Here is a 72,089-nt window from a genome sequence, read left to right as displayed (position 1 = left end):
TAAGTGGAGCTATACATGCAGACATCATTTGAAGATTCGAGGAAGGTATGAAGAAGACAATCAAAGCTTAACTAGTACTGAATCTAGCATATGAAGATTCTATTTTGAGCAGTACATTATCATTGGATTTAACCATCCAATTGTAGTCAGTGTGACTCCCATTTTGTGATTCAGCATTGAGCTCTAGGCAGTTGGCCTTTCTGCATGTGCAGACCCCATTTGTACACACATACTATCTGCAGTAGTATCATCTGATTGTGGGTAAGGTTTCCCACCGTGGTTTTTCCCCTTACAGGGTTTCCACATACAAATAACTATGTTATGTTTTGTGGATGTTATTTGTCTTTTTGTTTCATGCATTAAACTTTACTAGTACTGTTATTAACTACTAAACTGTCTAGCGGCATTAAGTTTGGTTTACCGGTATTATGCATTAAGTTTGGTTAAGTTATATTTGGGTTGAAATTAATAGACAACTGATTCACCCCCCCTTCTTAGTTGCCTCTGGGTCCTAACATGTTTTGCCTTAGTTCCTAAGAAGACTTAAAACGCGGAGTATGAAGAAGAAAAACTGAAAGAGATAAAAGATTTCCTGATCGAGTATGAAGATGTCATTTCAGATAATATGCCTGATGGATTACCACTTGTGAGAAGTATTAGTCATTGCATGAACCTGATTCCCGAAGCTAGTTTTCCTAACAAAGATGCACACTAGATGACACCAACAAAGAATGAAGAGTTCAATAGACAAGTGTAGGAGTTATTGAAGTAAGGTTTGATCAGAGAAAGTCTGAGTCCTTGTGTAGTACCAACAGTATTAGCACTTAAGAAGAATGGAGAATGGAGTATGTGTACCGATTCCAGAGCAATAAACAAGATCACAGTTAAATATCGGTTTCCTTTGCCTAGGATGGATGACATAATGGACTATTTGAGTAGATCCAAATACTTTACAAAGATAGACTTGAAGAGTGGATATCATCAAATTAGGATCATAGAAGGAGATGAGTGGAATACATCATTCAAGACAAATGAATAACTATATGAATGGTTGGTGATGCCTTTTGGGTTAACTAATGCACTGAGTACTTTCATAAGGTTGATGAAAGAGGTATTGAAGAAATTATTGGGTAAGTTTGTTATTGTATACTTGGATGACATTTTGATTTTCAGTAAGACAAAAGAGGAGCATTTGTTGCATTTGAGACAAGTTTTGCAGAGGTTGAGGGAAGAGAAGTTGATGATAAATATTAAGAAGTGTACTTTCATGAAGGATGAGTTAGTATTTTGGGATTTGTGATATTTGAGGATGGTTTGAAGATGGATCTTGAGAAATTAAAAGCAATTGTTGAATGGCCTACACTAGAAAGCATTCGAGAGGTGAGATCATTTCATGGATTGGCTAGTTTCTACTAGAAGTTCATCAAAAATTTCAGTTCAGTTTGTAACCCTATGACCGAGACAACGAGGGGAGATAGGAAGGAGTTCAAGTTGACCACCAGAGCAAACAAAAGTTTTGAACTGTTGAAGCAGAAAGTGACTGAGCAACCTGTCTTAGCTTTACCGGATTTCAATAAAGTATTTCAAGTGGATTGTGATGCAAGTGGAACAACAATAGGAGAATTCTTGAGTTAGGAAGGGAGAGCATTAGCTTATTTCAGTGAGAAACTGAATGATGTCCGAAAGAGATATTTAGTGTATCTTCAAGAATTTTATTTCATAGTTCAAGACTTGAAGAAGTGGAAACATTACCTGTTGCCTAAGGAGTTTGTGTTGTATACCGATCATCAAGCTTTGCAGTATTTGAACTATCAGAGTAAGTTGAATTAGAGACATATGAGATGGGTAAATTTTTTGTAGAGTTACACCTTTATGTTAAAGCATAGAAGTGAGAAATCTAACAAAGTTGTTGATGCATTAAGTAGAAGGAGGAATTGGCTGACAGAAATGAGAGTGACAATATTAGGATTTGAGGAGTTGAAGACCTTGTATGATGATGACCCGAATTTTGCAGAACCTTGGAGAGCATGTAGAGAATTGATTACGGTAGACAGAAGTAAGTGTTTGGATTACTTCATTCAGGATGAGATGTTATTCAAAGGAGTTCAATTGTGCATACCTAAGAGTTCTATGAGAGAGAATCTGATAAAGGAGAAACATAATGGAGGATTAACCGGACACTTTGGTGTTGATAAAAAAATGGTAGTGGTGAGTGAGCATTACTTTTGGCCCCGAATTCATAAGGATAATAGGAAATATGTGCAAGATTGTAGAGTTTGTCAAGTTGTAAAGGGTAGTAGTCATAATGTGGGATTGTTTAAACCTTTGACAATACCAGAGAGATCTTGGGAAGATATAAGCATGGATTTCATACTAGGAATGTGTAAAACACAAAGAGGGAATGATTCTATATTTGTGGTAGTGGATATATTCTTGAAGATGGATAATTTCATACCCTTTAAGAAAAAATAAGATGTAGTACATATGGTAGAACTATTTTTCAAGGAAGTGGTGAGTTTGCATGAATTATCTAAGAGCATAGTTTCAGATAGAGACACTAAGTTTGTTGGATATTTTTGGAGAAAACTTTGGACAAAGATGAAGACATATTTGAAGATGCTTAGTCGAAGACAAAACTGGAAGTTGGGATTTGATTCTTGCACAAGTAGAGTTTGCCTACAACAATTCAGTAAATAGGAGTACCAGAAGGACACCTTTTGAGATTGTTACTGGAGCACACCCTAGAGGTATATCAAAATTAAGAGATATTAGCAATGAACACCAGAGAAGTGCAGAAGCGAAAGAATTTGCAAATCACATGAAGGACTTACATATTCAAGTTAAGCAACATTCAGAGGACATGAACAACAAGTATAAGGAGAAAGAAGAGGAGAAGAGGAGACATAAGGAATTTGAAGTTGGCGATCAAGTGATGGTGTATCCGAGAAAAGAAATATTCCCGGTTGAAACTTATAACAAGTTGTAGATGAGGAAGTTTGGACCCTCCAAGATTTTGAGGAAGTTCAGTTTTGGAAATGCACATGAAGTGGATTTATCAAATTTCACCTGTATTTAACATTGAAGATATTCATGAATATCATGAACCAGAATTTAGTGAAGACAATACTACAAACTTGGAGAAATTGTTGCCCGAGAAGGAACCGGATCAGATTGAAGACATTTTGGACAGTAGGATTGGGTGTAGTACCTGGAGCAGTCTGTATAAGGAGTATCTTGTGAAGTGGAAGGAAAGACCAGTTGAAGATTCATCTTGGATTTCTCAGGAAAAGGTAGACTTCCTTGAATTTCCTCTGACCCTAGCATAGTGAGAGAATCACTTTTTCAACAACCCCAGATGTTTGATGCAGGAGCATCCTCGGTTCATGGCAATATTGCATCAACTAAAAATATTTCCTCTTTTTTTCATTTCATTATACTTTTTTTGGCATTAGCTCACCATATCTTGAGGAGTTATATTTTCTTGAGGAATTGATCATCTACCTTATTCCCAAACCATGGAGCATTTGGATCATTTTTTGGCAAAGTAATCACTACCGGTTTTCAAAATAGTTTTTTGGTGTCAGTTGCCTAATCTATCGGGCTCTACTGGATCCCTTCTATAGCTTGTGAAGCCCTGAGCATTGATTCTGATGTTCCTTGGCATGTGGTCAACCTTTCCTTTGATCTACACTTTATCCTTTGTATTTTTTGGAGGAATTTCTTTGGCAGAGGTTGACCTTGTTGTTTCTTACATGTTAGGTCTTGTTATTTGGCATTTTGATCCCTTTTGGGCCATCCAGATCCCCTTGGATCATATAAATCATTTTAACTGAGCATTAGAATGTAGATAAGTTAAGATATAGAACATAAAAGATAGATCTTAAGATTTGAGGTCCTGATTGTGACCTATTCTTTGATTAAGCATGTTTTAGCAGGCTAGTGAGCTGGTTTCTATAACCTAGTTGCTATCGGTTGATTGTAAATAGTTTTCATGATATAATTCATTCAGTTCTGTATTTCCTCCATCATATCCTTATGTTTTCATTGTGTTTACTCTTGTTGACCACCCCAGATTGATCTCTTTGAGGTCTCTCCTAACCGGTGACTGCACCAATGATGATGTAAGGCATGTTGGTTCCCAAACCAATAGTCCCCAAGTTTTAGTGGAATTTCCACTAACTCGTCGACAAACTTGGAGAAGAATTTGGCTAATGAATGAGATTCAGTTACAATTACTATAATCTCCTACTCTTTTGGCTCTATGAGACCAAGGCGGGTGAACCTATGCAGTGTCTAACAACTGTCAGCTTCACATTACTCAGGACACTACAACTTACAGTAGACTATCTCAATGAAAATGTACTAAGGAAGATGGTTTAACTCCTGGTTTTGGCTATAACCTTAGTTTATAATCATCTATGCACTGATTGAGGGAAGGGGGTTTTCTACACTAATCCTACTCCTAATGCAGAAAGAAATGTATAAAGTAAAAGAGATTTTGATTTATGGAATGATTCTAAAAACTAGGTGCAAGCCCCATGACCAATGCCTTATTAGGGCAGTAGAGTCAACCTACAAAAAGCAACAAATGAATCCAAATAGGATGGACATAACCAGCTAGTTCTGAGAACTAATGCATGGCATCAACACTCTCCCTTAAAGCTCTCCTACAACAATGCTTGAAGATCTACATTTATTAACACCATTTCTCATTCTATCTTAGGCATTTTAGTCTCTTCCTTGAAGAGAAGCTGAAAGATAAAATGACACCAAACTTGTTGGACAAAACAAGAAAGATACTTGAACTTTTATTTCATAAAATGATATCAATACAAGAAAGAGACAACTTGAGAAAAATCATAAAACTTCTTTGTATGTTGGCTATAACTATCTAAAAGCAAAAGATTACATGTTGAAAGAGAAAAACTCAAAACTACAATAACTCAGAATTGTGCATGGAAGTCTTGCTTGCAGCATTTACAAAAGTTGCACTCAAAATCCTCTAAAAAGTGAGAAGAAGAAGAGTAAGATATACATTCAAGATGAAAACCTAACGAAAAACCCTAAAGGCATCTTGAGAATTGACATGTCTTCAATCTTGAAATCTGCCCTTCTGAAAATATGCTCTTCTCCTTCAAAATTTTCTAAAAATTGCATCTGCACCCCTCCTAGAAATTGTTGAAAATCTGAAAATTTTCCTTTGGAACCACTTGTCAACTCAGTTTCAGCACCTTGACCAAAAATTTCCACTTTTACCCACTGTCCACACTCACTAAAAAAGCACACCCTTTTTCCTTTGTGCTTGAAACTGGAGAATTCTCCATATTTGTGAAAGTCAAAATGACTTTTAACTTTGCATCTATCTCTCTGCTCAAAATAGAAAAAACTCTCTCACTGAACAATGCCATGTCAGACTCAAATTCTGCATATTGTTACTAAGAAAATTACCCTTTGCTATGTTTACTTCTCACATATTCGATGAACCAAAATTATCACCTTGACTGGTGGAAGCATTGTCCCATTCACCTTTTCACCTCTTGCTATATCATTTCTATGTGTGAATAATTTTTAAATTTGCTGAAAAATGCCTCCCTAGTGTAAATATTTATGAGCAAGAGATAAACACATTTAGACAAAAATAAATTTACCCCCTTTAATGATCTACACTTAAGGGAAATGATTTTTTCCTCTTATATTTTTTACTTCTGAAATAATGCATTTCTCCTTAGAGAAAAACCTCAGTACCTAGCACAATCTTCCCTTTTGAAAATGACACCCCTGATGTATATTCTACATTGCTTTAATTTTCAGATTTCAAAATAAAATACACCTCTTGGATTCACTTAACAGAGAAAATCACAACCCTTCCCTACTTGCTCATGTCATTATGTAAAAATATTTGATCTTCACCTATAGGTGAAATTCTCCCTGCTCGAACATTTCTGAAACATCTCATTCTAATTATGTGTGCTTTTATCTTCACATGAGTGATAATGAGATCATATAATAACTTCATTTTTAACATAATCCTTTGGAAAAAATTTGATCCTTATTGGAGTGTATCAGATGTTGGATATGTCATAACATCATTCTGCATCCTAGAGGGCAACTGTAAACCTTCTTGCACAAGGGCATTTGACAAGCTAAGAACGCACACATACCTTTACCCTACCAATTCGCCTTTTCAGCATATTTTAACAAATCTATTTTTGGTCTTAACCTGCAATCACGTATTTGTGAGATTACACCTAAAACTTGGTATGCACGACCCATGCCCTAGCATCTGTATCAAGAATGTATTCAGTTCAAGCCAATCAATCGACACAACCCCAAAATCATCATTCCGTGAGGCACAAAAACCATTCACATATTATACAAGTGATTCCCCATTTCGCACACCCCAAATATTTGAAAAGTTTATAATGTCCCCTAAACAAATTATATTATGTGCATGATCTCCAATCATTGCACCTCGAGAATGACATTTGTGCACCATGGCACCAAACAGCCCACACATTGGCACCAAGAGGGAGGATGCAAAAAATGTTCCAATGTGGCGTTCAATCTGCACAACACACTAGCTTAGAGGTCAATACCTTTCCCATCCAATTCATTTTTCAAACACTCTACTCAGAAACATCTATGAAATCATATCTCTGTGAGGTATCACTTGATAGAAGTTTGTGTGCCATAACTGGACTTCCATATTATGTCATTTCCCACATCAACATCGCAACAGTCTACATCACATGCTCTACTAAAACAACAATAATATGGGTATATTCATTACACCATAACAAGATCATTTGATGTATTGAACAACAATGTGTTTGGTTCTCAAGCCCCTGGAATCTACCATACTATTGCATTTTGCCTACTTGTCTCCTCCAACATGTCTTCTTTGTTTTTTATGGTTCCTGTCGATGTGCCAATCGTGTCCTTAATGCTCTGGTGGATGTTAATAGATTGTTTGGAGCTTCCTAATCTATGGCTTCACTCATTGTACTCTTTTCACTCATCCTTTGCCCATGGCGTCATATGAAACCATAATCCTTCTTTGAGACATGACAAACAATGTCCTTTCCAAATCTATGCTTACATATTTATCTTTCTAAGGTGGATTTAAACTGAAACATCCAGCAAAACCTCTCTCTCTCTCCTTTGTGATTTGACAGATGAACACAATCATACCTGAGTGAATCTCTATGCCCATAGAGTCTGAATACTTCACTCTACACCCTGCAGAATGCTAAAGCTTCATTAATTGGCAATTGACACTCTATTGGTTAGGTTTCACTATGTTGTCATTGATGGAAACATGATTTTGGGTTTTGGCTTCATATGGTGTATCGACAAGAACTTCACAGATTCTACATCGACACTGACACCGGCACCGACAGATCAGGAAGATTTCTTTGGTCACTGACAATGCAAGCCGATATAGTATAGTAAAGATTATCGGTATTGGAGGCCGACTTATCTTGGATCTGGCATTGAAAATTTGTGTTAATGTTTATTCATTTATGTTATATGGCTGACATGTAATCTATATTATATATATCTTTGTAAGCTGACATAAGGCATAAATTTGTATAGGGTAGATTGATTAGATCATTTTGTAATAAGGAGAGAGACATGATGATGGATATGTGAATATAAAGAGAGATTATGTATGTGAGGAATTTATTGTAAGTGTTATTCCGATAAAGGGGTTTAGGGTTTCAACTGGAATAGATAGAGCTTAAACTGGAACTATATTCTAGCATAGAAGATGGTATCTTAGCAGTCTACACTTCTCTGGATTGTTGTCTGGAATTTTATGTAGTTAGTGAGGCTCCTATTGTGATTGAGTAGTGTGCTCTAGGCTGTAAGCCTTCCTACAAGTGCAGGCCCATCATATATTGTAATATCTCTTCATATGGCCAGTGGATTGATATTGTGGGTCACAAATCCCAGCGTAATTTTTCCTCATTAATATTTTCCATGTATAAATCAGTGTGCTATGGTTCTCATTTATATTTTTGGCTTATTGGTTGCTTTACTTCTTTCAGTTCTGTTTATACCGGTATACCGGTTGGTGCATGAATTTTTTGTTAAGGCTAAAATCTACTATTCCGGTATAACACTGATTCACCCCCCCCACTCTCAGTGTTATTGGTTTCCAACAATTGGTATGAGAGTCTTGTGCCTCAGAGGAAGTTTAACAGCTTGAGGAAGATCCTGAAATTGGAATAATTGAATATGGCTTTGGAGAAGCAGCTTGAGATGACACTTGAAGATTATGATGCTGAAAGGTTGAATAACTTAAAGCTACAAGATGAGTTGAATTCTACTAAGGAATTCATTCTTGTCCTACAAGAGAGGCTATCATCTATTCAAGCTAGGAGGAATGAACTTTTGCAAAATCAAGATGATGAAGAGAAAAATACACTTAAGGAACAATGTCAGAAATTGAGTCAAGAGAACATGGTTATGAAGAATGAAGTGCAAGCTATAACTATGATGATGTCTAAGGAGATTGAGGATAGAAAGAAAAAGGAAGGAAATCTTGTTGTATCCCTGAAGAACAAGTTTGAAGAATGTGGTAGGTTGGTTCATGAAAATGATATGTTAAGAATTGATTTGGTACAATCCCAGAGCAATGAGAAAGAGATTGAGAGACAAATGATAATACTAAGAGAAGATTTAACTGCTGCAAGTGAATACAAAGAAAAATTCAAGATCAACTCAACACAACTTGATGATTTATTGAAGAGACAGAGGCAGATTGGAGATTCCAATAGACTTGGATTTAAGCAATGACAGAGTCCCGGTACTGCTGATGAAGATCAAAACCATAAGGCACCTGTAGGGCAATTCAATGCTTATAAATTAAATGTTAGATGTTTTGTTTGCAATAGATTTGGTCACATGGATAGGCAATGTAGAAACAGAGAAAATCAGAACCCTGATTTGGCTCCCAGTAAATGTTCTAAATGCAATAAAATTGGTCATAAATTAAAAGATTGCAGAATGAATGTAAAATGCTTTGCTTGTGGAAAATTTGGACATATGGCTAATTAGTGCAGGTCAAGCAATTTCACCGATTTTAGCAAAGCAATTAAGAAGAAAAATGTTACATGCTATACATTTAATGAAATTAGACATATTGCTAAGTTTTGTAGAAGCAAAAATCCACCAGTTAGTAATGGAGGATCAAATGAAAAAGGAAAAGAGAAGGTTAGTGAAATTTGGCATGATCACACTCAGAGATGGGTTAGGAAGACTGAAGAGAATTCATCAGATGGGAATGTCCTGGTTACCTATTCGGGAAAAGAGGTTGCTCCTGCACCAACAGTGATCTCATCCAGTAACTAAGGCAGATGCCTTAGGAGTAGGAAAAATTCATGAAGATGTTGCATATGCCCCAGGAAGAGGTTCTAGAAGATGTTCCAGATATTGGTGAGGATTATCCAGCATGAATATATTCTAAGCGAGATCCGATATGTTTCACTGGGAGTCATTTATGTCAATAGAAGATTAGGGTTTTTGTCAATGGATAAAAGGTCGAATACACTTCATTGTTAATCACCCTACATTTAGAGCGATTTCAAAGTGATTCAGAGCAACTAAGTGTGATCAAGGCTATTAAGAGGCAATCAAATTTCTTCTTGAGCGATTGCACTGACATTTGAAAGAAATTGTTGAAGGTTTTCACTAAGAGCACTCTAAAGGTATTTTTATTGAAACATGGAAGCGAGATCATTTTTTGTTCCTATTTTTGTTGCAAATCCAACTATAGTCGAGGTTAAGGACCGCCCCAGGCCAATTTTCAAATGGAATCTGTATACGGTGAAAGTGGAATAAAGATAATATTGAAAGACTAAATGAATTCAACCACAAAACCCTAGCCTAACAACAACAAAGATCCACCATAACATATGAAGATTACCTAAGACAATGCAAATCAAATGAAATCAAAAAGATTATACCATTACATGTCCAATAGGGTTTGGATCTTTATTCTTCCTATCTCCATTGATCTTGCTTGATATATTTTCTCTCAGATTTTATATGTGCACAAGAGCTCAACAAAGAATGGAAATGTGGTTGCAAGTAGGCTTGATCGCATATGAAAGTTTGAATGCTAGGATGCTTGATTAGAATGTATATGTCCAGGGGTTGAATGCATAGGATGCTTGATTAGAATGTATATTTCTAGGGCTTTGATAATGAAGGAATCATCTCCTTATATTGAAGACACTATAAGAAATGGAGGATAAGATTGAGAGGTGTAAAAGATAAATGGTTGGCTATGATTAGAGGGTAGGTAAAGGAAATAAGAAAATAATGAAAGGGTAGGTAGTGTATGAATTAAGAGATGAATGACATGTGTCATAGGTAGAAAAGGTTAATGAATTAATTAAATAAATAAAGATTTATTTAATTAATAGAGGAAGTGGGATCAATTAAATAAATAAAATATTTATTTAATTTAGGAAAAGGATAATTTAAATAAATAAATGTATTTATTTAAATGAGAAATAAGGCTAGAAGAGGATAAGTGAATTAATTAAATAAATAAAGATTTATTTAATTAATAGAAGAATTAGGCTAAAGTAATTAAATAAATAAAGATATTTATTTAATTAGACATGACAATTTTAGGTGTCTACATTTTGCCCCTCTTTGAGACAATGCAGCTTGTCGTGTTGTTTCAAATAAGATAATATGAACTGATACAAAGTTGCCCCAAGATGGGAATGATATGCCCCCTCGAGAGATTGGATGAAAATGTCTGGAAAGATCGCAGACAATCTCTCAATAAGAAAGAAAGGCTAGAATGGACTGATTGAATAGAGTGACAGAGTCACGGGATAAAGAAGACTGACTCGAGAAATGAGGGCTAGGGCAAACTATAAGATAGACCACGAGGGGAAAAAATCCTCATTGTCATCCACACATCCAAGAAATCAGAGTGCAGAGAGAAAATAGAGTAGTAGCAGTCAGCAACGATGGCATTGGTGCATAGATTCGATCATGTTCGCCGATTTCAGAGGCCAACAGATGCAGGAGAGCCGGTAAGTACTGTAAAACCTGTTGGTATTTTGGTATGGTTTTTTCATTGATGTCAACACCTACTAAAACTCTAGCACTTTAGAGATCCAACAACATTCACCGGCAAACAAGTGACGTTTGCACAGTCACTGGTATATGGTACACCGACACTTGGAATGGCGTGGAAAATACTTGGTAATGTCAAAAACATCATTTTGACATCTTGTTTTGGAGAATTGGTTATTGGTATATTCACATTTGCATATTTTCTATTACTGGCAAATAGGTCCAGGGTATACACTGACAGGTTTATCTTTTCCAGATCAGCATGGTACGCTTTGAAGATGATTAATTATTGTTGTAAATGAATTAAACCGACATGTTCAATCAGTTATTGCATCGGATATTGTTTTGTTTGTAAAATTCTTTTATTGTAAATATCTTGTAGAGCCGACCTATTAAAATTGGTCTTAGGTTATGGTATAAATGTAAGATCTTATTTGTAAGATCAAGTGTGGAATGTGAAAAGGATTGTGAGAAGGTATATGCGAGAATAAGCAGAGCTATACACGCAGACATCATTGGAAGATTGAAGGAGGGTTTTTGTGAAGACAATCAGAACTACGTCGATACTGAATCCAGCATATGAAAATGTTATTTTGTGTAGTACATTCTTATTGGATTTAACCATCCAACTATAGTCAGTGTGACTCCCTTTTTGTGATTGAGCAGTGAGCTCTAGGCGCTTGGCCTTTCTGCATGTGAAGACCCCATTTATGTACACTTACTATCTGCAGTAGTATCATCTGATTGTGGGTAAAGTTTCCCACCATGGTTTTTCCCCTTACAGGGTTTCCACGTACAAATATTGGTGTTATGTGTTCTGGATGACTTTGTCTTTATGTTTCATGCACTAATCCTTACCGGTATAGAAATTAACTATTAAATCTGTCTACTAGCATATTAAACTAGTTTATCGGTATTAAGCATTAAGTTGGTTAAGTTGTTTTGGTTTGAATTTATTAGAGAACTGATTCACCCCCCCCTCTCAGTTGTCTCCGGGACCTAACAATTGGTATCAGAGCCTAGTCCTCTTTTGCAGAAGTTTAATAGCTTGAGGAGATCCAATGTCTACTAACTATTTCAAAAAGGACAGTCCTAAACTTGATTGAACCAATTATGGCATATGGAAGATCAGAATGGAGACACATCTAAATTGCATTGGAAAGGACATCTAGGATGTTACAAAGAATGGTTATACTGCTCCTACTCTTGGTCAGCCTAATCCACCTACCTTGGGTAAAGATGAAGAAAATAATTGCAAAGAAAGAGAGGCACTTTTGAGCGCATTATTAGATCAACAAATCATGGGACTATCAGATAGGTATACTGCTAAAGCTATTTGGGATCATTTGGAAACACTGAATGAAGGAGATTCCATGGTCAAAATTGCAAAACTTGAAAGATTCCAGGTCAGGTATGAACATTTGAAATTGGAAGAAGATGAAAGGATTTTTGCTTTTATGGAAAGAGTAAATGAGATTGTTTTGGGTATTAAATGTTGTGGAGGAACCTTAAGTGAGGATGAAATTGTTTCAAATGTTTTAAGAGGATTGCCACCGGCATATAAAATGAAAATCACTCCTATAAATGAATTAAGAACAATGCCTAATACATCAGTAACTAGGGATACATTGATTGGGAAACTTTCATCTTTTGAAATTGAAGAATTTGGTCCTGTTGCTACTATAAAGATAGATTTGGCATTTAAAGCATCAACATCATCTGCTCCATCATTTGACAAATCTGATTGGAAAGCCTTTTATGCAAGAGAACTTGAAGAAAGCGGGAAAGAGAATGAAGAACGTGAAGCACTATTTGCAAGGAAAATGCCAAAAGGTCCAGTTGGAAGTAAGTATGAAGGTAAAGCACCCTTTAAATGTTTTAACTGCAATAAGATTGGTCATATGGCTTCAAGATGCCCTGATAGACATGCTAGACTAAGAGAAGAAGCTAGAAGAACATACAAGCCTAACCCTGAATATCAGAGATATAGATTTAAGAAGAATAAAGACAAATCTTGTTACATTGCTGATGAAGGTGTGACTGATGATTCTGATAAGGATCAAACAGACAATGGATGAGTTTTTGTTGCTATAATAGAAGATCAATCGACACCTACTGCTCAACCGGTAGAATAGGCCTTGGCAGCTAAAGTTGAAGTAAAGGATGAATGGATCATTGATTCAGGATGCTCACATCATATGATAGGAGACAAAGGTAAATTCTTGAACTTTCAAGAATACAATGGAGGCTTAGTGAGATTTGGAGATGACAAAGATTGTTTGATCAAAGGTAAGGGTACAATATCTCTTGATGGTAAGCATAACACTGACAATATTTACTATGTTGAAGGATTAAAGCATAATCTCTTGAGTGTTGGTCAATTAGTTGAGAAAGGATTTCAGTTACAATTCAAAAATGGAAAATGCAAAATCATGAATAGAACTAGTTTAGAAATTGCAACCAGTAATCAGAATAGAGGTAACATCTTTCATCTAAATAATAATGAAAAGACATGCTTGATTGCTCATATTGATGAAAGTTGGCTATGGCATAAGAGACTCTGTCATGTAAACTTTGATTGCATGGTGAAGATCAGTACTATTAAGGTAGTTAGAGATTTACCTAAAATTGTCAAACCTCACAATACAGTATGTAAGGAATGTCAATTTGGAAAACAAGTTAGAGCTAGTTTCAAAAGTATTCCAGAAAAATCCAATAATGCTCTTGACTTGATTCACACTGATTTATATGGTCCAGCTAGAACTAAAAGCTTACAAGGTGATAGATATTTCATGCTAATCATTGATGACTACTCTAGAATGTGTTGGGTTACTTTTCTTAGAGAAAAATCAGAAGCACTTGGAAAGTTCAAACTGTTCAAAGCAATGGTAGAAAATGAAACTGGTAAGAAAATCAAATGTCTAAGATTAGATCAAGGAGGAGAATTTACATCTAAGGAATTTAATACATTATGTGAAGTAAATGGAATCAAAAGACAGCTATCAGCACCCTGGACACCACAACAGAATGGAGTTGTTGAAAAGAAAAACAAAACTATCTTGGATGCAGCAAGAAGTATGTTATCAGAAGCAAACCTACCACATGTATATAGGAGAGAGGCAGTCAGTACAACAGTCTATACATTCAACAAAGTTCATATCAGATGTGAAACTGGTAAGACCCCTCATGAACTATGGTTTGGTATTACCCCTACACTTAATTATTTTAGAATATTTGTGATGAATACTAAGAGGGGGGGGTGAATTAGTATGCCAAAAATCTCTGTACTTAAACACTTACACAATCTGAATATAAACCGGTAAAACAGTCTAACAGACAGATCAGTTATCACACATGCAAACCAAAATGCGAATAAAGCATTCACCCACAAAAGCAATACAACCATAACACAAGATATTTGATGTGGAAACCCAACTGGGAAAAACCACAGTGAGATGGAACTCACAAGTCACTATCTACAGAATAGAAACCAGACTGGTTAAGGTCAGTCTGGTTAAGGTCTTACAATGTTCTTCACCAGAACAGATCCTATTAGGAATCTCAATCTCTGTTAGGAGATAAGTCCGATTAAAGACTACCTTATTAGAGGATTTTAGATTCACAGAAGTGAACCATCTTGTTAGAGGATTTTACAAAGGTTTTGAGGCCTACCCAGTTAAGGGTTATAGACTTGTCAAAGATGTGAGTAATCAACAAGTGTTTGATCTATCTTATAGCACAGACTACTTGATTAGATCCAGTATAGTTCACTGTTAATGCACTTAAGCATTACTTCAGTCTTCTCTATCTCTTTCTATTTACAACTCGATCTTCTCAGATAAGATCGCTCTTACAACAACTCCACGATTACCTTAAACCCTAGCCACAACATAAATCCTTTCTGTCATGCCCAAAAATTAGGGCAAAAACGGAAAGATTTTTTTTTTTTTAAATACTAATTAATTATCAAGTTCGCTCACACGACAAGCGTTATTGAAATTTCCATAATTATATTCGAGCTAATTCTGAAACGAACCAAGCATCGATAAATTGGTTTAATTCTAATTGCGGAAAACTAACTGGTTTAATTTTATCTCCACGAGATACCTAGTCATTACGTTTATTAAATCAATCACGCTAAAGAAATAGGAGAGGAAAATCAATTCAATCTCCAATATGACTATATAGTCTAAACAACCATTTTAAAATTTTAATGCTCTAATTAAATTAACTAGGGCAATATTAAGCATTTAACACGCTAAAAACATTTGAAATTTATAAGACCAGGCTTTATTCATAAATTTGTATATTTCTTTTTTTTTCTTTTACTACCCATTAGAAACCAATACAGAGGTATTTAAATATTTAAATCTCTATTAATTACTTACTCCAAATTATAACCAGAATATTATATATATATATATATTTATAATTAAATACTTACTCCAAAATTTAACCAGAATTATATATATATATATATATATATATATATATATATATATATATATATATATATATATATATATATATATTTACATATATTTACATATTTTAATTCTTTTAAAACAAACATAACTTTCCAAAACAATAATCAATATTTTTCCAACCCTAATTAGGGTTCTATTTTTTTATAAATATAATAACAACTCTAAACTATCATGTAAATTTTATTTCATTTACCCTAGCCCTACCCGGGCTAGGGTTTAATCTCTTTATTTTTTTATTGCCACAAAAATTCCACAGGCTCGAACAACGGCGGCGGCCATTTTTTTTTATGCAGGGTTTGAAGAAGGCGAAGGCCGTGGGCGCCACTGTGTGAACGCACAGTGGCAGCGCGGCACCACTGTGTGTCCACACAGTGGGCGCCGCTTGCGGCTCGCACCACTGTGTGTCCACACAGTGGCAGCCACGGCCGACCACTGTGTGTCCACACAGTGGGAGCCGAAGCGGCTCGCACTGTGTGTGCACACAGTGGGCGTCGCGCGGCCCGCACTGTGTGTACACACAGTGGGGTCCGCGTGGATCCCAAATTTCTTTTTGTTTTTTATTTAGTTTTTTTTTTTTTTTTAAATTATATTATATATAAATATATATATATATATTTATATATATATATATATATATTTATATATATATATATATTTATATATATATATATATTTATATATATATATATATTTATATATATATATATATATTTATATATATATATATATATTTATATATATATATATATATTTATATATATATATATATTTATATATATATATATATATATTTATATAAATTTATATATATAAAAGTTTTAAGGGTGAATATATATAAAAATATATATATTTTTTTAATAAGATTTACATACAAAATTTTAAACAAGATAACAAAGGGAAAGCATTATGTAAATCAAAATTTCATGTGCACAAATAAATGTTTTGTATATATATATATATATATATATTCATATAAATAATTGATATATAACTTAGGCTCTATTATTTATTTATTTTAATTGCTGATAAAAGAAATTGAAGTAGATCTTTTGCTAAACTTTTATTCTAACACATTTTTTTTTCTTAAAATACATCATACTATTCTAAATAAAACACATTCATTGATTTTTTCACTAATAAAACAATTACTTAAAACACCCTTATTCTTTTAAATACTTAGGATCTTTCAGCAAAATAACTCATACTTTTCAACAAGTAGAATATATATAAAATTTATTTGAAAACTAATTTTTCCATAATACAAAAGAAGCTTTTGCATGCAACTCAAGGAGGCTTTTCTTTTTCTGAAACAAAAACAAAAGTAGAAATAAAACAAGCTTTTTTTTTTACAACTCCAAGATATTCTGCAAATTTTACAGGATGTTTCTTTGTTTAGCTACAACAATAAACCTCAAGACTATTTTCAAGAATTACAACTTGCCTCTCATTTCTATGAATGAGGGCATACTTCTGAATCAAAATAAAAACAAATATTTGCAAATGGATTTAAGTATCTTCAACAATAATCTTCTGTATCTTTTCATGGTCCCTATTCTCTTCTCCTCACTTTCCTGCATAATAGAAATACAAATATGACCACGGAGTGCTCACCTCCCAGCCTAGGCTAACTGGTAGCCACCCCCGAGCTCGGAGAACCAATTCCTAGACGGGTAACAAACAGGCAAACACATAGAAAGCAAATTCATACAGATTTTCAGACACACTCCCAACTTGGCTTCACAGCACCACACTCTGGTGATGATCTTTTCAAAGGGTGGTAGTGGACCAATACCTTGAGGAGAACTGCAAGTATGAAATAAACAAGAAGCCACCTCATGGCACAATAATTATATCAAGAATCTCAACCCCTTATTCCTTATGCCCCCCAAAGGCATTCTAGCCTTATTTCCCTCCTTATGACCCCCATTGCACAAACAGGCCATGCAGCAAGGGTCACACAAAGATCCCTTGTGATCGCTCTCAAAAGAGAGTCTCTCACTCGAGGGTTGTCACTGCTACCACCCACAAGATCCTCTTCTCTCCCAAGAGTAAGAGGTCTTGAGAAAACTCCCAAAACACAAACAAATCATAATGCAAAAATACCAAATGAATTTCAAAAGAAACATTCAAGAACACAGATTTCTTACACCAACATACTTCCAGACATAAGCAAGAAGAAGACATTATAATGAATAATTGAAACCAACCTTAATCTACCCAAAGGTATTATGATATTTGAGGAAGAGCTGCCCAATCCACGAATCTTTTTCCTTCTACCCTTAGTCAATTTTTCTATTCCATCCTATTATTTTCTTTTCAAAATTTCTCATCTCCAAAAATGGAGAGTGGGTGATTACCCTCCAATTCCCAAAAAATCTTGCTTAAGAAGCTCATTCTCTGAGTTCTCACAAGTTTCTAAAAACCAAAAAGGAAAGAAAAGACTCTCATTCCAAAACAAAAAATCTTAATTAGATTTAAACTTCTAATTTTCAATTTTCTCACAACTCAAAAAAGCCAATTTTTAAAGCGTTGAAAAGATCATTAAAAAGTAGAAACTTGCCTAAAATTACCCCTAACCCCTAGGTATACCTTATGGGCTTTAGGAAACCCTATTAAACTACCCCTAGGTGTTCATTTAACCCATTTTAAACCCCTCTGAAGTTTATTTTCGGGTCAAACATATGTTGACCACCCCAAATATTATATTCCCAAAGTATTTATGACAACACATTATTTTATTTAAGAAGAACTATAATTAAACACTTTCCCACCAAGAGACCAAATAAAACATTTAAATTTAAATCCACACATGTGTCAAGTGACACAAATAAAACACTTTTACAAAATAAAACATGAAATTGTCTCTTGTGGTTTTACACATTAAATTTAAATAACACTTAACACTCATGCAGCATATACGGTTACGAATAAAATACAACACAAACGGGGTGTTGTCTCTCCAAATAGACAACCCCTGGCTTACGAACATACATAAGTCTAGGTTTGGTTCTCCATAATTTTCCATGGTCACATGGTAAATTTCCTGCGCATCTCAATTTACACATTAGTACTTTCAAATATCCACATATAATATAATTCAAAGGAATAACAATACACATCATCACTTGCATAAAATTTTCATCTGCATAGATTATATACATCTTTTATCAAGCAAAGTTCTCATAAACAATTTCATTCCAATTCACATAAACTTAACCATACATCATAGTTCTATTATCATAGAAAAGTCTTGCAAATTAAATAACGGCATCTATCATTGCAATATCATCTTATCTAACAGTCAAGTAGTGTTCTATCTCATAAGGCATATAAGTAAAATCATCAAATCATAGCAATGTTATCCAAATCCTGAAATCATGTAAGTTCTAAGTTTCAAAATGCATCAAAATAAAGTATCCATAATAGTCTAAATATAAAATCCACTGAATGTCAGACTGAGTCGAGGTGAGGCCTCACATCCTCCCCCTCTAGGCATGAACTTCCTCCTGGAGTTCATCAAAGAGGTGGGGGTACTCTGATCTCATACGTGCTGCGTCCTCCCATGAAGCTGTAACCTCATCATAACAATCCCACTGGACCCTAACCTGGTCCAGCTCTCGACCTCGAAGGGCCAATGTCCGGCGTGCCAAAATGCAAATGGGCTCCAAAGCTAGCTGCCCGTTCGACTCCACCTGCAAGGCATCCCAATCTAAAATGTGAGACTCATCATAGATATACTTTCTCAAAACTGAAACATGAAACACATCGTGGATGCGTGACAGGCTAGGTGGCAAAGCTAAACGGTAGGCAATTGGGCCTATCCTCTCCAGAATCTCAAAAGGTCCTACAAAGAGAGGTGCGAGCTTAGAACCCTTTTCGTAACGGATTGGACTCTTATGCGGTCGCACTCTCAAGAAAACTCTGTCTCCAACCAAGTAGCTATGATCTATCCTCTTTGCATCGGCATATTTCTTCTGTCTATCCTGAGCCTCTCTGAGATGCTGCCTAATCAAATCCACCTGCTGTTCCATATCCCGAACTAACTCAGGACCAATAGCAACTCTATCCTCTATGCGATCCCAACTCAAGGGCGTCCTGCAAGGTCTACTATATAAAGCCTAATAGGGTGGCATCCCCAAAGAAGTATGATGCCCATTGTTATAGGGAAACTCTACTAAAGGAAGATACTCCTCCCACCGGGTCTGATGATCCATGACGTACATGCAAAGCATATCCTCTAACACCTAATTGACCCTCTCTGTCTGACCATCTGTCTCCGGGTGATAGGCTGTACTGAAATTGAGCTTAGTGCCCATAGCTGCCTGTAATGACTTCCAAAAGGAAGAAGTGAAAAGAGAATCCCTGTCAGATATAATCTTGTGGGGCACGCCATGAATTCTAACAATGTCTCGCAAGAACACCTATGCTACTGCTAGAGCTGTGAATGTGGTACGGACTGGTGAAAAGTGAGCTACTTTGGTCAACTTGTCAACTGTCACCAAGATAGCATCATGACGACGAGAAGACATAGGAAGATCAATGATGAAATCCATGGATATAGTATCCCACTTCCACTCTGGTATAGCATGAGACTGAAGCAACCCTCCTGGATGGCGGTGCTCCGCCTTTACCCTCTGACACTCGAGGCATCGAGTTACTATCTCAGTAATGAGCTGCCGCATTCCCGGCCAATGATACAACTACCTCAAGTCAGCATGCAACTTCTTAACCCCGGGATGCACTGCATAAGGAGCTCTATGAGCTTCCATGACAATGAACTCTCGCAACCCTCTAGAGGAAGGTACATAAATGCGCCCTCTGTGGCGTAACAGTCCATCGGACTCCAAAGAATAATCCACATATTTCCCTTCTAGAGTACCCTAAGAACGTAATACCTGACAAACCTCTGCATACCATCCATCCTCTGACAAGTGTTGAAGTATACGGTCTCTCAAGTCTGTTCCCATGGATATGGTGTAAACCTCATGATGTCTCCTACTCAAGGCATCTGCAACTACATTTTCCCTACCTTTGATGTAGTGAACGTCAAAATCATATTCGCACAAGAACTCCATCCATCTCCTCTGATGGGCATTAAGGTTCAGCTGAGTGAAGATGTACTGAAGACCGATGATCTGAATGCAACTCGAAGTGATGTCCTAAAAGGAGGTGTCTCCACCTCACAAGTGCATGCACTGCTGCTGCGAGCTCAAGGTCATGAGTGGGATAATTAAGTTCATGAGTCTTAAGTTTCCTAGACTCGAAAGTTATGGCCCTACCATCCTGCATAAGAACTGCCCCTAAACCCTCTAGAGAAGCATCTGTACAAACCATGAAGTCAGCTGAAGGATCTGGTACAACAAGGATAGGAGTGCTAGTAAGTGCCTTCTTGAGTTCCTGAAAGGCCTTCTCGCACTTCTCTGTCCACTCAAATTTCTTCCCTTTACGCTGAAGAGAAGTAATAGGGTGTGCGACTCTGGAAAATCCCTCGACGAAACGTCGGTAATACCCTGCTAAGCCCATGAAACTCCTGACCTTTGTCACACTAGTAGGCGCTGGCCAATCCATAATAGCCCTAATCTTTGATGGGTCAATTGAGATCCCATCACCGGAAATAACATGCCCAAGGTACTTAACCTCAGACCGAAAGAAAGCACACTTCGATAGGCTGCCAAACAACTGATTATCCCGCAAACACTGCAATACCTGTTTTAGGTGCTCCTCATGCTCCTTCTCATTCTGAGAATATATCAGTATATCATCGAGGAACACAACAACAAAACGATCTAGAAAGGTATGGAACACCCCATTCATGAGGCTCATAAAAATTGCTGGTGCATTCGTAAGTCTGAACGGGACTACGGTAAACTCATAGTGACCATATCTAGTGCGAAATGCGGTCTTGTGGATATCACTTTCCACTATTCTCAACTGATGGTATCCTAACTTCAGATCTATTTTGGAAAAGACCTTGGCACCCTTAAGCTGGTCAAATAAATCATCAATTCTGGGCAAAGGATATCGGTTCTTGATGGTTACTTTATTTAGCTGACGATAATCCATACACAATCGGAGAGATCCATCCTTCTTCTTAATGAAGATGACTGGTGCACCCCAAGGGGATACGCTAGGATGAATATGACCCTTCTCAAGAAGTTCCTCAAGCTGAATTTTAAGTTCATTTAGCTCATTTGTGGTCATCCTGTAAGGTGCTCTGGAAACTGGCTCAGCTCCTGGTACTAGGTCTATATGAAAATCAATCTCTCTACGAGGAGGCATTCCCGGTAACTCTGAAGGAAATACATCTGAATATCCCTTAAGGATAGGATGGTCATCGAGCGATGTTTCTTTTTCTTCCTCTTCTCCTCTATCACTGATAGTGATAGCAAAAAGCTAACATCCCTTTCGCATGCTCTGCTTAAGCTGCATTGCGGAGATCATACGAAGAGACACGGGCCTCTGAATCCCGATAATAACTATGGGTGAGCCATGATCATCCTCACACTCGATCTTTTTCAGGTGGCAATCCATCTTGGCCCTGTGAGCATAAAGCCAATCCATGCCAAGTACGATTCCGTAAGATCCAAGTGGAGTCACTCTAAGTGTGTGTCCATCAATGACAATCATAACATAAACATAAAAAATGCCAACAATCTCCCCCTTTGGCATTGATGGCAACACTTAGGAAAGTAAAATTTTGACATCTAAGTGTTTTACAACAAAAACTTGCCATTAACAAAATTGCTCCCCCTAAGCATATACACTATCCCTTAATCAACATAGTGTATAGAAATTTTGCATATAGAGCATAATCATTGAGACATCAGAGCATATAGCATATATCAAAGTTTCAAAAATAGATGCATCTCCCTATTTGCCTTCAAAATAGATAGAGTACTTCTCCCCCTATATCAGAAGATCAAAATTTTAAAACCAAAAATAGATACTTCTCCCCCTTTGCCAACAATGACAAAGTATCGCTGAACAACCCTGTTTCCATTTGATATAAATAAAAAGTTTATGAGAATAATGAATAATATTTGTCAAAAACCGATTTATAGTCCTGCAAAAATTGTTTCATGGATAGAGACCAGGACTCAAGTAAGGAGGTGGCCACTTCTTTTTCTATTTGCATGTGGTATACCTGTTCCTCCATGGCATCAACTATGTTCAGCTCCTACATAATTCTCAAGGCATCCAGGTTCAGATAACACTTCTGAAGAATTTGTAGATGTGGAAGTAAAACTAGTTGTAGCTCCTGCAAATCTTTAGATCGTGTACTGATTTCTTGCTCTATTTTGGCTGACCGGATCTAGAACCAGTGAACGGTTTGCCCATATGTTGCAAAGGAATCATAAGGTGTGTTAAATGTGCCCAAGTAGGACTGTAAGTCTGTTTGAAGCTTTTGCTTCTTGGCTAGCACATCATCACAGAATAGATGAGGTTGACAGATTTTGCTTAGCAGCAAGTTTCCCTCATCCAAGGCATTCCTTATGTCCTTTTGATCTTTCAGCAGTTCAATCCTAAGCTCATTCATCTTTTTCACTAGAGTAATGTTAAGAGCCTTTTGGTGTGCTCTTTCTTGACATTGGCCTCAGCTGCATCTTCCAGGCTCTGCACCTGATCATCCACTATAGTACATAGTAGTTTGAGCTGTGCTAGTGATGATTTAGTGTCAGGAAGATTAGTACCGGGGATTAAACCGGTAAGGGTGTCTACAGCTGCCTGAATTATGTCCTATTCCTTTTTCCTATGAATGATCTCAACGCACTCTTGAGAAACCTTGATGCTTTGCATAAGCTCCAACTCACTTGTAGATTGGAGATCGATAGGACTGGAGATATCAGCCAGTTTGGCTTGACTCCCGGTTGCCTTCAGAGTCTCCATCTAAGTGCTCTCCATTGCTTTTGCTACCTTTTTTGCTTCTGCCTTCTTCCTTTTCTTTGCTTCTTTCTTATGTTCTTGTTCCCTGTCTTTCTCTTCTTTCTTTTTCCTGTCTTCTTCTTTCCTCTCCTTCTCTTCTTTCTCTTTCTCTTCCGTCTTCTTCTTTTCTTTCTCTTCTTTCTTCCTCTTTTCTTCCTCTTCCGTCTTCTTCTTTTCTTCCTCTTCTTTCTTCCTCTTTTCTTCCTTGTCCTCTTCTTCTTTCTTCTTCCTCTCTTCTTCTTGCTTCTTTTTCTCTTCATCTTTTCATTTCTCCTCTTCCTCTTTTCTCTTTTTCTCATCTTCATTCCTCTTCTTCTTCTCTTCCTATTTTTTAGCCGCTTCCTATGTGTCCTTAGCCTGCTCACCATCCTATTCGGCTTGTTGCCCCTATTCTGTTCCCTCAAAAGGTATGTCCTGAGTGACATCTTCTGCATCTAGGGCATTGACATCAATAGTGTTGATTGGTTCTTCAACCAGGTTTCCTTCCTCATCAAAGACTTCATCCGGTTTGGAAACAGCCAGTTCTTTTTCCGCTTGGAGGTTGGCCATTTTTTCTTTGTGAGAGTTGATAGCATAATCCATATGCTGATGAGTATCTTTTTCAACATCATCAATTCTCCCCTCCAACAACCAGAGTCTTCTTCTCCTTGTGAAGAAGAGACCTTTATTTTGGTCTAACACATCAAACAATTTTGAATTTGAGAGGTCGGGAAAGTACTGTGCAAAGACTTTCTCCCTAATCTCATGTTCCTTTTCAATGGAAATGCGCCATTTATTATCTATGTTAGGGTTCCCATAGATATTGAGAGGGGGGGTGAATCAGTATCTGACCGGTAATAAATTTTCTTAAGACAAAACATGTAGAACATAAAGTAACAGTGTATCGGTATGCAAGAATTAATGTAATAAACAAAATAAAAAACATCCACATGAAAAGAACACCATAAGACAAGATGTTTAATGAGGAAACCCGGTGTGGGAAAAACCTCGATGGGATTTGTGACCCACAATATTCACTTACTGGCCAATAAGAGAATATTACTTACAATAGGTGCCTGCACATGCAGGAAGGCCAACTGCCTAGAGCACACTGACTTACAATGAGGATTATGCTAATCCAATATTCTGTACTACTTTATAATAGCATCTTCAATGCCAGATTCAGTACCGGTTCTTGCTCTATTCTTTACATATACCCTTGACCTATAATTCACACATTAGGTCTGTCTAATAATTTTCTTTATGCTTGCTTACCTATACCTACAAATGTCTATAATGATCTCTTTTATATACAAGAGTCATTTTACAATTTGCCAAGTCGGCTTGCAATAATAATCAAAATATTACATATCAAAAATCTTGTCGGCCTTTGTGTCGGTATACATCTTTTCTTCTGTGTCGGTGCCGGTGCCGGTGTAAAGTGGTTTTGCTGATGCCGGTGCACTGTCTTGCTTGAATAATGCTTTGCTAGTAGAATGTCTTGCCGGTGCCATAGGATTGCAAGGTTGCCATCAATGACAAAACCTTCAATCACACACAATGTCTCATTGGAGTGTCCATATGCCAACAATCTCCCCCTTTGGCATTGATGGCAACACTCATGAGAAATTCCAAAAAGATGTCCAAAAATGTGTAGACCAAAAATTTACCAAAAAAAAATGAGTGACTCCCCCTGAGCATATGATCCCTGTGTTTTGAATTTTCTCATCCTACCTTGTAGTTGGGTAGTTATTATCTAAAAAAGATCGCCCAAAATTAAGTTTATACTATCCATAAACTTTTTGCTATCTTTTATTGCTATTTTAGTTCTCTTCACAGTGCTGGTGAGATGCTGCAATTGCTCTGCCGGTGTTTTACTTCCCGGTGTTAATGCCTTTGAGATTTCCTTCTGTAGAGATGCTAGATAATCCAATCTTGGACTCAGTTTAGATCTCAAGTATTTTGCCTTATTTATTATTGTCTCTTTCTCTTTCTCTTGTTTAAGTAATTCTGCCTCAAAATTTGCTAACTTATCTTCAAAGATAGATAATGAATCCGGCGAGTTGACAAAATTGTCCGCAAGCTTGTTCATCTCTTCCTGTGTCTTGCTTATCTTCTTGTCTATATCTATAGTCAGGAATTTTGTTTTGCATGTGTCTTTGTACAGGTTTTTGTACTCTTTTAACAAACTACATAGTTCCGATAGAAGTGTGTCAAAATCTCTGTTACACTTCTTAATTTCTTTCTCAAAGAATTTCTGTTTCTCCTTTTCTACAATGTCTTTTACAGATTCTACCTTTATTTGCTCAATATTTCTAGAAATGTATTTACATAGTGTATCCAACTATCCTAGAGAATCTTTATTATCTATATTACAATTAGGAGCTATTGTTTTCAAAATTGGTATTGAATCATCTATTGCTTTGTAAGCTTGTGAGCTATAGTCAGTTATTTTCTTGATGGATTCAAGTAATATCTCAGTCACATTTGTTGACTTTGATGGTGACCCAACAAACTGAGTACCAGTGGAAGTGACCATGCTTGTATTGACCTCTGGAAGGTCAGTTTGTGTCTGCATTTCCTTTAGCACTGGTTTTCCTGCTTCATTTCTTACTGGTGGCATCTGTTCTGGAGCCTTTAGCTCTGTCAGTTTCTCTGTTTGCGCTTCAGATTCCATGTTTTTCCCTGTATCCGCTGTCGGTTGCTCTATATTTCTTGTTACTGAAGGCTCTTTGGCCATATCTAATTTTTCACTTAGGTCTTTATCAACTGTTATGTTGATCTTTTGGGTATCAACATTTATAGTGAATAGGACTTCAGGATTTGTTTTGCTATCCTCTGCATCCATGCTTTCAGTTGCCGGTTGGTTTTCAGGGATTGCTATTTTTACAGGTGGAGGTAGGTTATCTTTAATCTTTATGCTTGGAGGTCCACCAACTTTCCCTTTCCCTTTGTCCTTATCCTTCTGATATACCTTAATAGGCTTGGGATTCCTATATTCTTCTTGTTTTTCTTTTTCAACCAAAAATATGTCCCAACCATCTTCTATTTCCTCTGAAACCTCTATAACTCTACCTGCCATTAGTGAAATTTGCCGGTGTGTAGTGGAAAAAACTGTCCAGTTAGCTTGAGCTATCAGATCATCAATTTCTTTTGGGGAATTTACCCGATATACAACAAGTAGTTTTTCTACTTTTATTTTCTTGTCCAGTTCAATTACTCCTTGCCTTCTGGCCTCAAGTCTTTTGTATAAGTCATCAGGAATTTCATTTAAGACTTGCATCAATAACTTTTTAAACATGTCCATGTGTAATATTACACTCTCCTCAACTTTTCCTTTCTCATCAGCTGATAGGGTGTCATAAATTTTCCCTTTGTTCTTCAGTTTTCCTTCCTCTGTGATCTCATTTAACAAAATGTCTAGAGGTGCCAAGTCAATTTTTGCCTTTTTCTTTTTCTTAGGGGTCAGCTTCTTTTTAGGTGTGACCTTTCTGACCGAAGATCTCACAGCTTGTTGCTTCTGCCTTGTCCTTCTAGGTGAAGGAGTGGTTGCCTGTGAGGGGTCTCTTTTCCTAGCAACTCTTTTAAAGGTTGTTGGCATATCTCCTTTTGAGGAAGTACCTACCAGTGATAGATGAACTTCAAGTTGTGGGGCTACCAACTCATCTTCAGTTATGCCAGTTTTCTTTAATACATCTTCCTTAATGGCTTTTTCTTGTCTGGATCCTTTTCTCACAAAAGTTTCTACCTTCTTCACTCTTTTCTTTGATTGAATTTCACTTTCTATGGTTTCAGCACTACCAAATATTTCTTCTTTAGGTTCATTTGGGGCTTCCAAAAGTGCTTTGGCATAAGTTTCAACTATGTGGTCATCTGTTTCATAGCCCATTTTTGTTACCTAGATTGTCCTAGGGATGACTGCTTCCATCCATATTTCATCCTTTTTGATAACAAAGCATATATCATCTTTGTATTTGTCTACAATCTTCTATGATAACCTTGTCCTTTTCTTCATTTTTGTCTTTAGTGCTTGGAAAAAGTCATGAATTATGTTTTCCTTATTCTCGCCCATGGTATTGAATAGTTCTGTCAATTGCTTTCCTACTAGTATGTCATATCCGAAATCTTTATATCCTATACCAAGAACTTGTTTTGTTATATGAAGCATTAGAGACACTAAAAGATTTCCAAATCTGAAGGTTCCTTTCTTATCCTTCTTTATCTTTCCAAGGTTGTCTATCAGTTCATCCTTTAGCCATTCACAGATGTCAATTTTTGCATTGTTGGTTATTATGTCATAAGCACTCTTGATGCATAAAATTGAAACTGAGTTGAGTCTGTAGGCATGAGTGGCTTTGTAACCTAATATCATGCTTATGAATCTCACATTTGTATCCTTTACATCATTAACCCTTAAAGATCTTTTATCAGATGTTGCACCTGTTAGGTCAATGACTAAATCATTTGAAACTTTCTTGTTTTTATCTAGTCTTTTACCGGTGGCCGGTAACCCTGTGACAGCCTTTACCACTTTCTTGGTGATCTTATGAATTGTATCTAACTAGAAAAATTCTCCATGAACTCTGCTTAATACTATCCTAATCACATCCTTAGGAAATTCAAGAATACTAAGGATTTCTATGAATCCTAGGGTTTCAATGATTTTGTGTTCAGCTTTGATATTGTCGGTACCATCACATATCTTGGTTTTGTACATGGTTTTGATTTCCTCATCTCCTAGCTCTTCAATATTATAGTGAATATACATTCTAGGGTCTTCAGCATATACAACACCTTTAGGGATTTGAGAGAATGCATGTAAGGTATCATCTTTCTTTGCTATTTCGGGGACCAACTGAAATACGGGCCTAGGTCTTTTAATTACTTCCACAACAGTAGGGTTCGCTATGTATTCAATTGCAAAGGTGGATGCCATGATAAAATACCTTTTTCTATCTTGGATGAATGATTGCTTGGAGTGTGCTTGCTTCTTGCTCGAAATGCCTTAGCTCAAAAATCTCCACGCTCTCTAAAAGTTTGAAATCACGGTGAAATGAAATAGAGCCAAAACCTTATTTTATAAAGTCTTTTTCGCTGCCTACCACATTAATTGCATGGTAATGTATTCACTTAACTTTATTTGCCGGTAATAAGTGATTTTCAACTTCTTTTCTCTAACCGAGGGAATAATAGCACATGTCATTAGATTGCCAAACCCTCAAGATAATTTTCTTCAATTAGATGAAGAACTTCCTGCCGGTGGAGCACTACTCTGTCCTGCCGGTGGAGCATCACATTGTCTTGCCAGTGGAGCATTTGTTGGTTCTACCGGTGGAGGAGTATTCCCAATATTTAGATCAGCTTTTCTAATCCATTGCTTTGAGAATTCTTGCTTAACCTCTTCAACCTTTTCTTTACCTTTCAAGCTAGTACTTTTGTTGTCTACTGGTGTACCTTTACTTCTACAAAATTTAGCAATATGACCAATCTTGTTACATGCATAACAAGTTACATTATTTTTCTGAATAGCTTTCCCATAACCTATGCCGGTTTGTGTTCTACATTGATTTGATAAATGTCCAAATCTTCCACAAACATAACATCTTACATTCATTCTGCGGTTTTCAGAGTTATGACCAACTTTGTTGCATTTGGAGCATTGACCGATGGGAGGATTGATATTCTGATAATTCCTAGATCTACATTCATTTTCCCTATGACCATATTTATTACAGTTAAAGCATTTTCCATTGAATTTATAAGTATTAGGAGGTCTTACCGATTTGCTGTGATCCTAAGTATTTGCAGTTTTGGAGCTTTCTCCAACTTCAAATCCAATTCCAGAAGTGTCACCTTTGGGTTTTTGATTCTTCAATAAGGTACCAAGTTCTTCTGAGCTTTTCTTGAATTTTTCTTTGTGTTGATTTGTAGTTTCCAATTCCCTTTCCAAGATTTCTTTTTGTCTCATTAGTTCATTCAAGTCATTCTGAGTATGCATCAGATCTGTCTTCAACATGTCACTTTCATAGCTAAGTCTTGTGTTCTCATTTGCTACATCACTTAGTCTTCTGGTCAATTCTTCTTCATTCTTCTTTTTGTCCTCAATCTCTTTGCAAAATCTCATAGTCATATCCTGCATTTCATTTTTTGTTGTCATGATCTCTTGTTTCAACTTGCTTATCATATCATTAAGTGATTCCTTTTCATCATTCTCATTTTGCAATTTTTCACAAAGTTCTCTTCTCTTATTTCTTGTAACAGTAAGATTTTATTGAAGTGCCTAAATGATATCCTGAGCTGCTTTTAAATCATCTTCTAATTTGATATTTTTCAACCTCTCTGTATCATAGTCAGTAAGAGCTCCTTCAAGTTGCTTCATTAGATTTTCCATCTTTACCGGTGTCAAGATCTTCCTCAAGCTGTTAGGCTACTAAAAATAGAGGACCAAGCTCTGATACCAATTGTTAGGGTTCCCACAGATACTGAGAGGGGGGGAGGTGAATCAGTATCTGACCAGTAATAAATTTTCTTAAGACAAAACATGCAGAACATAAAGTAATAGTGTACTGGTATGCAAGAATTAATGTAATAAATAGAATCAAAAACATCCACATGAAAAGAACACCATAACACAAGATGTTTAACGAGGAAACCCAGTTTGGGAAAAACCTCGATGGGATTTGTGACCCACAATATTCACTTACTGGCCAATAAGAGAATATTACTTACAATAGGGGCCTGCACATGTAGGAAGGCCAACTGCCTAGAGCACACTGCTCAGTGAGAAGTCACACTGACTTACAATGAGGATTATGCTAATCCAATATTCTATACTGCTTTATAATAGCATCTTCAATGCCAGATTCAGTACCGGTTCTTGCTCTGTTCTTTACATATACCCTTGACCTATAATTCGCACATTAGGTTTGTCTAATAATTTTCTTTATGCTCGCTTACCTATACCTACAAATGTCTATAATGATCTCTTTTATATACAAGAGTCATTTTACAATTTGCCAAGTCGGCTTGCAATAATAATCAAAATATTACATATAAAAAATCCTGTCGGCCTTTGTGCTGGTATACATCTTTTCTTCTGTGTCGGTGCCGGTGCCGGTGTAAAGTGGTTTTGCTGATGCTGGTGCACTGTCTTGCTTGAATAATGCTTTGCTGGTAGAATGTCTTGCCGGTGCCATAGGATTGCAAGGTTGCCATCAATGACAAAACCTTCAATCACACACAATGTCTCATTGGAGTGTCCATATGCCAACAATCTAATGCTTTAAATAAAGAATCCAGTGTCTGAGATTTAATCTCTAATGACGACTAATCATTTTTACACAAATAAATGATGATTTCCTGTAATACTTCTTCCTTTTCCTCATCACTAAAATCATCATAATAATCTATTAAATCATGAAGTAATTTTCTCCTAATATTCTTAACTATCCTTTGAAAATGTGTCAAAGGTTTGTATGAGGAGATGTCAATATTTACTGGTGCGGATGCTGCCGGTTCATTCTTCTTCATTTTCTTTGTCTGTCTGGCCTTCTTTGGCTTTTCATTAGACTTAGTTTCTTCAGAGTCTGGTTCATTTGTCTTCGTCTTCCTTTTTCTTTCAAAGACTTTTGCCGGTGTTACCTCTAGTTGCTTCTTTGCAGGTGACCGCTTGGTCACTCTTGGAGTTGCAGTGGTAGCCGGTGCTGATGCTGTAGGCACTGCTTTGGCTTTCTTCGCTGTCCTAAGGATGACTTTCCATTACCAAATATTGACTTGATCGTAGATCTCACAGCAGGTCATGCGATGTAATCTTTGATGGATGGATTCTTGGGTTATAATCAAATAAAAATTGCATCTGAGGATCAACACAAAACTACATTCACTTGTTCTTGGGGAACTTTCTGCTGGAATGTCATGCCCTTTAGGCTAAAAAATGCAAGCGCTACATATCAAAGAGCCATGACTACTATCTTTCATGATCTCATGCACGTTACTGTGGAAGATTATGTTGACGACCTCTTGGGAAAATCAATAGACAAAGATACACATTCGGACATACTTTTAGTCATTTTTGATCGATTGGAAAAATATAAAGTAAGATTAAACCCCAACAAATGTGTCTTTAGAGTAACTTTTGGGAAGCTCCTAGGATTCATTATCTCAAAAAGAGGAATCAAAGCCGATCTAGCAAAAGTCAAGGCCATCCTAGAGATGCAACCACCAATAAATATTAGTCAACTTTGATCTTTGCAAGGGAGACTCCAGCCCATACGAAGATTCACAACACAAATTGCAGATAAATGTAATCCTTTTTAGCACTTGCTACATAAAAACATCAAATTCAAATGGGATGATAACTGTCAACAGGCTTTTCAGATACTCAAAGATCATCTTCTGAATCTGCCAGTTTTGATGCAACTAGTTCCAGATCAACCTCTACTACTATACATATCAGCTACTTCAATAGCACTAGGGGCACTCTTAGCATAACAAGTTGCTGAGGGCAAAGAAAAGGCAGTCTACTACATCAATCGCACATTGGTGGGATATGAGCTAAACCACACACCAATTGAAAATGCATGTCTCGTTGTGGTCTTTGCTTTGCAAAAATTATGATATTATATGCTAACTCATAAAACTAAGTTGGTTGCAAGGATCGATCCATTGAAATACCTTCTCAATAAGGCAATGCTTACTGGGCGACTAGCCAAATGGGTGATGCTCTTGAGTGAATTCGACATTGACTATGTGGACAGAAAAGAAATAAAAGGACAAGCTATCACAGATCAGTTAGCAGATGCTCCCATGATAGATGATGTTCCTCTAACTTCAGAATTCCCAGATGAATCCATCTTGACAGTGTCACACACAAAGCCTTGGTAGCTATACTTTGACAGCTCATACACATAACATGGGGCAGGAGCTGGCATCCTCTTCATAACTCCTCAAGGGGATTCCATACCAAAATCATATATATTATCATTTCCCTACACTAATAAAATAGTAGAATATGAGGCATTAACAACTGGATTACAGATGGTAGTTCAGTGGAAGATCTAGGAACTTCAGGTTTTTGGGGACTCTCAACTTGTAATTCGTCAAGCAACTTATGACTACCAAATAAAGGATGAGAAATTGATTCCTTAAAAAAAATGGTGGATGACCTAAAACAACATTTCATGAAGTTAGACTTTGAGCAGATACCCAGAGAGCAGAATCGAGCCGCGGATGCCATGGCTACAATTGCTTCCCTAATTGATCTACCACAGAATGAAACCCGCTATGAGTTCTTGGTGGATAACCTTTTGGTTCCCTTGTATGAGATCACTCCTACTGAGATGATATGTGTCGTCAGTCCTGAGTCCCAGTTATATGGTCCCATTTTCACATACCTTCATGACAATACCCTTCCTCCTGACCTATCCAATAACCAACGTCACACTTTCATTCGCCAATCTTCTTGATATGTCATTTTAGCTGACATCCTATACCATTGAGGTCTAGATGGCACTCTTCTTAGATGTTTAGAAAGGGATGAAGCTCAGATTGCGTTACCTAAAGTTCATGAAGGCATATGTGGTCCATATTCTAGTGGTCCTACCTTAGCCAAGAAACTCATCAGGACTGGATATTACTAGCCCAATATGGAAAAAGACTCATATAAGTTTGTCAAGAAATATAAGCAGTGTCAAATTCATGGAGACCTCATTCATGCACCAACGCAAGAACTTCAACCAATTGTGACTCCTTAGCCCTTTTGTCAATAGGGACTCAATCTCATAAGCAAGATTCACCCTCCTTCCTCCAATGGTCATAAATTCATCATCACTGCCACTGTGTATTTCACAAAATGGATTGAAGCGATGCCTCTTACATAAGTCATTGGAAAACAAATTGCTACATTCATTCTCAACTATATCATTTGTCGATACAGTATTCCTATTTCCATCATCACCGATAATGGGCGTCCCTTCAAAAATTAGGATGTTCATGAACTCTGTGATCGCTTCCATATTACCCATCATTTTTCCACACCTTATTACGGCCAAGGTAACGGTCAAGATGAGGTGTCTAATAAAACAATCCTTAAAATCCTGAAAAAGATAGTCGACGACGCTGGCCGCAATTGGAATATCCAACTTAATCCCGCACTTTGGGCTTACCACACAAGCGTTCGAACACCTACAGGAGCTACCCCTTTTTCACTTGTCTATGGCACTAAAGCTATATTTCCTATTGAGGTCAAGTTACCCTCTTTACGAGTCTCTTTGCAAAACATTATCAGTGATGAAGACTACAGGATCTCTCGCTTACAAGAACTTGAACTATTGGATGAATGAAGACAAACTGCTTTTAATCATCTCAAGGCTTATCAACAATGAATGAGTCCCAACTACAATCATAAAGGCAAGCCTCGCACATTTGAGGTAGGTGACATGGTTCTCAGAGAAAATCCTAAAAATCAGTAGGACAGAGAGAAGAAGGGAAAGTTCAAACCAAACTGGCTTGGTCCTTACATCATCATAGCAGCATATGGATCTGGTGCATATCAGCTCTCAACCCCAGAGGGAGAACCTTTGGAGGATCCTATGAACAACATACACCTTGGCAGGTTTTACACATAGCTCTTCAAAGTATCCTAATTCAAAAAAAAATTCAAAAAAAATAAAAAAATAGAAAAAACATTTTGTCCAATGGTGAGAACCACTTCGGTGGCACCTTGGGCAAGTACCATGGTGAAAACTAGGTCACCAGCGCCATGCATAGAGACATTGCATCAGATGCGGTTAGGTCTGACATAGACACGGTTCCTGACCACAAATGCGGTTCTTCAACATAGACACGTCTAAAGACTTCACAGACGCAACTAGGGAACACAGATGCATTTCCTGGAATCTACAAAAAAAAAAAATACTGTCGAAGACACAGACGCGATTCTAGATGTCACAGATGTGGTAGAAAATAAAAAACACGATCCGAAAGTACGCAGACACAAAAATATCAAAATATTGTCAAAAATGTCAGATCTGCAACTTCAAAAACACAAAATCTGCAACAAAAGATGTTAAATGCAAAAGGGACAAGGGTCCCACTAGGAGTGCCAAAATGTATATGGTGAAAGTGTAATAACAACAATATTCAAAGACTAAATGAATTCAACCACAAAACCCTAGCCTAACAACAACAAAGATCCACCATAACATATGAAGATTACCTAAGACAATGCAAATCAAATGAAATCACACAGATTATACCATCACATGTCCAATAGGGTTTGGATCTCTATTCTTCCTATCTCCATTGATCTTGCTTGATATATTTGCTCTCAGATTTTATATGTGCACAAGAGCTCAACAAAGAATGGAAATGTGGTTGCAAGTAGGCTTGATCACATATGAAAGTTCAAATACTAGGATGCTTGATTAGAATGTATATGTCCAGGGCTTTGATAATGAAGGAATCATCTCCTTATATAGAAGACACTATAAGAAATGGAGGGATAAGATTGAGAGGTGTAAAAGATAAATGGTCGGCTATGATTAGAGGGTAGGTAAAGGAAATAAGAAAATAATGAGAGGGTAGGTAGTGTATGAATAAAGAGATGAATGACATGTGTCATAGGTAGAAAAGGTTAATGAATTAATTAAATAAATAAAGATTTATTTAATTAATAGAGGAAGTGGGATCAATTAAATAAATGAAATATTTATTTAATTTAGGAAAAGGATAATTTAAATAAATAAATGTATTTATTTATATGAGAAATAAGGCTAGAAGAGAATAAGTGAATTAATTAAATAAATAAAGATTTATTTATTTAATAGAAGAATTAAGCTAAAGTAATTATATAAATAAAGATATTTATTTAATTAGACATGACAATTTTAGGTGTTTAGAGTATCCACATGTGGCTACTAAGGAAGATTCGATTGAAGTGTTTTCTCCCATTCCGAAGGGAGTGGTGTATGTAGAAGATGTTAGGGCATACATTCATTGTCATATAGAGGAATTAGGTGTTAGGATTAATGATAGTCCCAAATATACTAAGAGGCGGGGGTGAATCAGTATCTAACCGGTTTGTAGAATATTTAACCTTATTAAGAACTTTGCATTCCAAAACAGTGTACCGGTAAATAAGAATTAATGTAGTAAATAGGAACAATAAAGACAACATAGAAAACACACCATAACACAAGATGTTTAATGAGGGAACCCGGTGTGGGAAAAACCTCGGTGGGATTTGTGACCCACAATATTCACTCAGTGGTCAATGAATAAATATTACTTACAATGAGGGGCCTGCACATGCAGGAAGGTCGATTTCCTAGAGCTCACTGCTCAATAAGAGTCACACTAACTACAAAAGTGGATTATGAAATCCAATACAATGTACTGCTTCAAATCAGCATCAACTATGATAGGTTTAGTACTGGTTTAAGCTCATTCTATAACCAAAACCTTCGCTGTCAACTATATCAAAATATCATCCATGCATACTTCCTTAATACACAACTCTACTCTAAATGACCTATAAGATCTCATACATATATATGAGTCTTTTACAATATGCCTTGTCAGCTTTACAAAAGATAATTACAATTGAATACAATAAACAAAAGTTTATTCCCTGTCGGCTGGGGTGCCAGTATGCATTGTTGTTGCCGCCAGTGAAGTATCTGTCGGTGTATGTAGATGTATATGTCGGTGTTGATGCCTGTTGATGGCTTTACCAGATGAGTGCCAAAAGGTTGTTAGGTGGTTGTCATCAATGACAACAACATTATGCTCATAAGAGTGTAGAATACCAACATTAGGAACTTCAAAGATCAATGAGATGTATATGAATGAACTAATGTGAGAATCTGGTAAGATTAAACCAACATATAAACATATTGAAGATCTAGGGTTTACAGATATTCTGGATATTATAGAGTTTGAGGATGAAATAATTAGATATGTACTGAGCAAAGTACATGGGGAATTCATATGGCTAGACAGACCTTATAAAATCACTAAGAAAGCCATCCAGACAATTACTGGTTTTCTATCGATAGGGCAACATCCAGATAAGAAAGTGTCAAATGACTTCGTGAGGAACATCACTGATGCCACATGTGACAAGAGATCGATGAAAGTGAGCACTATCACAAACACTGACATCAAGTTTCGAAGCATGGTTATAGGATGCAAGGTAACTCAGTCAAACCGATTGAATTCTATTTTTAGTTCATGTATTTTGGCTGCATATAAAATGATGAGAGAAAATGTAAAGTTAGATCTTTGTAGTTGGATTCTTAAAGAGTTATTGATCAACTTAGGGAAGATTAAAGGTGAGAAGAAGGGAACCTTTTAGTATGAGAATTTATTAGTGTGATTGATGCTATACTTTTTGAATGATACACCTGGTTCTAGTAGGAAGCATTGGGCTTTTGACATCCCGGTAGGAAGATAGATAAAATAATCAATTGTTGCATTAGGAAGTCAAGGAGATGATAAGATATGGGGTTATTTCAAGGCTTTTCAAAAATCTTTGAGGTCTAGGATAAGAATATTTGAGCATATAGTAGAGAAATACTCTACCGACATATGTTTCATGTTCAAGAAGGATGGGACTCTCATGGAGGTAGTCAAGCCTTGGAAGATTTGGATAGAGGAAATGAGATATGAGGTAGATGCACGAATTATTGATGCCTATACAAAATTTTTGATTGATGCAGAAATAGATGAGGCAGAGAAACCCTATGGAACTGCACAATAGGAGACTCTAGAGGTTGAAACAGAGTTCAACTGGAAGAGAAGGGAAAAACAAGAAGGAAAAGAAAGCAAATTTGTACAAGAGGTCTCAAAAGACATAAAGGTACTCATTGATATTGTCTCGGAGAAAGGGATAAAGAGGAAGGATCTGATAGTTCACATTGAACCTGTTACTATTGAATTTGAATTAGAGGATAACACACCTTTAGCCTTCAAGAGGGTTGTTAGGAAGAAACCGGAATAACCTAAGGTAGAAGCAATGAAGAAACCGGTTAGAAAGGCCACAATCAAGTTACCGGCTTAGAAGCAAGCACCTAAGGCTACACCTATAGATGCATTTGGTACTGGAAAGAGGAGGAAGAAGGATGGCACTAATTCTGGTAAGGTTACACCCAAAACTTGTGCAGAAATTATTGATGAAATCACTAAAGATGGCATGTTGAAGAATGTTAAGTTTTAATATGACAAACTAGAGGTTGATGAGTAGAGAGAGGTAGAGGAAGCAGTCCTGTTATACTTAGATATTTATAAGAAATCATTAATAGAGATAGAAAATAAAATACCAGCTAAGTTATATAACATGTTAGATGCTAGAAGGTTATCTGCTATGCAAGAGGATAAGCACATTAAAATGCAAGAACTTTTAGCTATCTGTGTTACTATAGCTCCAGATGAAATGGAAAATACAATTGAGGCTGCAGATAGAAAGGTTTTTAATAGCAAACACAGGATAACAAGTCTGATGCTAGGGAGAGTGAATAAAGTAATAAAGAAAACTCAGAAAGCATGGATTAAATTTTTGGGAGAGCATAGAAGATTCTTTACTTCACCGCAGATAAAGACAGACACCATAGATACCTCGGTTGAAGGGAAAGGAAAAGGAATTATGGGTACTCCACCCTCAGTTTTGATAAATATCAAGATAGTGGAAATTGAGCCACCGGTAAACACAAATGTATAGACAAATACTGAAACACCGGTTAATACAGAGAACATTGTACATGATACTAACATTGAGGATAATTTTCCTTTGGATACTAATGTACAAGTTGAGGATACTATTCCTAGAGAGGAATCGATAGTTACACAGACTACACCAAGTGGTGAAGCTACCGATGCAAGTGACGAGGTAATAAAGGATAAATCATCAGAGAAAATAGGGGAATCTGATAGGGAACCACTTGCTGGCACATCATTATTGACAATTGAAACTTCTCTTGTTGAAAAGAAAACCATCATAGAGATGAGTTCCATTGAACTAATGATGATGGCTTCTCAAAAACTAATTAAGGAGAGATCCATAGACAAGGGGATTATAGATCAATCCATAACTATTTTACACATATTGGTCCTAGAATGTAAGATTAAAAATGAAGCGATCCCTTCCGACAAGATTAAGGTAATCACTGAGCACATATCAAAAGAATTTCAATCCTTACAACATATCTCTAACCAGAAAGCACTTGAAAGATTCACTTGGGATAAAAGAGCCTCTTTTGATTAGATCATTGAGAGAGAGAAGAAAAATATTGAGGAGAAGTTAATTCCAATTGAAAATTCTTTGAAACAATATACAAACATATACAGGGTATGTTGCAATACTGAGATACTTACAACAAATGTAGAAAAAAAGATAAAAGAGATACAAGAGAAAATTGCTAGTATTGCTAACTCTTTTGATGGATTAATTTCACTGACAACATCAATTGATGGACAAATTTTGACTTTGGAGAACCAAATTTCTTCTCTTGAAAAGGAAAGTGATAAAATAATTTGGAGAACCAGAAGTCTAAGAGGTTTAGTGAGTCCAAGATTGGATTCTCCCTGTGTACATAAGAAGGAATGCATGGATATGCTGGGAAATCCCACACCAATAGAGGTCAATGAGAAAAAATATTTTGCATATTTATTGAGTGGACTTGTATCTATCTCCAACACATTCAAAACCAATTGGGATACTTATGTGGAATTACTAGAGAAAGATTATCTGGAAATCTTGAAACTGGTCAAGCTCTAGTAAGACATTTTTGTAGGTATTCATTTTACAATTCTCATTCTTTGACATATTTTTTTTGGGCATTGATGTCAAAGGGGGAGTATTATAGATGTGAAAAGAAAATATTGAAAGAGTTGCATACATTAGGGGGAGTTACAGTGTTTTTGGAATTTTGGAGATACAAAGTATTTTGCATATTCAGCTCAGGGGGAGCAAGGCAGGATGAAACCGATAGATGAAACCATGACTATTTTTCACATGAGTGTTGCCATCAATGCCAAAGGGGGAGATTGTTGGCAATTGACACTCTATTGGTTAGGTTTCATTATGTTGTCATTGATGGCAACATGATTTTGGGTTCCAGCTTCATATGGTGTACCGATAGGCATAACACAGATTCTACACCGACACCCGCACCAATAGGTCAGGAAGATTTCTTTGGTCACCGACAATGCAGGCCAACATGGTATAGTAAAGGTTATCAGTATTGGAGGCTCACTTATCTTGGATCCAGCATCAGAAATTTTTGTTAATATTTATTCATTTATGTTATATGGCCGACATGTAATCTGTATTGTATTTATCTTTGTAAGCCGACATAAGGCATAAATTTGTATAGGGTATATAGGATAGATTGATTAGATCATTTTGTAATGAGGAGAGAGACATGGTGATTGATATGCAAATGTAAAGAGAGATTTTTTATGTGAGAAATTTATTGTAAGGGTTATTCTGGTAAAGGGGTTTAGGGTTTCAATCGGAACAGACAAAATTTAAACTAGAACTATATTCTGGCATAGAAGATGCTATCTTAGCAGTTCACTCTTCTCCAGATTGTTGTCAAGAATTTTATGTAGTCAGTGAGGCTCCTATTGTGATTGAGCAGTGTTCTCTAGGCTGTAAGCCTTCCTACAAGTGCAATCCCATCATATATTGTAATATCTCTTAATATGGCTAGTGGATTGATATTGTGGGTCACAAATCCCACTATGGTTTTTCCTCATTGAGGTTTTCCACGTATAAATTTATGTGTTATGGTTCTCATTTATGTATTTGGTTTATTGTTTGCTTTACTTCTTTCAATTCTTACCGTTATACCGGTTGGTGCATGAATGTTTTGTTAAGACTAAAATATACTATTCCAGTATAACACTGATTCACCCCCTCTCTCAGTGTTATTGGTTTCCAACATTATTCTCTGTGCTCGACTTTTGAGATGCCCTAACTTTATGTGTTTCCCATATTTGTCTCTTTCCTTTTCTTCCATGCTCAACATACTTTACCTTATCTCGCAATGTCTTCTTGGTTGTCTTAGCAACTAGTAGGACATAATCCTTACCTTCAACGCGCTCCTTCTCTTATCCCGCGGGTGGTTTGGCTTGTCTCTCAAGCACCATGGGATAAGAAAATTGCTTTCACCACTTAACTTAGTGCTTTCCCTATGCGATTTTCTGGAAGACCCTGTGAGCACGTGGGACAAGAAAAATCCTTTCCCCGCCTCATATGTTTATCCCACAGGGGTTCTAGGCGTGCCTTCATGTGTTGCAGGATAAACAAAGGAGGGAACCTTCCTTTGTACCTTATCTCGTGGGAGTTCATGCTTCTCATGAAACATCATGGGGGCAATAATATGATAAATATTTTCGCCATTCACACTTTGCTTTCTTATTTATATCAATATTGACAAATATTAAATGTCAATGCTAGAGTGATCTTGAGATAGATAATTTTGTTTCATTTTTCTCATAGATCACTTTATAAAATTATTTATCTACCCACCTTCAGAATGAATTTTCTTATCAAATGCAACATTATTTAAATTGATGTAATATAAATAATACTCATTTCTCTTGGTGGGCCTCAACTAAATCTTATTGAGTGCTACTTTAGTCAGGCCCCAAAGTGGGCCCGACTAAAAATAAATTTCATTTCCACACAACTAAACCCAAATAAATGACTTGATTCACTGATTGGAAATGTTTGGAAGTTGAGAAATTAAATTCGGGACTTCAAACTTGACTTTCATGCAACTTTGACATTTTCCCAAAACACCTGAGTAGCATCTAGAACTGGCTTTAAAAACTAACCAAAACACCTAACCAAATCCTGGGAGCTGGCACGCTGATAGACGACAATCTTGAGAATTTGGGGCATCTGACAGATTGTCCAAATGACATCCAAGGCAAAAGTTATTAATTGTAAAAAATATCAAATCACCACTTCATGAGCCGCCACTTGGAACACTGATAGATGAATATACCATGAATAAGTGGGCAAGAGGGTTTGACCTGATTAGGTCACATGTGGAAATTATTCACCCTCAAAGTTGGCTTCTCTGAAAAATCTGAATTTGCTGCTCATGAAACCCTGAAAATGTTATTTGGAAAGGGCTTCAAAACGTGATCAAATGATGAGCTCAGGGCTACAAATTAGGGATATGGTAGAAAATTTACTAAGAATTAGGGGATACAACCCTTTTGAATTTCAAGTCAACCGAGCTCAAAATATAATTTCTCAAAGAGGGCTACAAACTGGTGCTTGACAATATTCAGTTGCAGAACTAAACCTTTTGCAAATGGAATTGGCTTTGAAAACTGAGTAAACAGATTCATGGGACTTTTCCACTTGGCATGGGGATTTAAAAAATAGTAGAGAATCACAGAAAACTATCTGTTAGGCTTGACAATCAACTAGCACAAAGTTATAAACAGGGCTACTAAAAAAAATGCAAGCATGTGCAATAAAAAACCCTAGCCTTAGGACCTCCAAAGAAGACTTCATAAACACATCAAATATGGTCCAGGGAAGCTACAAGCAAGTACATCGTATGTCTATAAGGTGTGTAACCATCCCCCAAAGGGATTTCACTTGACAATTTACCGGTGCAAAAATATGAGCTCACTAAATGAGCTACTCAAGTTACTTTGAAAAGTGATTCTGAATGCAATCTACAAAATTTCGAGCCCAGGTCTTCAAAATTGGACAAATTTTTTGAAGTCCCAACAAGGCCCAAGATAATTTGGTTTAAACTTATCGCTTTTCTCTCTATCCTATTAGTTATTGGGGTTTTCTCTTAGGACCAAGTCACCTGCTTCAAATTTGTGAGGTTTCACCTTATCATTGTAACTACATCTCATGAATTATTAATATTCTTTTAGGTGATTGAATGCCTTTTTTTTGTGCTCATCCAATAATTCTAAATCTTGCAAGTGGGAGACCCTGTAGTCTTCATCACTAATTAGATCACATAAAGAGACCTGCAGAAATGGTAACTTGACCTCAATGGGAAAGATCATGTCAACACCATAGACAAGTGAATAAGGGGTAGCTCCAATAGGTGTAGGAACACTTGCAATAATCTCATAGTGCAAGATCAAGTTGGTTGTGTTATTTAGGGTTAGCGTCATCAATTGTGTTTTTAAGAATTTTGAGAATGGTTTTGTTAGACGCCTAAGATTGACCATTACCTTGAGGGTAGTATATGTTATTGTGAGGAGTTGGTTATTACTGAGAGGGGGGGTGAATTAGTAATAGAAATAAAATGAAATCTTTAATCAATCTGAAAATACTTCTCAAAAACAATTCATAACTAGTACTGGTAACTACTCAATCAATCACTTAAAGCAGATTTATCAAACTACTCATTCATGTGTTCATCAACATGGAAGCAATGCAATGATATCAAATCCACACATAAACAAATCAACCACAATATGAACACTGATATTTTTATGTGGAAACCCAAATGGGAAAAACCATGGTGGGAATTGGTACCCACAAAATTCACACTGTTTCAAAATGTGCCTTGTTAAAGGCCTAGCCTGGTTAGGAGCTTTACAATAATGCTCGATTAAGAGTAAACCCTATTAGGAGTCACCCAGTGAAAGGATTTTGACCTTAGCCCTATTAGGAGCTCTACCCTATTATGAATAACATTGCTAAAGGATTTAAACTCAAGTTAATGAGCCACTCGATGAAGAGATTTACAATATCAGACCTGTTAGGACCTACCCGGTTAGGGGATTTTAATACTAGTCTAACTATTAAGGAACAATAGGTAAATGATTTGATCACAACACTCTCTACTTAATATTATAGATCCTTTTCAACTCCATTCTGCTTCACACATGTAGACATCTCAATCTAGTTCGACACACTCTCCTTCTTTGATCACTGACACAAAATCTCTTCCCAAACTTGACCTAAATACATTTTTCAACTAGGTCGGTTAAATAACCCTAACTTACAATGAATTTACATCGTAGATCATATCAGATCATTACAAATCATTACAGATCACCATTACAAAAAAATTCAAGACAATTACAACCATTGAATGATCACAACACATCATCGCACATCGATCTGATAAGCTATCAAACCCTTAACACATTCTGCTAAGCACTTCATTGTTTCCCAAGAAATTTGCTCCTTGATCATGCTCAAACAACATCTTATCCATTCACATGGATTCTGACATATCACCACTAAGATAAGATCATGAAAAGATTCACCGCCAAACCATAAAACATTACTGGTTAAAGATCTTATTAGCGGTTCTCAAACTTCTTCACAAAATACACAACAATCAATTACAAACATGACTTCTGGTTCTCCAAACATGATTCAATTCCTATCATAGACTCATTATAGTTTCATAAGCATACATTCTAGACCACAACACCTAACTCAACATAGATCTCTACCACAACCATCTCCTTCTTTGTTCCTGCTTACCGGTTGACTACAACTTAGCAGTTTTGTTGTCCAACTCAATCCATTACCAGTTAGGCTATACTTAGATAACTTAGATGATATACCAAACATAAATAAACATGTTTTCCATCAATGGAAACACAAATAACTAATCATAGAGCATCATATCATAATTATATCATCACGAACAGTCCATCAATATATCATCACCAACAGTCCATCAATTTTCTCATATCAACATCATCCTTTACCAGTATATCATTATCTCTATCAGTTATGCCAACATGCCAACATTCTCCCCCTTTGGAATTGATGGAAACACTAAAATAATGCAACACCAAAACAATCAACTCATGACAAATACCAAAAACTCATCATGCTACGTTGTACTGATCTATTCTTTATTTGTTCTTCTCCTCCTTTCATTTCTTCTCCTTGTCATTGTTCTTGTCCCCCTTTGACAACAATGCCAAAGGTGCAAAGGTATCTTCATTCTTCATTTCTGTTGCTTCATCTCTACTGCTCCCCCTAAGGAGTAGCCCACTTCTCATCAACCCATAGTGAAATATATTCAAGAAGTCCACTGGATTGATGCATCACTAGCATCCTAGTTGATCTTGTGTAGGGGTATAACCCCTAGCTTGCCTCTAAGATATTCAAAGGTAGCCTTAGGAAATGTCTTAGTGAATATGTCTACTAACTACTCCTTACTTGACACATGTTCCATCATGTCTGTCTTCTCTTGCACTCTCTCTCTCAGAAGTTGATACTTCAGTTCAATGTGCTTTGTTCTAGTATGCAATACCAGATTCTTTGATATGTTTATTGCACTTGTGTTATCATAGTATATGAACACCAGTTCTGTCATATCCTCCTTGAATCCTTCCAAGACATGTCTCATCCACATAGCTTGTGTAAAATTCATGGATGCAGCCACATACTATAGAGTGACATATACAACTCTGTTTCTTACTGGTCCAAGATACCAATCTATCACCTAGAAAGAATGCTCCACCTATTGTGCTTTTCCGGTCATCCATATTTCCTGCCCAGTCTACATCTGTGAAAACCTTCAAAGAAAAAAATCCTCTATATGGATACCATATCCATAATCAACCGTCCCTCTAAGATATTTGAATATTCTCTTCACTGTTGTCATATGTGTCTTTTTAGGGATCTTCTGAAATCTTGCTACTAAACCAACTGCATGGGAAATATTAAGTCTACTATGAACAACATAATGAAGTTTCCCAATCATAGATTTGTATTCCTTCTCATCCACTAAGGGTGAATCATCTGTTGGCAAATGCACACTCTAATGAGACATTGTAGGTGATTGAAGGTATTGTCATTGATGGAAACCTTACAATCATGTGATACCGACAGGCAGACACAGGCACCGGCACCGACAGACTCTACACAGGCATACAGTTCACCGGCACCCAAAAAGATTGATTACTAGTACCTTGGCCAACAACAATTTTGTATAAATGTATTTTGTAATTAATTGTAAAATATTTTGTAAGCCGACATGGTGGATTTTAATATGACTCATATATGTATGAGATCATTATAGATCATTTAGGATATGATAGATGATATAATATATAATGCAAAGTATGTAAATAGCAAACCTAATATGCGAATTATTGGATAAGGGTTTATGTATATTGCAGAGATTAAACCGGTATTGAATCTAGCATAGCAGATGCTAATCTGAAGTAGTACAAGACATTGGATTAGTATAATCCATTTTTGTAAGTCAGTGTGACTTCTTTTGTAATTGAGCAGTGAGATCTAGGCACTTGGCCTTCCTGCATGTGCAAGCCCCTATTGTAAGTAGTAATATTCTCTTATTGGCCAGTAAGTGAATATTATGGGTCACAAATCCTACCGAGGTTTTTCCCACACCTAGTTTCCTCGTTAAAATATTGTGTTATGGTGTTCTTTTCATGTTGTGGTTTTTGGTCTTATTTGCTACATTATTTTTGGTTTATCGGTACACAGTTTTAATATGCTTTTCATGTTATAAGTTAAGAAAATTATTATACCGGTCAGATACTAATTCCTGCCCCCCCTCAGTATATTTGGGAATCCTAACAATTGGTGTTAGATCTTGGTCCTCTATTTTCAAAAGCCTAACAACTTGAGGAAGATCTTGACACCGGTAGAGATGGAAAATTTGAGAAAGCAATTGGAAACAACTCTTTCAGACTATGATGTAAAAAAAGTAAAGAATATCAAACATGAGGATGATTTGAAGGCTGCTCAGGATATTATTTGAGGACTTCAAGAAAATTTCACTATAGAAAGGAATAAAAGAAGAGAAATTTGTGAGAAGATGCAGAACGAGTAAGATGAAAAGGAAACTCTTAATGATCTGGTGAACCAACTGAGACAAGATAATTGTCAATTAAGAATGAGATGCAAGATATGACTATGAGATTTTGTAAAGAAATTGAAGATGGAAAGAAGAATGAAGATGATTTGACTAGAGCACTAAATGATGCTAGAAATGAAAACACAAGACTCAGTCATGAAAATGATACGTTGAAGATAGACTTGATGCATACACAGAATGACAGGACTGAACTCATAAGACAAAAGGGAATCTTGGAGAATGATCTGACTGCTGCAAATCAACACAAGGAGAAATTCAAGAAAAGTTTAGAAGAACTGGTTGACATGCTAAAGAATCAGAAACCTAATGGTGATACAAATGACCTTGGCTTTGAAACTAGTGAAAGCTTCGGTACTGAAAATAATCATGATCATAGAAAATGGGTAAGACAACCTAATGGTTACAAATTCAATGGGAAATGCTTTAACTGTAACAAGTATGGTCATAGAGAAAATCAATGTAGATCTAGAAATTATCAGAACACTAATACACCCACCGATCAATGTTCTAAATGCAACAAAATTGGTCATAATTCAGAAAACAGTAGAATGAATGTAAGATGCTATATTTGTGGAAGATTTGGACACCTATCTAATCAATGCAAAACACATACTAGCATAGGATATGGGAAAGCTATTCAGAAAAACAATGTGACTTGTTATGCTTGTAACAAAATTGGACATATTGCAAAATTTTGTAGAAGCAAGACACCACCAGCAAATAACAAAGGTCCTAGCTTGAAAGGTAAAGAAAAGGTTGAAGAGGTAAAGCAAGAATTCTCAAAACAATGGATCGGAAAGTCAAATTAGAATGTTGATGGGAATACCCCTCCACTAGTAAAACAAAGTATCACTCCACCAATAGGAGACTCTTCATCTAACTGAAGGAAAATCCTTTGGGGGTTTAGCAACAAACTGAAAAATATGCTATCATACCCTCGGTTGATGGTGAGAAGTTGAAATTACTTCTTTACCGGTAGATGAGTTAAGTTGTGACTTAACTGGCAAGCATTAAATGTGGTAATTGGAGAAAAGAACATTATAAAGTAAGTGTTTTGGCTCTTTTTCATTCACCAAGCATTCAAATCTTCGAGAGCGCGAAAATTCCCAAGCAAAGGCATTCTTAGCGAACAAGAGAAGAAGTTCATCCAAGCACTCATCCTTAAGGAAGATTGAGGTATTTATAAACATGGCATCCTCCTCTATTCCTAAATTTATAGCAAACCCTACCGTAATTGAGGTTATCAAGTGCCCTAGACCCGTTTTCAAGCTAGTTCCCGAAATAGCTAAGAAAGATGATAACATAGGTGCATTCTCTCAAATTCCTAAGGGAGTAGTATATGTTGAAGACCCTAGAATATACATACACTATCATATAGAGGAATTAGGAGATGATGAAATCAAGAACATGTATTGGACTGTGATTTATGATAAATCTGGCAATGTCAAGCCGGAACATAAGGTAATAGAAACCCTAGGTTTTCTGGATATTCTTAGCATTCATGATTTTCTCGAAGAAGTGATAAGAATAGTCCTAAGTAGAGTCCATGGTGAATTCTTTTGGTTGGATTCAATTCATAAAATCACAAAAGAAGTCATCAAAGTAGTAACAAGGTTACCTTCCACTAGTAGCAAACCTGACAGAACTAAAAGGGTCTCAAATGACATAGTGATGGATCTAACTGGTGCAACATTTGACAAAAGGTCTCTAAGGGTAAATGATGTGAAAGACATCAATATTAGATTTATCAGTATGATCTTAGGCTACAAAGCTACACATGCAAATAGGGTGAACTCAGTATCTAGCCTATGTATTAAAAATGCATATGAAATGGTTAATGATAATGCTAGAATAGATGTATGTGAATGGCACAAAGATGAATTGATAGACAATCTGAAAAATATCAAAGGAGATAAGAAAGGAACCTTTAGATTTGGAAATTTTCTTGTATGTTTAATGTTGTATATTACTAAACAAGTACCTGGTATTGGTAGAAAAGATTTTGGCTTTGATATACCAGTAGGAAAGCAACTATTGGATTTATTAAATAATATGGGAGAAAACAAAGAGAAGAACATAAATGAACATTTTCAAGCACTGAAGGCTCAAATGAAAACAAGAATAAGACTGTCATAGGAGATTGTATATAAATATTAGAAGGAAATATGCTTTGTAATTAAAAATGATGAAATCTCGATGGAGGCAGTTGTCCCTAGGACTATCTGGGTAACTGAAATGGGCTATGAGACAGATGATAACATTATTGAAACTTATGTAAAATCCCTCCTTGAAGCACCAAAAGAACCCTCTGAGAAAGTCTTTGGCAGTGCTGAAACAATAGAAAGTGCTATTTAGTCTAGGAAAAGAGTCAAGAAAGTTGAACAAACAGTAAGGAAAGGTACCAGACAAGCAAAAGCACTTAAGGAAGATGTATTAAAACAAACTGGTATCAAAGAAAGTGAGTTGGAAGGACTTCAACCAGAAACTCATCTTTCACTGGTTGCAACTTCCTCTGAGAGTGATATGCTAGCGGTATTCAAAAGGGTAGAAAGGAAAAGAAAACCCTCTCTGGTACCCTCACCCACTCCTAAAAAAACAAGACAAAAGCAATAGGCAGTGAGGCCTCTAGTCAAGAAGTTAACTCCTAAGAAGAAGAAGAAGGTAAAACAAGATATTGCTCCACTAGATAAACTCCTTAGTGAAATAATAGAAGATGGAAAGTTGAAAAACATCAGCAAACTGTACAACACACTTTCGGCTGATGACAAAGAAAGCATTGAAAATAGTGTAATTTTACACTTAGATATATATAAGAAATTTTTGATGGAAATTGTCAATGAAATACCCAATGATTTGTATAGAAGACAAGAAGCTAAAAGGGTAGCCATTGTTGAGCTGGACAAGAAGATAAAAATTAAAAAATTACTTGCAGTGCATCTAGTAAACTCACTTGATGAGATAGACAAATTAATCAGTGAAGCTAACCGGACACTATTTTCAACTACTCATCGACATGTAGCACGAATGGCAGGTAGAGTAAATGAAGTCTCTGAAGAAACTATAGATGCATGGGACATATTCTTTGTAGAAAAATAGAAACAAGTAGAGCTACTAAGACCTAAAACCATCAGGGTATACCAAAAGGACAAGGTTAAGGGGAAAGGTAAGGTAGGTGGACCTCCAAGCCTAAAAATAACTGATAACTTACCCCCACCTCCTTCGGATACTCCACTGGTAGAAACTACAGACAATCAACTGGCTACTAAGAGTATGGAGACTCCTCTAGAGGATACAAATCCAGAATCCGAAATTTTGTACAGTATGAATATAGTCACATAGGAAGTAAATGTTGTGGTTGACAGAGAAACCACTGAGGATAAAAGGAAAGATGTGGCTACTGAGCCACCGACTACAAATGTTGAGGTTGAGGTTAATGATACTATAAACATAAGCACATAAAAACCTACTCAAATAGAGAAATCGGTAGAGGACACTACTGATAAAACATTAGAAGAACCGATAGATAAAACTGAAAAACAATCAGGAGAACCGGAAATGGACAGTGCAGAGGTACAAACTGAGAAACCGGAAGTGCATACAGAGACTACATCTGAGAAACCATCTGTTGAGAGCTCAGAGAAACCTTCTAAGACATAGATGGAGAAACCTTCTGAGACATAGATGGAGAAACCAGAACAGAAACGGGTTGAGACATAGGTTTAGATCGAGACAATGCCACCGGCTAAAACTGAAAAGCCTAAACCTTTACTAATAGAAATGCAAACACAAACTGACCTACCTGAGGTCGAAACAAGCAAGGTTATCACTACAACTAGCAGCATGGATATTGTGAAAACAATTGGGTAGACATCTGGTACTTCAATAGCAGAATTCTGGCCTACAAATGTGACAGAGGTCTTACTAGATTCAATAAAGAAAATCATAGAGTGTAATGCACAAGCCTATAAGGCTATCGATGACATAATACCTATTCTCAAATTGGTAGCACCCAAGTGCATTGTGGATAACAAAGATTCTTTAGGTCAACTAGACACATTGTCTAAATTCATCACCCACAACATTTTGACAGTTGATCAAATAAATGAAGACACAATCAAAGAAAGGATGATTAAGGAGAAAGAAAATTCTTGAGGAAATAGTGAAGAAGAATAAGGAACAAATAGAAACCTTATTACCAGCCCTAGGAGAGACAATTTTGGATTTCAAGAAACTATATAGAGATACTTGTAAAATAAATATTCTGACAGAAGACCTAGACAAGGAAATCAGCAAAGCACAAGATGAGATTAACAATATTGCTGACAATTTGATAGGCACATCAGATTAATTTTTGGAGATAGAAAAGAAAATTACAGATCTTGAAGAGAAAATTGAGAAGTTAGAAAAATATAAAGAGAGAATAAAGGATAAGGCAAAGAGCTTAAAATGTAAACTTGGTCCTAAACTAGATTACCTCATTTCTTTGAGAAAAGAAATTTCTGAGGCTCTGGTTCCCAGACTTAAGACACCGGAAGAGAAAATTCACATACTCACCGGTACATTTCAGAGAACACAAGATGCATTACAAGAAAGCAAAAGATTCAGCAATAGTTTAAATCTGGTTTTGGCAAATATATTATAGATTGTAACCCACCAGTTATAAAAATCTAGGCAGGAACCACACTCCACTGACAGTGAATGACAACCTTTACCATTGATGTCAAAGGGGGAGTAGTGTGATGAGAAAAATGACCAAAATAGGACATCATCAGCTCAGTGGGAGCATACATTTTTGGGCACACAGTTTTGGTAAGACAAATTTTGGCAAATTCTTTTTGGACATCATTTTGGACACTTTTTGATTTTTCTCATGAGTATTGCCATCAATGCCAAAGGGGGAGATTGTTGGCAAATGCACACTCCAATGAGACATTGTAGGTGATTGAAGGTATTGTCATTGATGGCAACCTTACAATCATGTGATACCGATAGGTAGACACAAGCATTGACACCGACAGACTCTACACCGCCATACAGTTCACCGACACCCAAAAAGATTGATTACCGGCACCTTGGCTGACAACAATTTTGTATAAATGTATTTTGTAATTAATTGTAAAATCTTTTGTAAGCTGACATGGCAGATTGTAATATGACTCATATATGTATGAGATCATTATAGATCATTTAGGATATGATAGATGATATAATATATAATGTGAAGTATGTAAAGAAGGTAGCAGACCTAATATGTGAATTATTGGATAAGGGTTTATGTATATTGCAGAGCTTAAACCGATACTCAATCTAGCATAGCAGATGTTGATTTGAAGCAATACAAGACATTGGATTAGTATAATCCACTTTTGTAAGTCAGTGTTAATTCTTTTGTAATTGAGCAGTGAGCTCTAGGCACTTGGCCTTCTTGCATGTGCAGGCCCCTATTGTAAGTAGTAATATTCTCTTATTGGCCAGTAAGTGAATATTGTGGGTCACAAATCCCACTGAGGTTTTTCCCACACTGGGTTTCCTCGTTAAAACATTATGTAATGGTGTGCTTTTCATGTTGTGGTTGCTGTTCTTATTTGCTGCATTATTTCTAGTTTACCGGTACACACTTTTAATATGCTTTTCATGTTATAAGTTAAGAAAATTATTATACTGGTCAGATACTGATTCACCCCCCCTCTCAATATCTTTGGGAATCCTAACATCATCTTGTTTTGACAATCTGCAACCTGTAACCATAGGTGTTCCAACCGGTTTACACTGCAACCAAAACTTTAGTGGCTAATATTCGCCAATTGACTATTTTTTGAAATTTGGGAATCAAATTTGGCTAATAATTTCAACTTTTAAGGTGATCCAAATCGCCACATTTTTACAAATTTTTATTTTAACGTTATTTAAATCGCCAAAGAATTTATTTTATTATTATTTTTAACTTAAAGATTCATCACAATATTCAATACATGATTGGATCAAATTTGCCAACATTTTATAATTTATTGTAGAAATCCAAATTAATTCACCAATAATATATCATAATTATTAGTTACTTTAAGGTTATATCAACAATCTTTTGTTTCCACCATTGATTTAAAATATAATCTAATGACCTTCATTGTATTCGATGAGGTAAAATGTACCTTCAAGTTGTAATGCTCATGGGGTTCAAAATTGCTTTTGAATTGTTGACTTCAATGAAAACCAATGGTCTAAAAGCAATTTTTGGCCCATGAGTATTACAAATTGTTTGTAAATTTTATCTCACAAAATAGAAAGAGGGCTATTAGATTATTTTAAGTTAATTGTAGAAACCAAATAAAGTATAGTGTAAAACTTAAAGTCATTAATGATTTCAACCTTCATGCCTTTACTTTTTTATAAGAGATTATTTTTAAATGAAAGGAAATGCAATAGTAATTAATACATACAATGATTATTTTCCAAGATTCGCCAATTTTTTCTACCAAAAAAAATTGATATAAACGAATTTGCCAATAAAATTAATTTTTTTTTTTTAAAAGGGAAACATTCACCAATAAACATTATTATTATTATTATTTTAAATTAAATATTCGCCAAGATTTTACACAATTTTCTGAGGGGGGGTTTCTTAAAGTTATCACTAGTTTACAGTCTTCCATTCCAAAGGTCTTTAGCACTTCCTTCACATACTTAGACTGACTAATAAAAATTCCACCTCCTTGTTGTTGGACCTACAAACCAATAATTTTTTTTATCTCACCTATCAGAGACATCTCAAACTCTTCCTTCATCTCATCTTCAAAAGTCATACACATCATTATTTTCCCAAACATGATGTCATCAACAAATACTTCTCCAATCAACATCTTGTCTCCTTTAGTCTTCAAATAAATATTGTTGTCCTCACTAGTTCTCTGAAATCCTATCTTTATCAGATGTGCATGGAGTCTTTCATACCATGCCCTTGGTGCTTGCTTTAATGCATATAATGCTTTATGTAGTTTGCATACCATATCCTTATCTTCTAACAATGCAAACCCATCTGGTTGTTCAATATGCACCTCTTCTTCAAGAATACCATTCAGAAATGATAACTTTACATCCATTTTGTAAAATTTAAAACCTTTCAAAGCTACAAATGAAAGTAGTATTCTAACACCTTCAAGCCTAGCAACTGGTGCAAAGGTCTCTCCATAATCTTTACCTTCTTCTTGTGCATACCCTTTGCAAAATATTATTGCCTTGTTTCTAACAACTTATCCTTCTTCATTCATTTTGTTTCTAAATACCCACTTTGTACCAATCACATTTTTATCAGCTGGTTTGGGGACAAGTGACCAAGTGTTGTTGTTCTCTATTTGATCAAGCTCTTCATTCATAGCCTTTATCCAATCATCATCCTTAAGAGATTCTCTCACTATCTTCAGTTCAACTGTGAAAATAAGACAAGTACTTTCTCTGATCTTTCTTCTAGTTTGTACTCCAACATTCTTGTCTCCAATTATCTGATCTATTGAGTGATTCAACTCTACATATATAGGTATAATCAGTTCTAGTATAGAAGTTTCTTCTTGTTCATCATCTTCATCTTCTTCATCTACTAGTTGAGCAATATCCTCCATACTGTTATGCTCAGCATCATTTTGAACTTTTGGTTCAATAATCACTATCTTCTGTTCATCTACTGCATTTGTCTGTCTAGTAACAACATATTTCTTTGCAACTAGGGTTTTCGGTCTGAGTTCTCTTCCACAATCTTCTTAATCCACTATCAACTTCGCCAAAGTAGAAATCAAAAGATCTTCTATGTTTCTCCATATGTGCTCTCAAAAATGCTAAGTGAAACATGAGACTATCAAACGCCTTTTTCTTTGCCTTTTGCTAAACCATTTAATTTTAAACCACTTGAACATACCCTAATCATTGTTCAACTCTAAAATTTGATACCGACACACATATCACATTCAATTTATAGATTTGAAATGTAACTGGTTAAAAAACACTTCATAACATCATATTGCATCAAAACATGTAGATTTGACTTACTGCACACCATTCAGGGGGTCCGAAAATGGATTTGATAATAAGTTCCCCCTAAAATTCATCATGTCTTAGTTTATCGGTGAGGGGTTCTCCATATTAGGTGAAGAATTGGAGTCCTCAGATGTTTTCTCCTCACTTTTCTTATTCCAAATATTATTCATCTCATTTTTGGTTTCTTCCACATCTACTTTCTTCTTTCCTTTCTGGTCAACAGACTGATTAACTAGTTTATTTATTCTAGCTCTGCAAAACTTTGCAAGGTGTCCCAGTTTATGACAATGGAAACATGCCATTCTAGATGTGCTTCAGGGTCCAACATTCCCTCTACTAGTTCTTCTCCATAAATTCATAGCTACATGACCATAGTTTTGATAGATTGAACATGTCACATTCCATCTATTCTCCATTTTATAAGGACTAGACCGGTTCACATAAGGTCTCTGCCAAGTAGGGTTCCTCTGGTCATTGTAAGATCTCTGCCAAGTAGGGTTCCTCTGGTCATTGTAAGATCTCTACCAAGTAGGGTTTCTCTGGTCATTATAAGATCTCTGTCATTCACCATTAGACCTCTTACACATGTAATATCTTTGATTGTTCACTTTGGACCTGCACTCAACAACTCTATGCCCATACTTGTTGCAATTGAAGAAATATCCATTAAAATTAATAGTCTTATATCCTTCATATGTATTAGGTCTATAAACATCAAAAGTATCAGATCTACTTCTAAAAACATTAGTAGTGTGACCTACCTTATGATAGTTAATGTTAGTTCTGATGCCAATTGTTAATAAGATGAGAGGGGGGGGTGAATCATACAAACTTAATCTTCAATATATTCAACAGATTCAACCTCGGTAGCTTTAATAGATATATGTAACCAAAACTATAAAACATGCAAAATTAAGAAAACATAATCATAACAACACTCATAACACTAGATTTAATGTGGAAACCCAAATAGGGAAAAACCACTATGGGATTTCGGACCCACTAAGAAATATACTCTTCTAGAGTATGTTTGGTTAAAAGCAAATCTCGTTAAAGATTACAAACACATTGCTAGATGTGACCCGGTTAATGGATTTCCCTTAGATCTGTTAGGATCTTCACCTTGTTAAAGGGTTTCAAACACTCAATCAGAATGTCACCTTGCTAGAGGATTTACAAATAAGACTGTTAAGTCCACTCGGTTAAGAGATTTTCTGTCACTTACAAATAAATAACAGTAATGAGCATGTCTGCAACTTTGCATCTAAAATGCTAAAGCAAACTCTTATTTGCTCAATACAATCTAGTCATAGGACTTATCTTGTCCCTCTGCTAGGCTCCTTACTTTGTTATTCAAACAGGTCTTCAAGCTTCTGTGCTCGGTAATCACTATGTAGCATCCCTGTGCTTACACTTGCCCGCATACATTGTTTATCAATAGTTCCTTATTTATAAACAATTTGCTAACTGTTTAATCTCTTTGATCACATTTCCCATGATCAATCATAGCCATCAGATCTTCAATCTTGACCAGGTTCAATGTATCCTTCAATCTAAAAATGTTTTATCTCACCTTGGAACTTGTGCTAGGGTATTGCGGTTCAATCTGAGTTGTAGATCTTCCTGCCGATCTTCCATTGCCATAGATCCTTAACAAACTTCATACACATTATATCAATCATTTAATCATAACCAACTCATTAGCTTTCATCATTAAATAATGCATGTATTCATCCAATGCATTCTATTATTACTTGGTTGCAACTCAGTAAATACTAAACTTCACTTGGTAGACATTCCGCCTTCATTAACCGATAGCGATAACCTTAGGGTTTACCGACTAGGTTCCTTGATTGGTAACATAGTATATTATTAACCTTACAAACAATAGCATATGTAGGATATCAGAACAATCTAAACAACATGATCTCATCATTGTCTAACTCGGTAATAGTTTCCCATTGAAGAGCTTATTCCTCCCCTTATTCATCACATTCTTTTTGTGTCTTTTACCGACATCTTAATTCTCTTCAAAACATACTTCTTAAGATATGGCAAATTCATACTAAATCAGAAAATCAATTTCTTGCCATCAATGACAAAATAATATTGTGAAGATCGTAAACATCCTTAATCAGTTATATCCATAACAACCTTCTCAATATCCTAATTGAAATGCCAGCAATCTCCCCCTTTGGCATTGATGGCAAAACCAATTGATTTGACCTAAAAGATTCGAATTCAGATTGTTGTGATTGTGATTGCTCAGATTGCTGAAATGCTCTCCCCCTGTCATTAGTCTTCTCCCCCTTACATTAGTCTTCTCTCCCTTTGACAATAATGCCAAAAGAAAACTAATACATAATTTCTTCCTGTGTGAAGTAATTCCTTTGCTGTTCGGTATCAACTCTGTCTCGGTTAGAGCATTTTGTCTTCAATTCTTGTTCCCTATTTTTGTTTCCTGCACACTTTTAGAAAACATCCTAAAGTGTGTAAATCAGCATCAACTCCTAAAAGCTATTCTTTAGAGTCATCGAATTGATGCTTTCACCAAACTTGGTCAGTGAGTAGAAGATAGGGGTAGGCCCCCTAACTTACTTCTGAGATACTCAAAAGTGTCCCTTGGCAGTGGCTTGGTGAAAATATCTGCTATTTGTTCCTTTGAGCTAATATACTCCAACACCACTTTCTTCTCTTGAGCTTCTTCTCTAAGATAATGATATTTGATAGAGATGTGCTTTGTCTTAGAGTGCATAACAGGATTCTTTGAAATGTTAATGGCACTAGTATTATCACATAGTATAGTTACTAGCTCGGTAACTTTCTCATTTATGCCTTCCAACAGTTGTTTGATCCATGCTATATTGGTACAATTCAATGCTATAGCAACATATTCAGCTTCTGTTGTTGACTGTGAAATACATCTTTGTTTCTTGCTAAGCCAACTCACTAGTCTTTCTCCTAAAAAGAAAGCTCCACCACTTGTGCTTTTCCTATCATCTATGTTGCCTACCCAATCAACATCAGTATAAAATTTTAAATCAAAGTCATTTCCTTTCTGATATACTAAGCCATAATCCTCAATGCCTTTCAAGTATCTAAAAATTCTCTTGATTGTTGTCATATGTGTTTTCTTGGGATCTGCAGAAAATCTTGCAACTATACCTACTGCATGTGGTATATTTGGCCTGCTGTGAACAACATATTGCAACTTTCCAATCATAGATCGGTAAAGTGTCTCATCAACATATGCAGATTCATCATTTTTTGATAGTTTACAGTTGGTAGTCATAAGAGTACTTACTAGTTTTGAATCCTCCATTCCAAATTTCTTCAAGATTTCCTTTATGTACTTGGATTGAGAAATGAAAATCTCATCTTTCATTTGCAGTATTTGTAGACCTATAAAATACTTTATCTCACTGATTAATGACATCTCAAATTCTTTGCTCATTTCATTTCCAAAGTTCTTGCATAAAGAGTCATTTCCACAAAAGATAATATCATCAACAAATATGGCTAAGATCAGTATTCCATTTTCATCATTCTTCATGTACATATTGTTGTTTTCACTTGTCCTTATAAAACCAATCTTGATTAAATAAGAGTGCAATCTTTCATACCATGCTCTAGGTGCTTGTTTCAGACCATATAAAGCTTTGCTCAGTTTACATACCTGATCTTTATTCTCTCCTTCAACAAATCCTTCAGGTTGTTCAATAAAAACTTCTTCTTCTAATATACCATTCAAAAATGTAGATTTGACATCCATTTGATATACTTTGAAATTCTTGTAAGCAGCGTATGCCAACAATGTTCTTACTCCTTCAAGTCTTGCCACAGGTGCAAAAGTCTCACCATAATCAATTCCTTCTTCTTGAGCATAACCTTTGCAAACTAGTCTTGCTTTATTTCGAATGACCTCACCTTTTTCATTTAGCTTGTTTCTGAAAATCCACTTTGTACCAATTACATTTTTGTCCTTCGGTCTTGGGACCAATGTCCATGTGTCATTCTTCTTGATTTGATCAATCTCTTCTATCATAGCATTTATCCAATATTCACTGTTAAATGCCTCTTTCACTATCCTTGGTTCAAATTCGGATATCAGACATGTGTTCTGTCTCAGTTTATTCCTTGTCATCACTGGATCATTCTTATATCCTATAATTTGACTTGATGCATGATTCCTTCTGACATACTTGGCTAATATAGGATTAGTAGATTCTATATGATCTTCTTCATCACTCAGTAACTGGATATTCTCTTCATTTCCTTCAGCAGTTTTCTCGATAGGACTTCTCGGTTGAACATATACAAATCCTTCATAATCTTCTGATTATTTAGAGTTTCCTTCATCATTTCTTTCTACAAATTCATCAATTTTCACATTTACACTTTATACTATTTTGTTAGATGATTTGATCAGACATTTAAATGCTTTGCTTCTAGAAGAATAACCAAGAAATGTTCCTTCTTCACTTTTCTTATCAAACTTACCATTTCTATCATCTTTGTGAACATAGCATCTACTTGCAAAGATTTTTAAATAACTTACATTAGGTTTCTTGTCATACCAGATTTCATATGGTGTCTTCAAGGTTCCTTTCTTTAGTTGTACTCGGTTCAGGGTGTAAACTGCAGTGCTGATTGCTTCTCTCCAAAATGTTTGAGGTAGCTTCTTTTCTATCATCAAGGTTCTTGCACAATCCACAATTGATTTGTTTCTTCTCTCGGCTATCCCATTTTGCTGGGGTGTTCTCAGTGCAGATACTTGCCTCTTTATACCATGATCATTTCATTATAAGTTAAATTCATCAGACGTGAACTCTCCTCCTCTATCAGATCTAAGACATTTCAGTTGTCTTCCTGTTTCATTTTCAACTCTTGCCTTGTACCATTTAAACATTTGAAAAGCTTCTGATTTTTGTTTTAAAAACATTACTGACATCATCCTTGAGTAATCATCCAAAAAAAATATGAAATACTTATCACCATAATAACTCTGAGCTTTCATAGGACCACAAAGATTAGTATGCACAAGATCTAAAATTCCCTTAGAAGTGTAGGACTTAATTGTAAAGCTTTATCTTGTCATCTTACCCATCTGGCATCCTCGACACATAGCATTCTCAGATTTCTCAAGACTCGATAGACCTCTTACTCGGTGCTTCTTGCTTATTTTGATCAGATTATCAAAATTTTCATGACAAAACCTTTTATGCCATAACCAGGTATCATCTATCTTTCCATATAGACACTTATTCCGAGTTGAGTCAAGGTGAAATGTGTTACCTTTTGTTTGTGTCCCGATAGCTGCTAACTTTCCATGTTTGTCATGAACTTTGACAATTCCTTTCTGAAACTCTATTCGGTATCCTGTATTGTTTAGCTGTGCTACACTCAACAAATTGTATTTCAAACCTTCAACCCAATAAACATCATTACATTTAGCATTTTCAAGAAGTGTTATAGATCCTTTACCTTTCACTGGACATGGTGCATCATTACCAAATCTTACATAACCTCCATCATAATCTTCTAATATGACAAACTTGTGTTTATCACCTATCATGTGATGTGAGCATCCACTATCTATGATCCAAGAATCATTAGTATTTATGTGAGATATTAAAGCTTTTTCTTCGTACCTTTCTTCATCTAATCCATCTTTGATAGCCACATAAACAACTTCCACTGTATCAGTTTTATCTGATTTATCATCATTAGATTCCTCATCAGCTATTAGACATGTCTTTTTATCTCTTCTTCTAAAGTCTCGGTGTCCTCTGTAATGATTATCTTTCTGTCTGTCATCTTGATAATCTCTCTTTTCACTGGATTCTTTGTCAAGACAATTAGAAGCCATATGTCCTATTCTATCATAGTTAAAACATTTCAAAGGCAACTTCCCTTTGTACTTACCTTTTCCTCTCAGTAGCCTTCTGCCTCATAGTGCTTCAAACTCTTCTTGCTTTCTGATTTCTTCATAAAGTTTGTGTACCTCCTCCATGTTTTTGCGAAATCTTTCACTTGTTCCACTGTGATTCCCTTCAGAGTACTTATACTTTCTATCATTGTAATCATCAGATTCATCAAGATGAAAAGAACTAAATGCAGACTCAATTTTATTTACCGAAGACCCATTGTTATCAAAGTTACTTAACTCAAATGCATGTAGCTTACCAATAGTAGCATCCAAAGAAACTAGCATATTGGATACAGACCTCAATTCATTGATTGCAGAGACTCGGATTGCATAAGCAGGTAGAAGGGTTCTTAATAGATTACTTGTGACATCCTTCTCTTCAATGGTTCCTCCTGCTCCTTTGATTTGATTGACAATCTCCTTTAACCTTGTACTGTACTGGGTTATGTTCTCACCTTCATTCATTCTCATAGATTCAAGTTGTCCTCTTAGACTGTCCACTTTTTCTCTTTGAACATGTTCATCACCACCATACACAGATATGAGCTTGTCCCACATTGCCTTGGCATCATTGCAGCCTTCTAGATCAATAAGTCAGTCAATGCAGATGTTATTTCAATCATTTCTTGAATATGTTCTTTCTTTGCCTTTATCTCTTCCATTGTCAATGGATAGGTGCTAGGAGTAATGAAATCATTCTCTAGATAATATACAACATATTCTCCAATTCCTAATAGGTGCAGCTTCATCCTTTTCTACCATGTAGAGAAACTTGACTTGTTCAGCTTCGGTGCATCCCTCTTATACATCTTTGGATCTTTTCCTCAAGTACCTTTAAACTTTTCTTCCGGAGTCCAATGCTCTGATACCAATTGTTAGTTCTGATGCCAATTGTTAATAAGATGAGAGGGGGGGGTGAATCATACAAACTTAATCTTCAATATATTGAATAGATTGTTAAAAGCAAATCCTGTTAAAGATTACGAACACATTGCTAGATGTGACCCGGTTAAGGGATTTCCCTCAGATCTGTTAGGATCTTCACCTTGTTAGAGGTGACCTTGTTAAAGGGTTTCAAGAACTCAATTAGAATGTCACCTTGCTATAGGATTTACAAATAAGATTGTTAAGTCCACTCGGTTAAGAGATTTTCTGTCACTTACAAATAAATAACAGTAATGAGTATGTCTGCAACTTTGCATCTAAAATGCTAAAGCAGATTCTTATTTGCTCAATACAATCTAGTCATAGAACCTATCTTGTCCCTCTGTTGGGCTCCTTACTTTGTTATTCAAACAAGTCTTCAAGCTTCTATGCTCGGTAATCACTATGTAGCATCCTTGTGCTTACACTTGCCCGCATACATTGTTTATCAACAGTTCCTTATTTATAAACAATTTGCTAACCGTTTAATCTCTTTGATCACATTTCTCATGATCAATCATAGCCATCAAATCTTCAATCTTGACCAGGTTCAATGTATCCTTCGATCTAAAAATGTTTTACCTCACCTTGGAACTTGCATACATTTCTTGGAACTTGTGCTAGGGTATTGCAGTTCAATCTGAGCTATAGATCTTCCTGCCGATCTTCCATTGCCATAGATCCTTAACAAACTTCATACATGTTGTATCAATCATTTAATCATAGCCAGCTCATCAGCTTTCATCATTAAATAACGCATGTATTCATCCAATGCATTCTGTTGTTACTTGGTTGCAACTCGGTAAATACTAAACTTCACTTGGTAGACATTCTGCCTTCATTAACCGATAGCGATAACCTTAGGGTTTACCGACTAGGTTCCTTACTTGGTAACATAGTATAGTATTAACCTTATAAACAATAGCATATGTAGGATATTAGAACAATCTAAACAACATGATCTCATCATTGTCTAACTCGGTAATAGTTACCCATTGAAGAACTTATTCCTCCCCTTATTCATCACATTCTTTCTGTGTCTTTTATCGACATCTTAATTCTCTTCAAAACATACTTCTTAAGATATGGCAACATCATACTAAATCAGAAAATCAATTTCTTGACATCAATGACAAAATAATATTGTGAAGACAGTAAACATCCTTAATCAGTTATATCCATAACAACCTTCTCAATATCCTAATTGAAATGCCAGCAATCTCTTATTGTCTGTTATAATGCCAACAAGTTAAAACATATTGGTTTGTAGGTTCTCTTACTGGTGTTCTTCTTTTTGGTCTTTGGTGTAGATTTAGGTTCATGCATGGTGACCTTGGTACCTGAGGGCTCTCCTTGCTCAAAGGTTGTGTATCCCAAGCCATGTGTATCATCGTTTTGCCTTTGTGACTGAATCTGCTAATCAAAAATAGCAGTGCTCTTGTTGAATTTAGCTAGTAATTCATTTGCATCAGCCAACTCCTTGGTAAGTTCCTCATTCTTCTTTGTAAGACTTTCTCTAAGAGACATAGCCATGTCTAGATCATCTTGTATTTCCTCTTTTTCCTCATGAAGTTGTGCATACAAGGTACCAATCTCCCAGTTCATCTTTACTATCTCATGCTCCTTATCTCTTATTGTGTCTTAAACTGTTCTCCTAGCTTCTTGACTCATTCTAATGGTAAGGTCTTCTAGCTCTCTCCTTAGATTTTTCTTATCATCATTCAACTTTTCTACCTCATTAACCAAGGCATCAATGTTTTCTTCCTCAGATGAACTTTTTTGACTAAGTTCCATCAACTGCTTAGCCAACTCTCTTCTCTTGGCCAATGAAGCTTTGTATTTGACCTTTAGTTCATCATAGGCTTCTTCAGTTTTTGCAAGCCTGTTTGATAGCTCTCGTTTACTCATTTAACCTTCCCCCATGTTAGCCTTAAGGATCTTTCCCAAGTGGTTAATCCTTTAAGGGAATTAGGCTTGGATACCAATTGTTATTCTAAGGATCCAATTATTACTAAGAGGGGGGGGGGGTGAATCAGTAATAGAAATAAACTAAATTTTTTTATCAATCTGAAAATACTTCTCAAAACAAATTCATAACTAGTACTGGTAACTACTCAATCAATCACTTAAAGTAGATTTACCAAACTACTCATTCATGTGTTCATCAACATGTAAGCAATGTGATGATATCAAATTCACACATAAACAAATCAACCACCATATGAACACTGAGATTTTTCACATGGAAACCCAAATGGGAAAAACCACGGTGGGAATTGGTACCCACAAAATTTGCACTCTTTTGAAATGTGCCCTGTTAAAGGCCTAGCCCAGTTAGGAGCTTTACAATAATGCCCGATTAAGAGCAGACCCCGTTAGAAGTCACCCAGTGAAGGGATTTTAACCTTAGCCCTATTAGGAGCTCTACCCTTTTAAGGGTAACCTTGCTAAAGCATTTAAACTCAAGTTAATGTGCCACCCGGTGAAGGGAATTACAATATCAGGCCTATTAGAACCTACCCAGTTAAAGCGATTTTAATACTGTTGTAACTATTAGGGAACAACGGGTAAATGATTTGATCACAACACTCTTTTCTTGTTAGTACAAATCCATTTCAGCTCCAATCTTCTCCACACATGCAGACATCTCAATCTGGTTCGACACACTCTCCTTATCTGATCACCGACACAAAATATCTTCTCAAACTTGACCTAAATACATTTTTAAACTAGGTTAGTTACATAACCCTAACTTACAATTAATTTGCATCATAGATCATATCAAATCATTACAAATCATTATAGATCTTTACAACAAATTCCAAGAGAATTACAGTCATTGAATGATCATAACACATCACCGCATATCGATTTGATGAGTTGTCAAACCCTTAACATATTATGCTAAGCACTTCATTATTTCCCAAGAAATTTGCTCCTTGATCATACTCAAAAATTATCTTATTCATTCACATGGATTTTGACACGTCACCACTAAGATAAGATTATGAAAAGATTCACCGCCAAACCATAAAACATTACTAGTTAAAGATCTTATTACTGATTCTCAAACTTCTTCATAGAATACACAACAATCAATTAAAAACTTGACTTCCGGTTCTCCAAACATGATATAGTCCTATCATAGACTCATTATAGTGTCATAAGAATACATTCCAAACTGTAACACCTAACTCAACATGGATCTCTACCGCAACCATCTCCTTCTCTATTCCTGCTTACCAGTTGACTGCAACTTAGAAGTTTTGGTATCCAACTCAATCCATTACTGATTAGGCTATACTTAGATAACTTATATGATATACCAAACATAAACAAACATGGTTGCCATCAATGACAACAAAAATAACTGATCATAAAGCATCATATCACAATTATATCATCACCAATAGTCCATCAATATATCATCATCAATAGTCCATTAATCTCCTCATATCAACATTATCCTTTACTGGTACATCATCATCTCTATCAGTTATGCCAACATGCCAGCAGTATAGAGTGGAGAAGTGATGTTGGATATGGAATCGGTCACAAAGCTTGTGAACATCTTGATTTTTGAAGGGATGTCCATTATCTGTGATGATGGAAAGGGGAACATCATATCAGCAAATGAAGTAATTGAGGATAAAAGTTGCGATCTTATTACTAGTAATTTGGGTGAGGGGGATGGTCTCAATCCACTTTGTGAAATACTCAGTGGCTATGACAATGAATTTATGGTTATTGTATGATAGAGGGTGAATCTTTCCCATGAGATCAAGTCCCCATTGACAAAAGGGCCATGGTGTGGCCATTGGTTGAAGTTATTATGCTAGTGCATGTATTACATTTTCATGAATCTGACATTGTTTGCATTTCTTGACAAATTAATATGCATCCTTTTCCATTGTGGGCCAGTAGTAACCAATCCTCATAAGTTTCTTAGCTAAATTTGGACCATTAGAGTGAGCCCCATATATACCTTTGTGGACTTCACACAATGCATTTTGAGCTTCCTCACTCTCTAAACATCTAAGAAGAGTACCATCAAGACCCTGTCGGTAAAGTGTGTCAGCAATGATGACATAGAAAGAGGTTTGGTGGATGAAGGTAGGACGTTGGTTTTTGGAAAGGTTAGGTGGAAGGGTATTGTCATGAAGGTAAGTGAAATGTCACAATACTAAGGGGAATCAGGACCAATAACACATTAATTCTAATTAAGTGATCTCATATGTAGGGACCAAAATATTATCCATGAAGAACTCATAGCGGGTTGTATTCCATGACATGTTGATCAAGGAGGCTATGGTAGCCATGAAATTTGTAGCTCAATTCTTTTCTCTCAGTAGTTGCTCAAAGACTATCTCTATGACGTATTTCTTGAAGTCATCCATCATTTTGTTGTAAGGAATTAGTTTCTCATATTTTATTTGATAATCATCATCCATTTGATAGATCACAAGCTAGGAGTCACCAAAAACATGAAGCTCTTGGATTCTCCACTATACTACAATTCATAGACCTAATGTTAATTCTGTTAGGTCCTAGAGACAACTGAGGGGGGGGTGAATCAGTTGTCAAATAAATTTAAACCAAAAACAACTTAACCAACTTAATGCTTAATACCGGTAAACTAGTTCAATATGTCGGTAGACAGTTTTAATAGTTAATTGCTATACCAGTAAGGATTAGTGCATAAAACATAAACACAAAGTCATCCACAACACATAACACCAATATTTGTACATGGGAACCCTGTAAGGGGAAAAACCATGGCGGGAAACCTTACCCACAATCAGATGATACTACTACAGATAGTAAGTGTACATAAATGGGGTCCGCACATGCAAAAAGGCCAACCGCCTAGAGCTCACTGCTCAATCACCAAATGGGAGTCACACTGACTATAGTTGGATGGTTAAATCTAATAAGAATGTATTGTACAAAATAACATCTTCATATGCTGGATTCAGTACTGGTGTAGTTCCGATTGTCTTCACAAAAACCCTCCTTCAATCTTCAAATGATGTCTGTGTGTATAGCTCTGCTTATTCTCTCATATACCTTCACACAATCCTTTTTCGCTTCCCACATATGATCTTATAAATAAGATCTTACGTTTATACCATAACCTAAGACCAATTTTAGTAGGTCGACTCTATAAGATATTACAATAAAAAAAATTTACAAACAATACAATATCCATTGCAATAACTGATTGAACATGTCAGCTTAATGCATTTACAACAATAATTAATCATCTCCATAGTGTGCCATGCTGATCTGGAAAAGGTAAACCTACCAGTGTAATGCTGGACCTATTTGCCGGTAACAACAAATATGCATATTACCAAGTGTTTTCCATATCATTCCAAGTGTCGGTGATCATTATATCTTTTCGGTGTACTAGATACCGGTGACTGTGCATGAGTCATTTGCTTGCTGGTGAATGTTGCTGATTCTCCGAAGTGCCAAAGTTGATAAGTGTTTAGTAGGTGTTGACAACAATGACAAAAACATACCAAAATACCAACAAATTCCTCATACTCTACAATATTGTTCATGTAAGGTAAGGATAACCAATACAACTTAGGAATAGAATATAATGTAGAGGACTCAAGGGTGGATGAAAAGTTAGACAAAACACATTTCAACATGGACAAGTAACTCAGACTTGCAATGGACTTTCATGACCAACTTCTTATACATCATGGGAACATGAAAACTATGCCATAATATCAATATGAGGATCCACTTGTTGGTTCCCAAATCAACAGATTCCTGGGCCCTAAAGATTTAGCCACTTTCTTGTCCACGAGATCAAGATTTCATTTGTCCAATGAATGAGATTTAGTCACAAGACTAAAATCTCCTGCACTTTTGGCTTTGTGAGACCAAGGCGGGTGTACCTAAGTAATGCCTAACTAACTGACTTCCAACATTCATGGCATTACACATTATAGAAAATATCCCAATATTTTTATGCCAAGGAAAGTTTATAAAGTTCGTATTTGGCTACTATCTTGGCTTTTGAACTTTCAATAAGCATTTGGGATGAGTTTTCTACACTACACCTACTACTATCAATTGAAAAATAAAAGAGGCATTGAAAATGAAATGATTTTGAAAATTGAGGATAAACACATTAACCAATGCCTTCATCTACTGGGCAGTAAGGTCTATTTTCCATATGCAACCTAACACTCAAATAGTTTGGATCATAACCAACAGAATCTAAGCATCAATGCATTACATCAGCACCCATTAGTTTTGTTTCTCTTGTAATCATACTTTAAAATCCTACATGAAAAAGACATTATTCATCATCCTACTCAAGAATTTTAATCTCTTCCTTGAAGAGAAGCAAAAATAGAATGAACACTAGAACTTGCTGGGACAAAACAAACAATCCTTGGTCATTCATTTCATAAATAATGTTGCTACATGCCGAAGACAATAACAAGAAAAATCAATACTCTTTACTTGCACTGTTGATTACAACCACTTAAAGTATAAAGTATTTGCAAATTGAAAAGATATCTCTAGCTAACATTAAACCCTGCACTACACATAACTCTCATGGAGCAAAAATTTGGAGAAGTTCTGGGAACTCTTTTCCAACAAAAACTAACTCCTAAAACTAACTTCTGAACTTCTCCAAATGAGAATGAGAAAAGACTACAACAAAAATATGCAAAACAAAACACTAGGGAAACCATAGAATGCATCTCATTGGTCCATGCATATTTTCAGGAATTTAAAATTCCTTCCTCAAGATCTACACCTTGACATTGGATTTTGCAAATACAAAAAGCTGCACTTTTCCCATTGTATGTCCTCACTATGCATCTTGAGCTTGCTCAAGAATTTTTGAAAATATGAAAATATCTCCCTCAACAACTTGTCAAGTCAAAATCTTTCTCATTTTCCAACAAATTCTATTTTTGGCCTACTATCCTTCTCTATTCCAGGAGTTCACTTTTGTCTTAGTCCCAAAGCTGAAAATTTACCCTTTTGTGAAAGTCAATACTGCACATTTTCACTTTCCTACTTGGATCCAAAATAGAAAAAATCCCTATTTGCACATGTTCCCTCTCTTTGCATATTTTATGTGAGAGAAATTTTCCCCTGGTGAAGACAAACTCTTGAGCAGATAAGTTTTCTTTCCAATTAGTCCTTTCAGTGAGAGAACTTGACCATTAAAATGTTTTTTTTTTCTTTTTATCCATGTGTACTCTCATAATATCTTAGGTGAAAATCCTTTACCTGAGCAAATTTTTTTACTCTTCTCCCACCTTCACATTCACTATTGCCACATAATATTATTTGTCAAAATACCTCACCCCTTTTGCAAAGAGAAAATACTTTGTGTATATAGAATTTACTTTTCTTGTGCAATACCACTGTGAGTAAAATCAATCCTTCTGGTAACATAATTTACCACATTCTTCCCATTTGTTGTAAAACTTACAAATTGAAATTTTACCCCCTTATGTTACCTTAAAAGAACATCATGCCCTATTTACATGAAAATAAAATCTGCATGATTTTCTCAAAAGTAAAAGTCAATTACAATAGTTATGCATGATGAGCATATATGCATAATCTAAATGAGCTTGCATATGACAAAATTAGGGCAAAATATTTACCTTTATTCAATCCATGATTTTTATCCTGTGCATATGCTTTGATGAAATCAGAAACTTCACAAAGCATACAACCCTCAATCATATCAGAGACATTGGTAAACAATTTCTTCCATCACTTGTGATTTTTGCTCATTCATCCATACCAAGAAGTGCCCCATAAAATAAATCGGTGCCCATTCTTCCTCCATAATCAATTCCATTAAAAGATAGTACCTATTTTTAATGACCCATATAATGTATTAAAACACCCACACTCACATTGAAATCAAAACACTTCATCAATCATTCACATTGAACAACATACTTTCTACCCATAAAATCCATTAGATGGATCTCATTAAAATAATTCTCACAAGGAGACATGCAAATATCTCAACCAAATCGCTGCTTAGAACTTTACAAATCACTCTATTAATCATACAGTTATTACCACTACTTTGCATTTTTCATCTTTCTTATGAAGCTGCAATGAAAATCTTGAAAATGTCAATACAACCTACATTTCAAGAGAGAAATGGAACATGATGATGATGATTTCGGACACTACCATTGTGTGGAAGGATACTTTGTTGACATATAATTCATATTTCCTCTTCATAATATCACACTCTACATGGTATATATTGGCCATCGATGCCCTTTTCATAACTTGAAATACCCTTTGTACCCAAAAAAACATCCATTGTTTCATGCAACTCCTGTAACATTCTATCACTCCATCAAATAAAGGGATGATTATCATCATCATACGATGGAGGCGCTTGCAAAAGATGGGTTCAATTAACCACAACACAACACACCTTCCTCCATTTCTATCATTGCCTTATAGTGCACCATGAGACACATCTCTATCTATTCTCCAATGTGTAGGTCCAACAGTCAAAGCATTACATTAGATTTCTTCACCCCATCCTACATTATAATGTTCACACCTCCACTCACAATCGATGGGTTTCATTATGCATTACCACACATGGTGTCTCATCACATAGTCACTATGAGCTTCCCTATTCACAATTGTTTCTACCATAGTTTGAACTTTCTTCATGGTGCCTTCCATATCGTGCATTGATTTTGTGCACATGAAGGATCATGGTATTCCCTGAGTTGACATTGATCTTGGTGGATTGTTGCAGCCTTGTGCCCTCTACATCTTATTCTGCTAAAAATGATCATGCATGTTGTACCATCATCTCTTTTATGGATGCCCACACCATGCCTCCAACATCACTTCACAACAATCACATCCATGCCTAGGTCTTCCTCTGTGAATCACGCCTCTTCTTGCAAAACCTTAAACGTGCATACTTCTTACTCGACAGATTGACTCATTTCACCATGTTCATTTACCCTAATTTCTTTCCTTTTTGCACTGTGAACTTGTCCTTTGGTTTCACGCGGGCCTCTTTCTTTGATTTTTGTTATCCCACATTGTCTTCATGTGACCCATTAGCATTACATGGGGTAACAAAAATTTGACCTCCACCCTTGTACTCCTTATCCCGCATGATCTCTTTCTGTGCTCTAGGTGCAGCGGGGTAATTGGGGGGGTCCCTTAGTTATTTAATTACCCCATAGCATTGTGCTTGTTAGTAGCAATCAAGAAGGAATACTAAGAGGGGAAGGGGTGTAAATCAATCCTCACCGGATCTAAAAATTAAACTCCAAAACAATAATTGATAAACTGCAGCAATGAACAAATAAGAAAACTAATAGCAAAACACACAACACCAAGATTTTTGACATGGAAGACCTGGTTAATGGAAAAACCATGATAGGAACCTACCCATAGTAAGATGATACTCTATAGTAGTATGTGAAAATATTATAATGGGGAATGCACATTTATTCAAGCACACTTCCTAGAGCTCACTGCTCAAAAGATATTTCCCCGGAAGGCTACAACCCTTAGAAAAGTCTCACTGACTTACAATAAGATTCAAACTATAGTAAGATTCAGACTACAATCTAGAAGAAACCAACTGCAATGATAGCATCTACAAATGCCCGATGATAGTTCTGGTTAAGCACAGCTGTCTGCTCTGCAACACCGATCTCACCTCAACACTTCACTAAATGATAAGTCTCTTGTTCTCTCTCTGATAATGCAGACACAATACCGACACCAAAAACTAAGTGAATAACTCACCTATATATATAATTCATCAACCTTGATAACAAGGTCGGATAAACCCTCAACCCTCAATTACAAAAATTACATTACATGATACAAAGATTGACCACCAAACCAATATTATGATTTACATTACATAACATGGACCTAATTCAAATATCCAAAATGATCACATCCACCAAAAAATCACGCCTGTCATACCTGTGAAGTGTGATACCTACAGTTGCAACACAAACACTTGATAGATCATTACAAGAATGGTTAGAAAATTAAAATCAAATGAAAGATGAACCATGACAAACTGACCTATCACCTCCTTAGAGATGAGAGTGTGGATTTCTCTCAGATCGGGATAAGCAATCCCAAATACTTGACTACACCTAGACAAAGGTTTTGAAATGATGAAGATATGAAAGCTATATGAGATTGATTATACTAGACTGATCCAAGAGTCTAATTAAGATAATGATATTCATGATTAAGCTATGATGATGATGCAATTAAGCTAGAAAAGAGATTGATTAAGCTACATAATTCAACAACTATGCTAGAAAATAATCAAATTAAGCTAAATCTAAGATGCAATTGCCTATAATAACAATGCTCAAATGATATGCTAGAATGGATATGCCTATAGTAACAATGCCTAAATTGATAATGAGATGGGATCCTTTGTGCAACAAAATGGGGGATATTTATAGGATTTCCAAGGCCAGGGGTGAGGTGGCAACAATCAACGGTCAAGATTGAGTCTGAAGATATCAAGGGTGAAATTGGAGGAGAGGTTGGAGGAAGGGACACTTGTCATCTCTGTGGTGACAAGTGTCAAGGAGGCTTGCTCATGAGAGGGAAAGTGTCCAAGAGAGGAAATATGTGGCCAAAGTGCCATGTGTCTCAAGGGAAGAATATCCACACCATAGGAGGTTAGGATAAGGAGGTTAGAATATGCAAGATAGGATAGGGTTAGGCAAACCCAAGGTTAGGTGGAATGAGTTAGGTTAGAGGGATGGCTAGGTTAGGTGGTTAGAATTTAGGAGGCATGTGGGTAATTTGAATTTAAAAATT

This window comes from Cryptomeria japonica, chromosome 3, assembly GCF_030272615.1.
Source record: "Cryptomeria japonica chromosome 3, Sugi_1.0, whole genome shotgun sequence".
Classification (NCBI taxonomy): Eukaryota; Viridiplantae; Streptophyta; class Pinopsida; order Cupressales; family Cupressaceae; genus Cryptomeria; species Cryptomeria japonica.
The sequence above is the reverse complement of the archived record's forward strand: the minus strand, read 5'-3'. Positions refer to the sequence as shown.